This window comes from Delphinus delphis, chromosome 8 (genome assembly GCF_949987515.2).
Source record: "Delphinus delphis chromosome 8, mDelDel1.2, whole genome shotgun sequence".
NCBI classification, from domain to species: domain Eukaryota; kingdom Metazoa; phylum Chordata; class Mammalia; order Artiodactyla; family Delphinidae; genus Delphinus; species Delphinus delphis.
Window position 1 is genome coordinate 20,087,199 of NC_082690.1, and position 71,195 is coordinate 20,158,393.

Below are 71,195 nucleotides of genomic sequence, written 5' to 3' on the forward strand. Positions count from 1 at the left end.
TCCCAGCATGAGGGAACCCAGGTGTTGGGGAGTCTTCTGCCTCCACAAAGGTGCAGGCAAAACGGAGGAGGGTGAGCTGGGCCTCGGCTTGGGCAGGAAATGGTAAGGTGCTGCTGTCGGCGATGGCTGGCTGTGGTTCTAGAAAGGAAAGGAAATATCAGTCGTGAAGCCAGGTCATAGAGGAAGGAGTGGGGGAGGGGGACAGGGCAGCTGTAGTTAACGGAGGGTTCAACTGTGACCCAGATAAGGTGTCCTTGGTACAGAGAGGGGGATGGAGAATTATATCTAGATACAGACACAGATATGCTACTTCGAATCAGGTCTAGAAACCCATTTGTTCCTCTCTTGTTCAGAAATTTTGCCCAAACCATATACGCCTGACTCAAAGCAGATGACATAACTAAAGGTTGCTAGTTCCCACCTCAGGGCCTTTGCACTTGATGTCTCCCCTCCATCCACGCACGCCCCCCTCATCTGCCGCCCCCCCCCCCCCCCCCCCCCCCCCCCCCCCCCCCCCCCCCGGCAAACCTTCCTCCCATCACACTACACACTTGTTTCCAAGGTAAGAACTCAAACAGCTCTTCCGCAAAGAAATCCTCCCTACAACTGCCTTATCTGGAGCTGCCTCCTGCCCCTGGGCCCTCTGCCCTGCTTTACTGTTTCCACAGCACTACAGGAAATAGGAAATTGTTTCCTTTGTTTATATGACAGCTTGTTTATTTCCTGGCTCCCCTCCCAAGCCTCCCCAGAGCTCCCTTCTACTTAATGTAAGCTTCCTGAGGGCAGAGGGCTGGACTCTCTTTCAGGTTGCTATATCCAGAGCACCAGGAGGATGCTGGTATAGTAGGCTCCTAATAAATATTTGTTCAAAGAGTGAAAGAACAAAACAAGAAATGTGCTTTTTTTTTCCTCTCCCCAGGAAGACTTTTTTAAACAAACAGGCAACATGTTCTTGAGAGTGAGAGATTCAGGCCCAAATCATTAACAGCCAGGGAAGTAAGAGGACGCCGTCCTTCCACAGGCTCTGAGCTAGCAAGGCTGATGGAGCAGCAGTTATTTTTACTGATACTGCTTCCGAAAGAAAACTCCTCGTGCATCCTGATGTCCCCGTTCTCTGAGGCTGTGCCAGCCAAGGAGAAGGCGGGATGAGTGGAATTCATTCCAGGAACGCCTGGAATGTGTACAGCACTGTCCCCAGGACTTTCACAGCATTTTGCCATTTCATAAATGGGGACACCCAAGCTCATCAGACTCAACAACTTGACTGAGATCAAGTCTAGAGTCAGGACTTGGATCCGGGTCTGCACCCGGTGCTGCACCCGGTGCTCTTGCCTCTGCATTTCAATTTCTACAAATGAACACAGGCTGGCTGGCTCCCCATACCCACCCCCGATGGAGAGATGATGAGCAAGCCACCTACAGATGGGGCCAGTAATAACAAGCTCCTTAGCAGTGCCAGGACCAGAGGAGGCAGGTGAGGCACGGAGAACAGGGAGAGTTTAAGGAGGCATCACTCACCAGGCTCTTGCATGATTCTGAGAAATGCCTGGTTAAATTCTCCCCCCCAAGTGTACCTCTTGCTTCATCTGGTCCTGGCCCTGCTCACTGGAGTTTTCTTTAAGTTTTCTGCCCTTTTCTCTCACGTCATATGATACTTCTTTGTCTAGAAATACCGTCAAAATGACTAGAGGGTGGATTGCGCTTTGGGAAGGATTCGGCTCGCTTTGCCAACTAGCTTCTAGCCACCCCTTGGCAACCTCCCCTCCAGTTGGCCACTGGAATGATTTTTCTAAGGGATCGATCCGTCACTCCCCCACTGCAAACCCTCCAGTGCCTCTTCTCATGCCTACATTGTTTTATGGCCTAAACTACCTGGCATGGCCTCTAAAACCTTTATATGCTGGTACCGTTCTGCCCCCTGAATGTTACCATGCGTCCACAGCTCTGGACAGCCTGTGCCTTCTGCCCAGGGGACCCCTGCCCCGTCTGTCTGGGCCAACATCATTTACCCTTCAAAGTCTGACTCCAAGGTCACTTACATTCAAGATGGCCCAAGACTTGGAACAGGGACTTCCCTGGCGGTTCAGTGGATAAGACTCTGCACTTCCACTGCAGGGGATACGGGTTCGATCCCTGGTTGGGGAACTAGGATCCCGCATGCCACGCAGTGCGGCCAAATAAATTAATTAAATTCAATAATTGTTTTAAAAATCTTAAGAAAAAAAAGACTTGGAGCAAAGCTGATGTGAAGTCAGCTCACCACTAGTGGCCAGAGGGTACCTGATCTAGGAGATGAGTGCGAAGCAGAGGGCTGACAGCCATCAGGCCAGGTGGTCAGGACCCTCCCAGGACCCCTTCCCACAGTCTCTGCTCGAACAGGGGCTGTACCAGGAAGGCTGTCTCCCACCCTCAGCCTGGGCAGTGCTGACTTCATAGCCACGCTCAGTGTGACTCCAGCCTTTGAACTAACTTTATATTTTCCTGTGATAACGTAGATCCCAGTTGCTAGCAATGAAATGAAGCCGGGCTCCCAAGTACCCCGGAACCTCCCCATTCACCCAGGGCCTATTTTTCGACTTTGCCCTTTGGCATCCAGCTTCCGAAGCTGCCAGGGTCGGGGATGTTTAACTGGTTTGCAGCTTTAATACGTGGGCACTGCAAAGCCCAGCCTTCTGCCTGGCTCCCCCCACCCCCTCTCATTGTCTAAGTTTTCATCTATTTGTTTTCCTTCCTCCTCTGTGTCTAACTTTTCTGCCTTCTTTGCACGATCTTGAGAACAAATCCACAGTCAGGCTGACATTTTGGCCCAGTCTCTGCCCAAGTAGCTCAGATCTGAGATCTTTTTTCCTGGAAAGAAAGTTAATGCATGTGTTGGTGTGGGAGAGGCTTAGAGAAGAAAGGATATCCAAGCAGGCTGGATAATAACAACTATAGTAATAATAAATAGCAATGATACCTACATTTGCTGAGCACTAACTACATAATAACTGTGCTGAGTGATTTTTTGATGCTTTTTCTCATTTAACCTCCTAGGTATGATTGCTATATACCCATTTTAAAGATGGTTACTATTACGTCCATTTCCAAATGAGAAGGTCGAGGCTCAGAGAGTTGCATAAGTAGCCTGAAGTCAAAGGGCTAGTAAGGAGGGCTGGTGTCTAGGTTGGCCCTACAGCTTTTAGCTCTATTTGGGAGACCCTGAACAGGTCACTTCACCTCTCTGCATCTCCGTTAAATTGCATCTGTGACAGAGAAATAAGGAGAGCTAGTCCTCCTTACTTTATAAGCTGGTTAGGATGGCTGAACGGGTTAAGGAATATGAGGTGCTAGGTAAGTGTTAGTAATTATTTTTATGAAATCTGAGACTCTCTAGATCTGGGATAGAACAGAATTACGTAAGACGCTGGGAATTCTTTTTCACATATGAAAATTATTTATATGTTCCTTGCTCTGATGTGAACCTGTATCTCCTATTTTGAGAGATAAATCATCCTTCACAAGCCAGGCTCTTTGGATAGACTAGGGGACTTCATGCTTTTGCTTTTCAAAAGATGGTTTTATTTGAGCCTGATGACTATTGGGGAGCTACACAGGAGATATATATCCCCGTTCTGCAGGCAGGAAAACGGAAACCAGAGTGGCTGTCAGGAGATGGCTCAGAGCAGGACCTCCTGCCGTCTACTCTGGTCCTCTCTGCGTTCCTTCCATTTCTATCCCAGGAGCCTGGGCAGGTGACAGTGTTGAGAGATGGGTAGGGCCTGGCATGTCGGGGACAAGGTTTTTGGGGGGTGTGGGAGACAGCCCCTGGGCTCTCCTCCTTTAGGCCATCAGAATGTGCATAGGCCCTCACAAACATCATTTGTGTAAAACTCTACCTGGAATGTGAGCTGTGGTTACCTACTGTTATTTTGTCGTCATTTAAATAAGTGTTTTTAAACATTTAAAGTTTGTCATTTTCCTTTTGTGTTTAGGTGTCAGTGCAGGGTTTTGGGTGTCACGCAGGTGCTGAACTTTGGTGGCCCTGGACACTTGGTCTGGAAGCCTCTGCACAAACAGCCTGGGCAGAGTAACCAGAGGCTCTACCTTGATTCTTTTCTTTTCTTTTCTTTTCTTTTTGAGGTGGAGCTTTGGAGCTCTTGCCCAGACACATCTGGGTTTAGATCCTATCTCTGCCACTTACTAGCCGCGTCCTGGAAATTATTAAAACTCTCAGTGTCATCTGTAAAATGGAAAGAGTGCTGCATATGTGTGGCTACTCTCCAATGTTGTTATGAGTATTTTTTGTTTTGTTTTGTTTTGTTTTTTGGTACGTGGGCCTCTCACTGTTGTGGCCTCTCCCGTTGCGGAGCACAGGCTCCGGACGCGCAGGCTCAGCGGCCATGGCCCACGGGCCCATCCGCTCCGCGGCATGTGGGATCTTCCCGGACCGGGGCACAAACCCACGTCCCCTGCATCGGCAGGTGGACTGTAAACCACTGCGCCATGAGGGAAGCCCTGTTATGAGTTTTACTATAATATATAGTAAGGTGCCTAGTCCAATGTAGTAAGTGTCTAATATTGTAGCTGTTTTTATAGCTGTTTTGATTATAGTTTCTTTTTGTTTCCTTAACCTAGTTGGACTCATGGTGATGGCTCCCTGCAGGGCGGTCCTTCTGACAGTGTTTTTGTGAGAAGGGAGAATGGGCTGTAGAACTCATCCTGATCACGTCTCTTGAGTGATCATGAAGAGGGTTTTGGTAGAGGTCTAGGCAGTGGCCAGGTGGGCCCAGGTTAAACTCTAGGCCCTCAGACTCCTCTCGCCTCTGACTGCCCTAAATCCTTTCATTCCATTAAGGTCCAGGTTGAGACCCAGAACCACATCCACAAGGGCCCCAAGTTCAGGCCCCAAGTATAGTTTTCCAGGACCCCCTCCCACATTACCGCATAATGGGACGGGGGCCTGGTATGTTTGTCCTTCCCCTGCTGCTGGGGTTAGTAAGGGAATCCAAGGAAAGGGATCGTATAAAATAGGAGGAGAAAAGAAAGAAACTGCACTGTTGAGAGTGAACAGACCAGGTGGAAGAGAAAAGAGTATCTGAGGTTCTCTCTGCTGATGAGGAGGGCACTCCACAGCTCCCCCTGCTGGCTGGATGGAAGACTGAAGTCCCTGTGGGAGCATAAAATCCACCCTGGACCAGCCTGAAGTCAAGGTTGGGTAAAGAGCCCAGCCAGGAGCTGGGGGGATGGGAGGAGGGAAGGGCTCATCCGCCTGACAATTTCAAAACCTGAGGCTTTTGTCAAAAATACGTGTCCCAGGGCTTCCCTGGTGGCGCAGTGGTTGAGAGTCTGCCTGCCGATGCAGGGGACACTGGTTCGTGCCCCGGTCCGGGAAAATCCCGCATGCCGCAGAATGGCTGGGCCCGTGAGCCATGGCCGCTGAGGCTGTGCGTCCGGAGCCTGTGCTCCGCAACGGGAGAGGCCACAGCAGTGAGAGGCCCGCGTACCGCAAAAAAAAAAAAAAAAAAAAAAAAAAAAAAAAGTGTCCCTGAATTCCACCCAAAAACCTGCTCAGTCATTGTTTCTTAGGGACATGAGGCTCAGGAACCTGTACTCTTAACAGATTTCCCCAAAACATTTGAGGGTCTTTAGGGCTGAACAGAAAAGGATCTAGAACATTTTCCCTGTGGGTTGATTTTAAATACCATGCAAGTTAGACTGAAGATAAGTTTGGCCACAAACATTTTGGCTTGACAAATGTTTATCGTACACCTACCATGTGCTAGGCACGTATTCTGCCGTCAGGCTTCCTCTCAGTTTTCAGGGCTGGGTGGCCTTTGTAAAGAGCCATCACCCCACCGACTTGTGGGCAGCCTAGGAGCACACATGTGCAGTGTGCCAAGGGGCATCTGGGAGCTGGAACTGGGAACAGGAAGGAGGAACTGGAAGTGGAGCAGGGGGGCCTCTGCAGTTTTCATTTTTTGAGATCCAGTATTGCTGACAGAAGGTGGATTACCCTGGCTTTCTTTCCTCTTAAACTGAAATGTGGGGAAGCCTCCTTTCTGCCCACCCTTGACGTTATCCTTCTTGGACATGATGAAAGGAGAGCGAACCACGGGTTTACGTCTATTTGCTTATCTGAAATTTGGGCCCTGTGCGGTTCTGCGTACTACATCTTAGCCAAAGTAAAGGGACTTTCTGCTTTACTCTTCTCCAGCAAAAACAACAGTGAGTCAAAATAAACAACCTCTGGAATCCAAACGCTGGCTCCTCCTACCAAAAAGGCAAAATATTTCTCCTTTTATTGACGGAGGCCCTCTGTGTAGGGCACGGCTGTGCCCACCTTCAGCGCGCACCCACCTGCATCGGAGCGCGCTGGTGACCAGGTGGAGAAATCCTGGTGCCGAGACGCGCTCGCTGCGGGAGGCCTGGATTGAGAGCTTTTAATCAGGGATACTTTTTAAAAAATCTTATAAGTTAAGTTGACTTTCTGTGGCTCACAGGCCCTGATCCAGCCAGCAGTCCGCCTCCGCCCCCTCGCGGTGTCAGGTCTTAGCCGGGGGCCGGACCTCCATCCGCTCCACGCCGCGGGGGAGTGAGAAGGCTGGACCTCCGCGCCGCAGACAGCCCAGATCCCGGAGCCGGGCGGGGCTTGGCCGCCCAACCGCGGCCACTTCCTCCAAGCCCTGCTGACCTCTAGTGGTCACGCGATGGAACTGACAGGACGCTGGGCCAGAGTGGAAAGCCAGGGTTTGTCTGGAACCTCCGCGTTCTCGCCCTTGCTTTTGCACAGTAGAATCACTTGGGACCTTTGAAAATACCCCTGGGGGTCCTGTGCGTGAGTGTGTGGCTGCATGGGGTGAGAGACCTGGCTGGAACTCAGACCCTAGGAAAAGACTCAAGAAGCAAAGGGGGGCCTCCTTGGTGCCGCAGTGGTTAAGAATCCGCCTGCCAATGCAGGGGACACGGGTTGGATCGCACGTGCCACGGAGCAACTAAGCCCATGCGCCACAACTACTGAGCCTGCGCTCTAGAGCCTGCATGCCTCAACTACTGAGCCCACGTGCCTAGAACCTGTGCTCCGCAACAAGAGAAGCCACCGCAATGAGAAGTCTGCGCACCCCAACGAAGAGTAGCCCCCACTCGCCGCAACTAGAGAAAGCGTGCAAGCAGCAACGAAGACCCAGCGCAGCCAAAAATAAATAAATAAACAAATAAGTTTATTAAAAAAAAAAAAGAAGCAAAGGGTCCTGTCAATTTGTCCTTGAGAGTCGGAGACGATCGTTTACAGCCTTTTCTGTGCTCACAGAGTTCACACTCTCTGATCTTAGGAAGTTCTTCCCGTTGTCTCACCTCAGTTCCCTCTCAAGAAGAGATAAATCTCGAATGAAAAAATGCCAGTTTACCTATCAGCTCTGGCAGCACTGCAGGGGAGGTACGTCGGCCTGGGGCTGCAGTATCCACGGCTGCCTGGATGCGCCGGGCCGACATCTCCGGGCTCTGCGCTCCATCAGGCCCTCGATGAAATGGGCTGGAAGGGAGAAGAATCAGCACCAGCACAATTAAATTAATTTCCAGCAGCTGCATGGGATTAAAATTACCCACTTCTCGCCGGACTCTGTTTAATGTTCCTGAAAACCATCTCCTGATCGTCCACTTCTGCTCTTTTCTCTTCCTCATAGTCTCAGCTTTTGGTAAATTTACTCCTGTTGCCCTGCCCTTCCTCCCTGTAGACGTGGCTGGAGGGTACAGCCCTGGTGAGACCCACCCTTCCCAGACTTGCCCAGGGAGCTGGGCAGGGGCAACATCGGGGGCAGCATGACCCTCAGGAGTGGGACAGGCTCTGCGGGTGGCTCAGCCCTCACGGAGTCCCAGGGAAGTGGAGCCTTGCACGCCCCGTGCCTGTCCTTCCAGGCAGCAGAGGGAAGGCAATAGCCTGCGTTAGAACAAGCGCCAGATGGGCGGAGGATGTGGGCTCACGTGCTGTGCTCGCCTTCGCCAGCTCATCTCCCCTCTGAGCCTTAGTCACATCCTCCGTGGAGAAGAGACTGTTCTCTTTACAGGTTGCTGTGAAGACTGAATTAGATAATACGTAGACAAAATGTATGTATATAACATATAGATATATAGTGGATAGAACCCGACCCAGTAGATGATCATACATAATGTAGATTACAGTAATAGCTATATAAATACATAATAAATAGCAGTGGCTGAGGGCACATTACAGGACTGTGTTTTAAGCTTTCTACGTGTATTGTTTAATCATCACAGCGATGTGCTGAGGTGAATCCTTTTATTATCCCCATTTACAAATGAGGAAAACAAGGTAAAGAGGTATTGGAAGACATGCCCAAAGGCACACAGTTAGTAAGTGGGGGACTTGGAATGTGAAAAATGAGCCCTAGAAACCTGATCACATGTCCTGGGAGAATGTATCACTGGGCGGTGCCCATACTGAGGCAAAGTGCTTGCTTGTCTCTGTGCATGTGGGAGTGTGTGTGCGCACACACACACATATGCACACACACACACAAACACATATACACACATGCACACACATACACACGCATGCGCACACCCAACACATATATGCACACATACGCACATGCACACATAACATATGTACATACATATACACACATGCGTGTATATACACACATAGTCACATGCAAGCATATACATTCACCCATGCACGCACATACACGTGTACATACACCCATGCACACATATACACACACGCACACATACCGACATGTCCTTGCACATTGTCACTGTGTAACCGAAGACCCTGCACCCTTCCTCCTAGAAGAGCTTCCCTAAGGGGGCCACCTCTTGGAGAAGTAAAGGGGAAACAAATTAGTCACTGCAACGAGTAGGAGAAAACTAGCAGGAAGGGAAACCAAGTGCCTTTGAACAGAGGGAGAAATTCCCGAGGAGCCAGCTGGGCCGACAGGGTGCCACCCACACCTCAAATTGTGAAGCAGACTCGTGAGAACAGGAACAGGCTTCCTGTGACACTGTCCTTGCCTGATTACCCTGTTTCTTTCTAGGGAGCCCGGGACCCAGCTGTTTAGCATGAGGGGCAGCGCTCCTGATGCTGCCATGCTGCAGGCAGCTCATCCCAAAGCTTCATCCAGGGATTCCAACAAGGGGCCAGATCCTTTCTGTGCTTTTCGTGTAATTGAACTTAATGGAATTTGTTCAATTTCGAGTTCTCCTCTGCTGCACTCTGTTCCCTTCCTCGCTGATCTGCCGAATGGAGCTGGGGGTGGGGATTTAGACTAGGGACTTGCTTCCGCCCTTTTCTAGCTGACAGCCGTGGCCACATCATCACCTTCCCTGGTCAGCTCTAAGGTCCCATCCGGCCTGACCTTCCCCGTCTAAGATTCTAATCAGGTCTCATCAGCCATGGCCCACTGTGGCTAGCAGGTGACTTGCGTAGTGTGTGAAGGGGGGTCACTGCATTTGTGAGCCTCAGATGACAGTGTGTCATCACAGCAGAGGAAATGGTGTGTGAACGGGGGCATACGTCATCCTGACTGACACTGCCCCTGCCCACACGGCTTGATCTCAGAGTCAGAATCAGGTTTGCGGATAATGCAATGTCGTCATGGAGTTACCTTCCCCCAAGTACGTCAAAGGGATAAAAGGAAATTTCAGAGCAAAGAAAAGGGATGACCCAAGAAAGTGGTTCTGAATCACTGCTGCCCCTGCATAGCACTGCGTAGTGTCAGCTACTGTCCTAGACACTTCAAGAGACCAACTCATTTAGTTTTTGGAACAGCGCTGCTGGGGTGGGTACTGATATAACCCCCATTTTACAGATGAAGACACTGAGACATAAAAGGTTACACAACTGGCAGGTGGCAATGCTAGGACTCAAAATTATAAACCAGTGTTTATCGTTTTAACCATTAAATTATACTGCTTCCCAAGGAAATTCTCTGTCCAGGTGGAAGGAGCCACTTGGGAGAAGGTAAATTTCCAAGTTGTCTCTGGAACCCGGATTGGATACTGCCCGTTTCAGAGGAAGACCGTGATCGGGAAGAGGGGAGCACCTCGCAGCCAGAGCACTTGCTTTTTGCACACTAAAGAATCGGCAGGCAGTTCCTCCTCTATTTAATTTTTGCTTGTAGCCCCCAGGCGTATGCCTGGCGCTCCCGCAATCCGGAGGATAAGGAACAGCGGGACGCTTTGCCCTCTCGAGGTGACATTCTCAGACTGGCCCTCTGAGGCCCATCTCTCCCATCCTCCTGAGGTTTCCCTTCCTGCTCTGGCCACCCCCATGCCCACCTTCCCTGTGGGAGGACTGGCAAGGCCCGGGCAGCAGAATGTCTTTGCAACATGGGCCAACGCTGGCGCCTGCGTCACTTCCCTATTTCTGCTGAAAACACGCGCTGAAGATAGAACTGGGAGGCGAAGCCCCAAGACGGGTTCGAGCAGAGAAGGCAGCTGCACCCAGGTGGCTGAGCTGCGATACAGCGTGAGAGCCGGTGGATCATGGGAGAATCCCGAGTACAGCCCTCACCGCACGGGCAGCCCACCCCCTCTCCTTGGGCGGTGCTGGCTGCAGCTGGACTCATGCCATGGAAGTAGAGAAGGAAGAGGGGGAATCCCAGAAGTGAAAACAACACCAAAAGAGAGCGGAGAGGAAGATGAGTGAAAGTCCTAGCTGATGCAAATATTGACTTAACCATTACGGGAGTAAATAAAACTCCCATTTATGTCATGCAAGTGCTATATTCCTTGAATACTTCTGCTGGAGGAATGTTTTATTTCACCATAGAAGAAAAATGTTTTCATATTCTCTCCCGCCGCTCAGACCCAGAACCCAGCGAGGCCTTGTGCCCCCGAGAGCCATAATATTATTTGTTAACATTTTTATGATGCCAAATGGTCTGTAGGAGAACGGGCGCAATTCTTTAGCTGGGAAACCATATGGCACGACGAGTAATAAATAAGGTATTGTGATAGTTAATGAACCTAATTGCCAGCAAAGGCTTTAATACAGAGACTGTGCTGCTGAGAATTTAGCACCACATTAGGGATGCTGCGGAGCTCCCCTGACTTCTGAGGCTTAATTTAAGTTCTATATTGCAAACTCCAGAAAATAATTCCAAACCCTCCTGCTGGAACAGCAACCTGCTGGTAGACTGTGATTATACCAAATTACTAAAATCACAATCAATTTAATACACACAGTTAACCCTTGCCAGGAAGGACTCACAAGGAGGAGAGGGATCAAGATTGCAACCCAGGGCTTCCCTGGTGGCGCAGTGGTTGAGAGTCCGCCTGCCGATGAGGGGGACGCGGGTTCGTGTCCCGGTCCGGGAAGATCCCACATGCCGCGGAGCGGCTGGGCCCGTGAGCCATGGCCGCTGAGCCTGCGCGTCCGGAGCCTGTGCTCCGCAACGGGAGAGGCCACGACAGTGAGAGGCCCACGTAACAAAAAAAAAAAAAAAAAAAAGATTGCAACCCATTCTACCTGTGGCTCTGGATGGAGGAGGACAGGGAGAGGCAGGAAAGGGGTGGTGCCCGAAGAAAGGGGCTGGAGCCAGGGGTCCTGGTCTGCAAAGAGAGGAAGTGGGAGAGATGCTGATAGGAGACCTAGGCACAGGCACGGTGTGTTGGATTTCTCTAGTCCTGCAGGGTCCCTTTCCCTGTGGGACAAGATGACAGAGGGTCTTGGAGACAGGGGTCTGTGCTCACCCATCACTCCCAGCAGCAGGAAACCTGGCAGGAAAAGGAACTTTGCCATTGCTGCTATTATTCCATAAGTCAAGGTTATTAACTAGAGAAGATCAAATCGTGGCAGTCAAATAACCTTGCACTGTGGAAGATGTAAATGCCGAACAGCTGCCGCTGAACTTTCAGTGGTGTCTGGTCCCTGGGCAAGAGAGGCACACGGCAACAAGGAGAGGAGCTGGAGGAGAGGATGCCACACCCTTCTGGAGCTTGCAATAGCCTCGCCCACCCACCAGCCCTGGCCCGGATGGAGAAGGGTCAGCTGTAGAAAGAGAGTCTACCGTAGCAGGTCAAGCCAGGCGTGGAGGGAGAGAATGCTCTGAGGCTGTGGCACCCCGTCCACAGCCCAAGTTCCATGGCAATGCCCAGGCTGTGGTTTGGAGAGCAGCTCAGAAATGTCCTTTCCAGAGAGCACTGTGAAAGAGAGGGGAGACCTAGCACAGCTCTGTGTGCTAGGCCCTCCTGCATTCAGAGAGGGCAAGTGGGGCAGGTTGAGAGGTGAGAGTGGGTATTGGAAATAAGGAATCTTCCCATAAACCAAGAAGACAATGGAGGGGCTTCCCTGGCGGTGCAGTGGTTGAGAGTCCGTCTGCCAATGCAGGGGACACGGGTTCGTGCTCCGGTCCGGGAAGATCCCACATGCCGCAGAGTGGCTGGGCCCGTGAGCCGTGGCCGCTGAGCCTGCGCGTCCGGAGCCTGTGCTCCGCAATGGGAGGGGCCACAGAAGTGAGAGGCCCGCGTACTGCAGGAAAAAAAAAAAAAAAAAAGAAGACAATAGAAAAAGCTCAGGTTGGAGAAGCTGGTAAAACCAAAAATGTACAGAAGAATCTGGAAGGTCATTAGAACCAGGCAGGAGGCAGAGGCAGGCCTGGCCTCAGGTATGAGACCCATGAGGGGTGACCACATATGGCCATATGGCTCCTTCCCAGGGAGCTTAGGACAAAGCCCATTTCCTGCTGTGGACTAAGGTAGATTCAGCATCATCTGGGATGTTGGCTGCACTCTGGAGTCCCAGCAGCAGGGTTTATGGGACAGGCCTTACGAGCTGTGGCATCAGGTGTGAGACAGAGGCTGAGGCATTACTGTAGGTGGTAAGCTTCTTGAAGGCAAGAAAACTGACCTTGGCAGCCAGCCTGCGCACACTTAGGAAGTTGAACGAGTTGAATCTCAGAGGACTAAACTCCACAGGGGACCAGAAGAGGAAGCACTTGTATCGATCCAACCAGCCGGGCAGTCGGTGTGGGTGACAGGTCCTCCAGACAGCACTGGCAGGGTCTAAGACCCTCACGGTCTGCTAGAGAGGGTAGGACCCGCCTCACGCTCAGCCCTTCTCTTGGTGCAGGGCACTCCCTGCTGCCCTGGCTTGTCTCGGGTCTGTGGTGCTCAGCCGTGGGTGTGGCCCTGAAGTGGATGCTGTCAGCTGCCTTGTCTAGAAATCCTGCCTCCAGAGCTTGGTGATGGAAGCTGAGACCCTAAAGTCTTTCCCAGACCCTGCCTATGGGGGTGGGGAGTTGAGAAAGGGTCGCAGGACTCCCACAGGCCCTCTCTAACCCTGATGGAACTTCAGAATCAACTGGGGAGCCCCACCCCCAAAGACTCGAATCCAGCAGATCTAAGAGTAGGTGTTTAAAGTTACACAGGTGATCTGGACACAGTACTGGATAGAAAGCTATTTCTCTGCGTGGTTCCTCACCCTGACTTCACCCTCACTCTACCCTCCCCACTCAGCTCCAGACTGTGGAAGGAGAAATACATACGCTCTCCCTGGTAAGCCATGGACAGAACACAGAGATTCTGCTTCAACAGCGAGCAACATGGAGAAGCAAAAGGAAGACATTCTTAACTCCAGGGTAGTTAACCAACCCCTGGGTCAAGGGCACAGGTAAGGTTGTTGAATTTCCACATCTGGTGGCCTTTCCAGTTAGATAGATACACATCTGGAGGCAGAGGGATGACAATGGCCTTCAGATCTTTGGTGTTTGTAATTTGATGGTATTTCCGTATTTATAGAGGAGGAAAATGAAGGCCAGAGAGGTTGTGTGATTCTTACTCAGAAGGATGGTATGGAAACTGACTAGTACCCAGGTGTCTTGACTCTAAGTGTGTGCTCTTTCTAGAACAGTTTGCTTTTTCTTCCTTCAAGTTGTGTACTCTGGGCACTGGGAAGATAAAACGAGCAAAAGAAGATCTAGGATTCATGTTCATATATTGGATATGAAGGGGACAGAGGGTTCGCAGAGGAGGGAAATGTAAGATGCTGCAGGAGCTCACCATCTAGTTGGAGAGATTCTTACAAAGTCGTAAAGCTGTTTATTAAAGTTAAGATAGTGTAGGGTTTATGGGAGGAAGGACCTTATCCGAGAATGCTTCCTAGAAAAGGACTCGGAAGTGATAAGTGCTTACTGTTAATTGTGAGTTGATCACCCAGCTCTGTGCTAGAGGCTTTGGGAAAAACAAGGATATTGTGTCTGTCCACAGGGAGCTTTCAGTCAAGTTAGAGAAGCAGTGTGTACCTGAGAGGCATGGAGAATGCCAAGGCAAGCAGGCCCCTGAGCCCTAGCGGCGGGACCCAGACTCTCAAGTGCTCTAGTCTCCCAGTGAAACTCACTTTCTCCAGATTCTGAGAAGTGGAGAAAGTTGGACCAAGTTGGGCCAAGACTCCCAGTGGCAAAGGGGGCTCCCTGGGGATCCTGGGCGAAGAGTCCACAGGCCCTGGGGAAGAACTGCTTCCTCAGGGTGAGGGGGTGCAACTGGAATAAGCTCTTGACTGGCTTCTCCGTTCCCCTGGGGCCGGAGGGCAGAGCCCAGGGCCTCAATGGCCCCAGCTCTCCCTCTCCCAAACGGAAGGTGGTAGGAACCCACCATGGGCCCTGAGCCCTGTCAGATCCAGCAAGTCCTGAGCTGAAGAGCTGCCAGGTGTGGGTTTAATACTGTACATGAATACACTTTGCAATCACAGGGAAGGCTTACTACTTTGAGAAGACCATCGAACATGTTATAGTGATGCAGATCCAGTGAAAAGAAGGAGAATGAGTAAAAGGAAAGGTAATTATTTGATGGAGTTCTCTCAGGATATGCCACAGCAGGGAAGACCTGCAAAGAATGCAGATGTCTAGAGAGACACAACTACTCAAGCATCAAACGAACCTTTAAATTGTCAGAAGCGAGGACGGGAGGAAAGGGATGGCAGCGATCTGGGTGCACATCACGCCGTCAGTACTGGGTCCCTCACTCCACCTTGCTGGCAGCGGTCTCTGTGCGCCAGCCACAGCACAATCCCGCAGAAGGGAGATGTCGCCTAATAAATGTCTCTGGAAAATTACGACTGTACTGCTACAGTGAAAAGGTGGCGCCGTTTGTCTCAGCGCCATCTGCACAGGCTCGTTTGTTGCTCCCGAGGCAGCCCACACGCACCCAGCAAGTCTGCAACTCTCCACCACTTGAAGTGCTTTCCTCACGAGGATACTCTGGGGCCTGGGGTGCTAATTCCTCTTCCGGCTCTGGGCAGTCAGCAGGAGAGAAGCTGGAAGAGGCCTGCAAATGAATGCTGCAACATCAGACCTGGACCTTGGGGTGCAGACCAGGAGCCCGGCACCCTTCCCACGCAGGTGAAGAGGAACACAGAGCATTGTTCATTATTCATTCATTCATGCATCTCTTCAACCAACTATACGGAGGGTCTGCTAGTTGCCAGGCGCTGTGATGGACATTGGGGCCACCTGGGTAGTTTGCTTGCACTTCCTGAAGGATTGGATTCAAATGTCATCTTCTCCATGAGGTCTTCCCTGGGCCCCCCATCTAATATGGCAGCCCCCCCTCTTGTAGCAGACTCCCACCCCACTGGGAGTTGCCTTTAACCAATGATTGATGGACACAAACCTCTGAACCCTCTCATTCCTTTGCCCCCAATGGCTACCACATTGTGATGTGTTTGGTGCTGTTGAAACATAAAATCTTGAGGAAGGAGTAGGTTGCTATAAAGCTAGGAATATGCACGTGCTGCATTCATGGGATCTGTGGGCATTTAAAGCGTCTGCGTTGAGCTGGTTCCATTGACAGGTTGGAGGCGGCACTGCTGAAAGCTGGTGAATGAAAGGGACAATATATCAGTGTGGAGGGATGTGGCCATGGTCTTTGCCTGGACCCCGGTCCATTTTTTCATCCACCTGGAAGACACAGACTGCTCTGGTACCTCTGGGAATCTCAGCACAGCAGCAGCGAAGCCCATCAAGACCATGATCCTGAGAAGGCTTGAGATGCCTCCCTTCTCTCCTTCAGGGTCCTCTGCTGATTCTGAAATGGAAACCCCTCTCTTCTCCCTCTTCCCTCCCCTCCTCTCTCTGCACACAGCCCAAGAACCTCATCTTCACATGTAATAACCCTCCTTCACTGTCTTCAGGAAAAAGAAGCACTGTTCTTTCTGTCATGTGCAGAAGCGCTTGTCAGACTTTGCTTTGGGACTCAGTGAACTCACTGGAGGGGAGTTGAAGCTGGGGAAATAGGGACCAGAGTATGACGATGCTTGCTTGGCTTTTTTTCAGTAGGCAATGCAGATAACGGTGATGGTGTGAATCAGGGGCTAGAGTGAACCAGAGCTGCCCAGTGTGGACAATGGACTAGCTGGAGCCCATCCCTGAGGTGGTGAGTCCAAGGAAGGGGGTCCCTGGAATAATCGGGGTGATTGTGTAGTGTGGGTGATGGTGGTACAACGCAGGAGCCTTGAAAGCAGCACCAGAGAGGAGGTAATTGCTGATGGATATTCAGGAAGTTTAATTAAGAGAATTCAGTGACTGATTAGGTGTTTACATGTGGGTAGGAGAGCAAATTTTTGTGCGAAGGAGAAATGAAGGGCAGAGACAGAGATTGAGAAAGGGAAGTGGACAGAGAGGAAAGGTAAAGAGATACTAACAGGATGATAGAAAGGGTAGAGAATGACAGAGGTCAAAAGAGAGACGGAAAAGAAGCAGTCAGAAAGAGTCAATGAAACTCCTAGTGAAACTTCCTAATTTTTTTTAATTTCTTATTTCCAACTAATTTTAGACTCACAGAAAAGTTGAGAAAACAGTACAGAGACTTCCCATATACCACTCACCCAGCTTCCCCTAATGTCAACCTTTTATACAACCATGGCACAGCTATCAAGACCAGGACATTAACATTGGTACAATACTGATCGCTAAGGTGTAGACTTTATTGGAATTTCACCAATTTCCTAGTGAGATCTGGAGAGGGAGAAGCATAAACACACAGAACCAGAGAAGGAGATGGGTTTAGACAAAAGAACTCAAGGTCCTCTTCATGGAAAAAGTTTAGAAGGTGGCCCCATCAGATCTCAAAGGCATGGACTATCTTAGGGACATACGTTTGGTACCTCATAAGTGGTTATTTGATAAATGAATACATTCAAGTGCTCCAGTCACAGACCAGTCATTGTAACAAGTATCCACACAACCAACCAGTCTTCAGTCTGCTTGAAGCTTCCGCAGTGTCCAGGATCTGTGGCTTACACCATAGGCATTTTTAAGGGGCCAAATGCCGAGAGCTTCTTCTAATCTCAGGTTCCCAGCTTCATCCTCCAGAGAGAGGTTCATCTACTAATGCCCTCTGCTGACCTCTCTCCTTAAGTGTCTCCATGGGCGCACAGTCATGGCAGCCAGGATCTCAATCCCACTCCCTTTGAACATATAATTTAGGGACTGAGGGAAGTTTATTACTGCCATGGAGTGAAGAAAGGAGCCTTTTACCCATCAGTTGGGGTCCTCAGTAAACTCACCCTCTTCATTTAGGAGCCAGGCAGCCTAGGGATGGGTGGCTGTCAATCACCAGGAGGTTCATTAGTTCTCCCCTTCTGGTTTCCTCAGGCATGGAGGGAAGCCAGCCACAGCAGAGAGCAGCTGTGTGAAGTGGCAACCCAAATGGGGCTCTCAGCAGCCCCTTCTCTGGCCAACTCCAAAAGCCTGTGAAATCTCCCATGGCCAAGCCAGCCTGCTTTCATAACAATAGCACATTTGAAGTCTTCTCTAAAAGACCCATTACTGTAGTTCTTTGTTGCATTACGGGGGAGAAATCTGCCATGTTGTCTCCTCTTGATTAAGTGTCAAGAGTCCCTTGAAGAGGTTGTCCACTCTCACCACTATTATTTAACATAGTTTTGGAAGTTTTAGCCACAGCAATCAGAGAAGAAAAAGAAATAAAAGGAATCCAAATAGGAAAAGAAGAAGTAAAGCTGTCACTGTTTGCAGATGACATGATATTATACATAAAGAATCCTAAAGATGCTACCAGAAAACTATTAAAACAATGAATTTGGTAAAGTAGCAGGATACAATATTAATGCACAGAAATCTCTTGCATTCCTATACACTAATGATGAAAAATCTGAAAGAGAAATTAAGGAAACATTCTCATGTACCACTGCAACAAAAAGAATAAAATATCTAGAAATAAACCTACCTAAGGATACAAAAGACCTGTATGCAGAAAACTATAAGACACTGATGAAAGAAATTAAAGATGATACAAACAGATGGAGAGATATACCATGTTCTTGGACTAGAAGAATCAACATTGTGAAAAAGATTATACTACCCAAAGCAATCTACAGATTCAATGCAATCCATATCAAACTACCAATGGCATTTTTCACAGAACTAGAACAAAAAATTTCACAATTTGTATGGAAATACAAAAGATCCCGAATAGCCAAAGCAATCTTGAGAAAGAAGAATGGAGCTGGAGGAATCAGGCTCCCTGACTTCAGACTATACTACAAAGCTACAGTAATCAGGGCAGTATGGTACTGGAACAAAAACAGAAATATAGATCAATGGAACAGGTTAGAAAGCCCAGAGATAAACCCACTCACATATGGTCACCTTATCTTTGATAAAGGAGGCAAGAATATAAATGGAGAAAAGACAGCCTCTTCAGTAAATGGTGCTGGGAAAACTGGATAGCTACATGTAAAAGAATGAAATTAGAACACTCCCTAACACCATACACAAAAATAAACTCAAGATGGATTAAAGACCTAAATGTAAGGCCAGACACTATCAAACTCTTAGAGGAAAACATAGGCAGAACACTCTATGACATAAATCACAGCAAGATCCTTTTTGACCCACCTCCTAGAGAAATGAAAATAAAAACAAAAATAAACAAATGGGACCTAATGAAACTTAAAAGCTTTTGCACAGCAAAGGAAAACATTAACAAGACTAAAAGACAACCCTCAGAATGGGAGAAAATATTTGCTAATGAAGCAACTGACAAAGGATTAATCTCCAAAATTTACAAGCAGCTCATGCAGCTCAATATCAAAAAAAAAAAAAAAAAAAACCCAATCCCAAAATGGGCAGAAGACCTAAATAGACATTTCTCCAAAGAAGATATACAGATTGCCAACAAACACTTGAAAGGATGCTGAACATCACTAATCATTAGAGAAATGCAAATCAAAACTACTGTGAGGTATCACCTCACGCCAGGCAGAATGGCCATCATCAAAAAATCTACAAACAATAAATGCTGGAGAGGGTGTGGAGAAAAGGGAACCCTCTTGCACTGTTGGTGGGAATGTAAATTGAGGTTCCTTAAAAAGCTAAAAATAAAACTACCATATGACCCAGCAATCCCACTACTGGGCATATACCCTGAGAAAACCATAATTCAAAAAGAGTCATGTACCACAATGCTCATTACAGCTCTATTTACAATTACCCGGACAGGGAAGCAACCTAAGTGTCCATCAATGGATGAATGGATAAAGATATGACACATATATACAATGGAATATTACTCAGCCAAAGAAAGAAATGAAATTGAGTTATTTGTAGTGAGGTAGATGGACCTAGAGTCTGTCATACAGATTGAAGTAAGTCAGAAAGAGAAAAACAAATACCATATGCTAACAAATATATATGGAATCTAAAAAAAAAAAAAAATACTAGGGGCAGGACAGGAATAAAGACACAGATGTAGAGAATGGACTTGAGTACATGGGGAGGGGGAAGGGTAAGCTCGGGCAAAGTGAGAGAGTGGCATTGACATATATACACTGCCAAATGTAAAATAGATAGCTAATGGGAAACAGCCGCATAGCACAGGGAGATCAGCTCGGTGCTTTGTGACCACCTAGAGGGGTGGGATAGGGAGAGTGGGAGGGAGACGCAAGAAGGAGGAGATATGGGGATATATGTATAGCTGATTCACTTTGTTATAAAGCAGAAACTAACACACCACTGTAAGGCAATTATACTCCAATAAAGATGTTAAAAAAAAAAAAAAAGAGTCCCTTTGAAGGCCAAGGGCAGTCCTAGGGGGTTGTGCCAGAGGAAAGAGAACATAAAACTTGGATTAGCAGCAGACAGTAGGGAAAGCTGTCACTTGTCTCCACCAAGGGACCGGTGATTCCAGGCCAGTATAGATGGCCCTTGTGGAACTCTTAGTCTTTCTTTTCCTTCCTTCCTTCCTTCCTTCCTTCCTTCCTTCCTTCCTTTCTTTCTTTCTTTCTTTCTTTCTTTCCTTCCTTCCTTCCTTCCTTCCTTCCTTCCTTCCTTCCTTCCTTCATTCCCTCCTTTCCTTTCCTTTCTTTCTTTCTTTCTTTCCCAGGATATGGGAAGGGAAGGGACTGAGAACACCCATTAGTTGAGGGATACTTAGATAAACTTAGATAAAATTACGTCTCACACACCTCCAGACACTAGGAGTGTGCCCTGTATATGATCCCTCGTCCTTGCCCTTGAAGACCTTCCCATGATCCCCCCTTCTCTTCATAGATAACTCTGATCTTCCTCTCAACCCGGTGGAGAGATGCATGGAGCAACAAACAAGAAAGAATTAAGGGCCTGAAACCATTTTTTTCAGATTTGTCATGTTCCCATATTTGACTCAACCCTCCCCAAATAATCACTCGATCAGCTTGCATCTTTTTCCCTAATAGCAAGGGTAAGCAAGAGTTGGCTTATATAGAAATAGAAGGAATTCCGTTAGCTGTACTGCTTGCCCAGTGCTTGACATAAAGCACGTACTCAAAAATATATGTTAACTGAATGAATGAATGAGTGGTGATACAGGGAAAACCTTTATATCTGGCCAATATGGTGGAAAGAGCATTGGAAGTAGAGAGAACCAGGTTAAAACTCTGGACCTGCTCCTTTCCATGTGCCCTCAGGCAGGTTACGTGACCTCTCTCAGCTTTAGTTTTTCTCACTAAGAAAAACAAAGATGACTAGCTCCACTCTTCAGTGCTATGGTAAAAACAACAGATAATGTGTATGCGAGACAACACACATAGCTTACTCGGTCTCTCTGATGGTTGGTGAGATGAGGTCTGGCTTTAGAGTCCCTCAGCACCACGGCCGAGTGAGAGGCTACTTCCCGCATGGAGGGAAGGCTACTTCCCGCATGCACTCTCAGCCCTCTAGCAGCAGCAGTCCGGGCACCTTCTATGTGACAAGGTGATGCTTGCTGTCACATACTGCAGTCTCATTAAATACAACAACCCTGCAAGACAGATGTCTTCTCCCCATTTTCCAGATGAGGAAAGTGAGTCTCAGACAGGGGAAATGACTTGACAGTGGTTGGAGCTTCAGCGAGCACCGGCGTCACCTGGAGGGCTTGTTAAAACTCAGATGCCTGGGCTCCAGCTTGTGTCTCTGATTCAGGGGGTCTGGAGTGGGGCCTGATAACTGGCGTTTCAACAAGTTCCTAAGCGACACTGATGCTGCTGCTCAGAGACCAGAGTTTGAGGACCCCTGATTTCCAGGGTCGTGGCTGGGAAGCGGCAGGCCAGGCATTGAAACCCAAGGCTTCTGATCCCAGGGCTCTCCTTCCCTGTCCACCTCAGCGGGTGCCTCTGCACAGGGTCTGGGTAGGAACTCCATCAATGCCCTGAAATCTCTCTACCTGGAGTCGAGTAGACGGGCCGGGGCCACCGTGAATCTACAAGGCTCCCAGGGAAACGGGGTAAAGCAAAAGCAAGCTCCCGTGAAAAGGAGAAGGTCTGAGGACAGGACGTGGCCCCAGTCGTGATCCCGGCTCACTGGCCCCTGAGCTTCTTTTACAGGGTGTTTTATGAGCCAGTTTTCAGTGCCAGCATCAGGCTGTGGGGGGAGCCCAGGCCCACCAAGAGTAAACAGCAGCCCGGGCAGGTGGGCAGGGTTCGCAGAGAGGCCCCCACTGCAGGGCGCTTTTAAATTGCTACCGTATTTAATTGTTAGCCCAGCTCCTTCATTGGTGGAGTGATGGGAGAAGGGAGAGGTAGGCAGGGCCCAGAATGAGCTGTGAGAAGCTGTATTTCTCTCCATTTGGGGCTCACTGGGGATTCTGTACAAAGCAGCGCCTTGGGGCTCAGTGCTGGAGTTTATCAACCCCTGTGCTTGATGGGTTCAAGGTTTGTGCCTCCTGGTTAGTGGGACCCAGGAGGGTGGGGAACCCAGCTGCTCCTGGCACGCATCTCGCCATTCTTGCGGGCAGGGACTGACTCTGACCTTTGTGGGTCCTGAAATAGAAGCCACAGCTAGTATGAGGCACCATAAAGCTTCTTGGCAGCCACACGCTGTCACCTGGCTCTTCAAGGCCTCGTCCTAGCAGCGGAAATACAAGAAAGCTGTCTGGAGGCAGAGGGATGGCCACAGAGATCTCTCCAGGGCACTGCCAGCCTGAAATCCCAAGGATCTTGTGTCTCCTGAAACTTTCTGGCCCTAAGGTGAGGGCAGGCATCTTTACCCCTGAGATCAGTCCAGACACCCACCCATCTTTGCCTATTCTTTCCCTCCTACTATCTTCCAACAGGAATCCAGAACCGCTCCTGCCTCAGAGCAATTTAACCCAACTGAGCAGGGAGAATATTAGACTGAGGAAACCTCATTATTAGAAAATGATAGTAATGATAACTATTGCTATCCCCCATTCACAGCATACTAAATGCTGGCCACTGTTCACGTACTGATGCATTTAATTGACTCAATAAACAATGACCTGGGTACTGTTATTATCACCATTTTACAGATGGGAAAACTGAGGCACTAAGGGGTTGAGTAGCTTGGCCAAGACCACACAGCTAGAGAATGAGTGAGCCTGCAGGGCAGGAAGGGCATTTGGGGCAGGTTGAGCAAAGGCCTAGGGAGGAGGTGGCAAGGCCCTTTTGAAGGTCAACTAGGAGTTCAGTGAGGCTGGAGTGTGTGTGTTGGGGCAAAGAGGTAAGAGAAGGTATGGCGAAGTAGGGAAGGGATTAATCAGGAAGGATTTTGAATAGATGCTAAAGAGTTTAATTTTATCCTGGAGGCAATGAGAAGTCACTGAAGAAAGCTAAATATGTAAAAGACGTACTTAGATTATGTTTTGGGAAAATCACTCTGAAAGTAGTGTGGAAGGTCAAAGTGGCATGGAGACTGTTCATGGGCCTACTGCAGTAATCCAAGTTCTCCAGAGACTTACACTTTTTTCTATATATAAAGAGATTGATATATTTGTCTAGTTTTTGCCAAGCTGGAGACCCAGAAGAGCCGATGTGTAGTTCTAGTTGGAAAGCCAACAGGCTGGGGATCTAGGAATAGCTGATGCTTCAGTTTGAGTCTGAAGATCAGAAAAAAAAAAAATGTCCCAGCTAATGCAATCAGGCAGGAGGCGTTCCTCCTTACTCACAGAAATGTCAGCCCTTTGTTCTATTCAAACCTTCAACAGATTGGCTGAGGCCCACCCCCATCAGGGAGGGCAATCTGCTTTACTCAGTCTAACAATTCAGAAGTTAATCTCATCCAGAAACACCCCCACAGACGCACCCAGAATAATGTTTGCCCAGATGGGTGGGCACCCTGTGGCCACATAAAATTAACCATCACACAAAGGAGAAATGATAGTGGCTTCGATGAGAACAGTGGCCACGGCAATACAAAGGAAATTACAGATTAGAAAATTGTTAACAAGTTGAACAGGATTTGGTGACCAGTCAGTCTTGAAAGATGGGGGAGAGAGTCCATGATAACACCTGGGTTTTGGTTGGGGGAGACTAAGTGAAAGGTGGTTCTTTTTACTGGGAGAGTGTCATCTTGTTGTCCCTTAGCTTCACCAGTTTATGGGGACAAACACTATCCCATTAACAGTTAAATATCAGTTTTACTGGCTCAAAGCCCCACCTGCAGATCCTTGCAAAGTTTTCCCAAAGAACTCCTGGCATCTTAAAAGGTCTTACCCACATTCATGAATCCATCTGAGTCATCAGTCATGGGCGCCACCTCTGCAGAACAAGAGATCCACTGCCCACCCCCTCTCATTGGCACCAGCAGCCTAGTGGAGCTCTGCCCAGGTGTGCAGAAGCTGTAGGCTGTGCACACGTGTGCGGCCACCTGCTGGGAGGTCAGAGCGGGGGAGCTCCTTCCCTCTGGCAAGGAGGCTGTCATAGACCATACAGCTTTTACCATGAGATTCTTAGTTTCACCCTTGGAGCCCTTGTTCCTGGGGTGCATACCTGCCATCCCCTAGGTTCTGGGGGTTTGTCCATACCAGCTGCCCTGCAAAACCTAGATCGGTACCTAGATCACTGCCCTCCTGTGACCACTGGGCAATTTTGGCGGGTGTCCCTTATCATACTAGATGTCTCCATTTGTGGGGAATTCTCTCCTGGAGGCCTGGAAGTTCTTATGATTTGGCCTCTGCCAGCTACCCCCAGTCTCGCACTCCACCCCTCCCACTGCACCTGACGTGCCTTTATGAGCCTGGAAACCAAATGCAGATGGAGTCTCTGTCCCCACACACCAATGGTCCTCAGCCCAATGGATCAGTGCATGGAGATAGATGCTCAAGGACATGAGTATTGTTCAAATCTTGGGGTGGTATGTTTTGGTCTAGATTTTTTGTTTGTTTTCTTGCTTTGTTGTGTTGTTCACGCTTTGATTTTACTTTGGATCTTAGGTATGGAGGGTTGAGGTAACCGTAGTCCTCATTCCAAGTTACGGCCACCAGATCTGTGCAAGTTCTCCCTCCTATTTATTTCTTCTTCTTATTTCCATACCTAGAGTGACTGTATGTTTATTATACAAGAAGGAACACATCTGAGAAGAAAAAGAGGCATTTTAATAATCGTTATGCTGGGATCACAGCCGTAATCCGGGACAGCCACGGGCAAACCAGGACATATGGTCCCTGCTTATTCATGTGTCCGTTTCTGTGTCCCTCTAACAGCCATTCTATTTTGTCTAATTAGTGCATTTCATTTTTATACATTTTTATAAAATGTGTATTTTTGTTTTATGCACATGCATTGTTATAAATGATACTTTGCTATAGATCTATTTCTGTTTCTTACCTTTTTCATTAAGCACTGTTCGTGTTTACATCGAATCTGTTGCTTCTAGTGAATGCATAATAAATGTTCCGTGTCGTGCAGCAACCACAGACACGGATGCGCCCACTTGGTGATGGACACCCAGGTGCCCAGCCTCACCCCATCATGGATCATGCTGTCGTGATTCTCCTTGTTCAGGGAGCCTCAAGAGCTGCTGGGAGAATTACTTTGGGATCTCAGGAGCAGAATTGCCAGGTTGTTATTTAAGTAAGTAGTACCAGATTGCTTTCCAAAATTTGCCTGACTCTTCGTGACTAATGTATACATTTCAGCTCCAGCCCAGCTGGGACACCCGGGGAAGAGAAGGTTGAGAACAGAAACCAAGGAAGCACCAGAGTTTTGAGAATGATCAGAGGGGGTGGATATGATGGTGGAGACTGTGGCCAAAGCTGTCATAAAGGCAGGAGGGAAAAAACAAAAAAGGCTGCAGCAAGATGAGACATGGCAGCACAGAGCTCTGGCTCTGAGGGAGACACCCCTGCGCTTGACCTCAGCCCAGCCCCCAGCTAGCTATGTGACTTTGTTTCCTCACATGTCAACTGGGTATAACAAGTCCCTGCTTTGATAGGTTGTAATTTAGTTCTGTATCTGGCATATAAGCATCCAATAAATGTTAGGAATTTGATCCTCTAACAGTTTTTCATCCAAGCACTTATCAGAGTTTGTGTTTATTTTGTCATTTGTAGGATTATTTGATTCATATCTGTATCTTCCACTATATTGTGTGCTGCTTTGGGGCTGGACCCTGTCTACTTGATGACGGACTTATCCTTAGCAGCTACTACAGTGCCTGGCACAGAGGAGACACAACAGATATTTATTGCATTAATTAACCAGTGTAAGTAAAATACAGAGGATAATTACTGGTTGTAGTAAGTGCCCTGAAGGAAAAGACATCATGAAGTAATTGAGAATAATTGAGCTGAGGGAAGAACACAGGTAGGTCTGCAGGGAAGGCTTCTCTGAGGAGGTGACATGAACTGAGAGAGAAAGGTAGAGAATGGACCGTCCATATGGAGCGTTGAGTGTTTCAGGCAGGAGGACAGCATGTTCAAAGGCCCTGAGGCAGGTCAGGGCTTGGCATGTCATGGGAAGTCAATGAGGGATCTTAATAGGGAAAGTAACATAATAAATGAACACAGAGAAAACAGTTAGGAAGCTGTTGCCTTTGAAAGATTATGATAGCTTGTATCGTGAATAGATGATAGGTGGGCTTGGGGTACATTTTGGAAGTGGAAGATAGGACATGCTGAATGATCAGGTGTATGGCAGAAGGAAAATATGTAAATTAAGGTTGACTTGGGCAATTGTGTGAGTAGTGATACCATTTACTGGGACCAGAAAACCTGGGAAGAAATAGGATTGGTGGTAGGGTGGGAGATTGAGACTAGAAAGCTCAGATTTCAACATATTTGAGACTAGAAAGCTCAGATTTCAACATATTAAGCTTGAGATAACTTCAGATCACTAAAGGGAGGTATTGAATAAGCAGGTAGATAGAGAAGTCTGAGACTAATCGCGAGAGGTCCTAGTTTATTTGGAGTCATCAGCGCGTGAGAGGGTAAAGTCATGAGATAGGATTGGATAAACTCCCAAAGGAATAACGTATTGATAGAGGTGATAAGAAGGCCCTGCACAGAGCCTTGGGCCCTCCAGCATTTAGAGGCTGTTGGAAGGGGAGGAGTCAGCAAAGGAGATTGAGCAGGTATGGCTAGTGAGGTGGGAGGACCTGGAGTGATGTCAGGAAAGGCAAGAGAGAGGAGGGAGTGGGCAACTGTTAGGCTGCTGGGAAGTGTAGGAAGAGTGGGATAGGGAGACAAGGCCTTTGGAATTGGCAATGTGAAGGCTGCTGATGTGTTTTTTTTAATGACTTTTTAAAACAACAGGTTTATCGAGATACAATTCGCATGCCACAAAAATTGGCTCATTTTAAGTATACGGTACAGATTTTTCGTATATTCACAGAATGGAGCCACTGCCGCCACGGTCTAATTTTAGAACACTTCCATCATACTTATTAACAGTACTCCCCTTCCCCTTCCCACCCCCTACCCAATCCCAGCTCCAGCCAGCTACTGATCTACTTTATGTCACTACAGATTTGCCTATTCTGGACATTTCGTATAAATGGAATCATACACTATGTGGTCTTTGCCTCAGGCTTCTTTCACTTAGCGTAATGTTTCCAGGTTTCCTCCATATTGTAGCACGTGTCAGTACTTCATTCCTTTTGTGACTGAATATTATTCCCTTGTACGAATATGCCACCTTTACTGATCATGCATCAGTTGATTACAGTTTGGATTGTTTCCACTTTTTTGCTATTATGAATAATGCTGCTGTGAACATTGTGTACTAACTTCTCTGTGGACATATGTTTTCATTTCTCTTGGGTAGATACCTAGAGTGGAATTGCTAGGTCATGTTAAACATGTCATTTGGGCTTCCCTGGTGGCGCAGTGGTTGAGAGTCCGCCTGCCGACGCAGGGGACACGGGTTCGTGCCCCGGTCCGGGAAGATCCCACATGCCGCGGAGCGGCTGGGCCCGTGAGCCATGGCCGCTGAGCCTAAGCGTCCAGAGCCTGTGCTCCGCAACGGGAGAGGCCACAACAGTGAGAGGCCCGCGTACCGCAAAAACAACAACAACAACAAAAAATGTCATTCTATGTTTAACATCTTGAGAAATTACCAAACTGTTTTCCAAAGTGGCTGCTCCGTTTCATATCCTCACCAGCCCTGTAAGAGGGCTCTAATTTTGCCACATCCTCACCGTCTCTTGTTATTGTCTGCCTTTTATTTTAGCCATCCTAGTGGATGTGAAATGGTATCTCATTGTGGTTTCGATTTGCATTTCCCTCATGACTATATCATGTGCTTATCGGCCATTTGTATATCGCTACTGGTAAATTCCACAAGGACGGATTCAAGGGAATCTGTTGAAACCAGACGAAGTTAACAAAGAATTGAAGGTGAGGAATTGGGAAAAGCAAATATAAAAACTCTTTGAGAAGTTCCCCTTTGGAACAGTTTCAAGGGAAGTTTCTTTGTGCTTTCTTAATAATAGGAGACACTAAAATATGTTTGTTCATGAGGATGGTCCAGCAGACCTGGTTGCTAGGTGATGCAGAGGAAAGGGGAAATAAACACAAAAGCAAAAGTTCTTGAGCAGGACTCAGGGCATGTGAGGTGGGGTTGCCTTTGAAATGATCCCCCTTTCCTGCATCTTAACCTGTGAGAACTTGGGTACCGGTATGGCCCATCTGTGGATTTGCTGGTCAGAAGATGAGGGGGTTCCTTTCTGATGGCTCAGTGAATGAAAGAATGAGGTCATCGACAAGAAGCAGAGTGGAATAGGCGTGGGAGGTTGGGAGAAAAAAACAGAATAATATAATAATTATTTGGAGAGTAAGAACTCAAACTTAAAAGAGAAATATAGGCTTGCTGGGGGTGGAGGGGGCGGTCATTCAGTGCCCGTTATAGTTTGAAGCCATGGATTTATAGTAAATCCAGTCAGCTCAGTTTGATTTTCTCCAAGAATATTCAACTACTCAGATGTGGGAGCAGAGAATGTGGCTGGCTGGACTCAGCTGGGGTTGTGGCTTCACCAGGTGAATGAAGATTCATTTCTTTCCCATGTGGACACCCAATGTGTTAGACAGGGAGCTGAGTGGAGGGTTGAGGATGTATATAAAGTAGTGATTATAATAAGGGCCATGGCAGTGGTTCTTAAGGTGTGATTGCCAGATCAGCAGCATCTACATCACGCAGAAACTTGTTAGATATGCAATTTGGGAGCCCCACCCCAGACCTACATAAGAGGATAGTGTCCTCAGAGGATGGAAGTGAAGATGGAAGGGAGTCAACTGTTTCTAGATTGGAAGCTCCAGAGGAGAGATGAAATGGGTTAGTTTAGGAGACACGACCAGCAGTTTGGGGACCAGTGATCCACTGATAATGGATGACCCAGGAAGCCTGGACTTCTAGAGGTTCCTAAAATAAGCAGGGATGCGAGGTGTGATCGGATTTACCGTGAAGAGCCCTAGAAGAAAGTGGGCGATAGTTCATTCCAGGGTCCTGAATCCTTAGCTGAGTTCTAGATGGCAGCTCCTCCTGAGGCTGGGAACGGGCATCAAATCACTTCAACCACATTCTACTGATTATTAATAAAGTCACAAACCCAGCTCACATTTAAGGGGAAGGGTCTACACAAAGGCATGAATACAGTCAGGTATGGCTCATTGAGGACCACCAATGTACCAGACCACTACAACTGTTAATGCTTTTTACGTCCAGCTTAAAAAATCATTGACTGCTACAAGATCATTATTTTATGTTGTATTTTTAAAGCTTTTTGTTTTACTTTTTTTTTTTTTTTTTTGCCGCACAGCACGGACATGCAGGATCTTAGTTCCCCGACCAGGGATCGAACCCGTGCCCCCTGCAGTGGAAGCATGGAGTCTTAACCACTGGACCGCCAGGGAAGTCCGTTTTCCCTTTCACATTTAGATCTACCATCCATCCGGAATGAATGTTTGTGATCGATGCAAAGTAGGAGTCAAGATTCATTTCTTTCCCATGTGGACACCCAATGTATTAAGAAGACCAATCCTTGTACCATTGCTATACAGGGCCATCTTTGTTATAAATCAAGTATCCATATATGTTTGTGTTTATTTCTGGATTTTCTATTTTGTTTCATTAGTATATGTACTGTGGCTGCCCCTATTCCAGTCTGTCTTGATTACTGTAGTTATGTGAAAAGTCTTGATAACCAGTAATGGAAATCTTACAATTTTGTTCTTCTTCGTATAAGATTTTCTTGGCTTTTAGCATTTTTACAAGTTCATTAAAATATAATAAGATAATAAAAGGATAATGAGATTGTTGTGGATTGAATTGTGCCCCCCAAAAGATATGTGTAAGTCCTAACTCTCAGTGCCTCAGAATGTGACCTTATTTAGGAATAGGGTATTTGCAGATGTAATCAGGTTAAGCTAAGGTCAGATTGGAGTAGGGTGGGCCAATACATAGGATGGGTCCTACTCCAATATGAGTGGGGTTCTTATAAGAAGAGGAGAAAGCAGATACACAGAATGGGAAGGCCATGTGACAATGGAGGCAGAGATTGGAGGGATGCAGCGGCAAGCCCAGGGACATCAAAGGGTAATGACCACCACAAGTTAGGAAGGGGCAAGGGAGGATTCTCTCCTACAGGTTTCAGAGGAAGCAGGGATGCGGTGACATCTTGATTTCCAACTTCTAGACTCCAGACTGTGAGATAGTAAATTTCTTTTGTTTTAAGCCACCCATTTTGTGAGATTTTGGTACAGTAGCCCCAGGAAACTAATACAAAGATGTTATAGCAAACAACTTTTTTCTAATAAATTCCAGAATTTAAATGAAATAGACAAATTCCTAGGGCAACATACTTACAAAATTGACACAAAAAGAAATAAACGTTTTGAAATCCTGTATCTATTAAAGAAGCTGAATCTGTAATTTAAAAAAAGTTTGTCCACAAAGAAAACTATAGACCCAGATGACGATTTACCAAACTTTAAGAGATGCATTTTAAATCATCAGTAATGTGGAGAATTGTTCAAGGTTAGAGTACAAGATCCCAGGCAAAAATGATGTGGACTTACATTCTTTCAGTGAAAATGGGTATAGTAAAGAGAGGATGGATAGAAGAGAGATTAGGAAGAGAAGGCAGAATCAATAGAATTTGTGGATGTTCAAGACTTGAAGGAAAGATGATAGAGTGACATCCTTGCTCAGGTGTCTTGCTTGGACACCTAGGTCAGTAGTTGTGACATTCACTGAAACAGAGAGCATGGAAAGTACAGCTGAAGGAGGGGATTGATAGGAATTGAAATTTGACCTCTTGAATTTGAGGGGACGCTCCAAGGGCAGATGTTAGATAGATACTGGATCTGTAGTTCAGGAGTGCAGTGTTGCTTGGGGATACAGACTTAAGGGTTAGGGGCCCACTGAGTGATGTTTGAAGCTATGAGAATGGCTGAGATCCCCCCAGGAAGGAGCATTGTCAGAAGAGAAGAGGCCAAGGACAGAAGCCTGAGGAACATAAAGACCTATCGGTTGTCAGTCTGAAAGCTATTACAATTAAAAACAAAACCAAGGGACTTCTCTGGTGGCGCAGTGGTTAAGAATCCGCCTGCCAGTGCAGGAGACACGGGTTCGAACCCCAGTCTGGGAAGATCCTACACGCTGTGGAGCAACTGAGCCTGTGAGCCACAACTACTGAGCTGGCACGCCACAACTACGGAAGCCCGCGCACCCTAGAGCCCGCGCACCGCAAGGAAGAGTAACCCCTGCTCGCCGCAACTAGAGAAAGCCCGTGCACAGCAACAAAGACCCAACGCAGGCAAAAATAAATAAAATTTTAAAAATTAAAAAAAAAACAAAGCCGAAAAAAAACAAAACAAAACTGCTATCCAACTAGATCGAATGATAAAGAAAAATTGTTATTATGCATAACAAGTGGTCTCAAGGTAGGGGGACTATAGGGTTGGTTGACAGGTGAAAAGGATCCTATATTCATTTCCTAGGGCTGTCATAACAAAGTCGCACACATTGGATGGCTTCAAACAACAGAAACTTGTCTTACAGCTCTGGAGGCTAGACGCCTAACATCAGCTGTCATCAGGACCACGGTCCCTCCCACGTTAAAAGATCAGTGGCTGCCAGGGCTTATGGAGGGATGGTGGGGGGATGAATAGGCAGAATACAGAGGATTTTTAGGGTAGTGAAACTACTTTGTAGGATGCTATAGTGCCGGATACTTCTGTCCAAAGCCCTAGAATGTACACAGCAAGAGTGAAGCCTGAGGCAAACTATGGGCTCTGGGTATGGGATGTGCCAATGTAAGTTCATCGATTGTAACAAATGTACCACTCTGTTGGGGGATGTTGATGATGGGGAAGGTTATGTGTGGGGCGGGTAGAGGGGTACAGGGGAAATCTCTGTACCTTCCACTTAATTTTGCTGTGAATCTAAAACTGCTCTAAAATAACTCTTCTTTTAAAAAAGTATATTTATAGCCATGACTTATACCCGCCTACACGTCTCTACCTGGAGATACACTTGCTTCTAGCATTGCATATAAACATACACACGCTTTTCTCCCTGTCTACATGTCTTTCTAGCAGCTACTGCAGAAACAGGGAGGCACAGAATCTCCATCGGCGACACTGATGTATACAACATTCTCTCCTTATGTAAGTGAGAGGTGTGTCAGTCCAGGTCCTCTGAGAATCAGATGCCAATATGGGATTCAATGTGCAAGCATTTTACTAGGGGGAATGCCCGTGAGGGGAGCTGGGGAGGGAGACAGGGATGGCGGCGAGAGCTGTCAGACTGCTCGGTAAGTAAGTCTGGTCTGAGGGAAGGAGAGAGGGAAGGAATGAGGGAAGGAGTCTTCCTGGACTGCCCTGCAGCAGAGGAAAGGTTTGGCAAGGCTGTCGGGGAGTCCTCCAGCCCCCTGTTCATCAGAGGAATCCCACCTCCCAGGAATGGGCCTCTCTTAGCATCCCAGCCACTCTCAGTCCCTGGCCAGGGGCAGCCCCTGGGAGGCGTGGCCTTGGCACCAACACTGCTTTCAGAGCAGCACCTGGGGCCCTTGATCAATTACCCTCAGCGTAGCTGGCAGTCCAGGGGCAGGGCGTTCTCATGGCTACCCTAAGAGGTGCCCTTTTTTTTGCACTTAATCTAATCACTCCAGATTAAAAAACAGAAAAACAGGTCATAGTTGGAGAATTCCCCAGGAGACAGAATCGCCTGTGTGGTCCTCTCTGTCACCGAGGCTTTTCTAGGTGGAGCCTCTGCTCAGAGAGGCCCTCCAGGTTGGCGCCTCAGGAAGGCCAGGGCTGTCCGAGAACCTGGCCTGTGCTCTACTCCAGGCATGCCCTGGGGAGCCCTGGCTAAGCTTACTGCTGATGCTTCCTGGCTGCTTTTGGGGAAGATTTCCCTGCTCAAGCACAGGAGAGGCCAGGACACTCTTGGCTGGTGTCTTCGGGGACCCAAACCTCAGATCAGGGACACAGTGAGTGGGGAATGCCCATTCAGGGATTCCCCATCATGTCTCCCTCTCCCTGGGGTCCGTGACCTTTGTGGCAGGGCTGCCGGTCCAGCCCTCATCAGAGCACAAGGAACGGAGGGCGGCCAACCAGGCCAATGGCTCAGTGTGAATCATCTTGTGTCCAAGGCCGAGTTCCACTGATGAAACTGCAGAGAGCCACAGTGGCCCAAGCCCAGTACTGTACAGATGAAAGTCTTGTTTATGCGAAAGATATATCTACAGAGGGAGCAATAAACTGCAAAGCAAAGTATGAAGGTTTGCAGCAAATGCTATAAAGTTTTATATTCCTGAAAACTAGGGATAAAAGATATAACCATTTAAAGCAAAGTGGATAAAAGGGACTTCCACACGATTGTAAAACAGCCTTATAATAGCTAATTGCTAGTTTCTTATTACAGCGGAGAGAGTCAAAATAGCCTTTAAAATACCCGTCGTTGGAAAGTGGGAGGGAGAGAGGACAAGGACAGGAGGGAGTGACCTGCCAGAAAGGGTTTGGGTCCCAGTCCCCAAGGGGTCTCAGAGGAGAGACCACTGTCATCCCTGCAAGGCGGTCCTGTCCCCAGTACTGAGGGCCTGAGGGCCTGTCCAACGTTCCCATTCACTATCGCAGAGACCTTGAGTGAATGTGGACAAGTCATCTCGCCGCCCTGGGCCACAACATCTTCTTAACCAGGAAGAGAGTGCACGATGACCTCGCAGGTGCTTCCAGCTCTGGTACTGTCACCACTGTCCACCCGGGGCCTCCACATTCCAGGCACCGTGTTAGGAAGGTGGCGGGGAGGACGGCTAAGATTCTGAGAATGGTGGAGAAGATCATGGCTATTCCATGTAATATGTTGTGGAACAGAGGTATGCGTGGGTGTGACGGATGCTCTAAGAGCTCTCAGAGGAGATGACGTCTGAGCTGCCTTTGGGGGTTGAGTAGGAACTTGCCAGAATGACATACTAGGCAGAGTGACTAGCATGTGTAAAGGCCCATGACCAGAGCTTCCTGAGTGGGGTCCGTGTAAGTGGTGCCCGTGGGTTTATACAGTGCACAACCTGTGCAGCCTGACGCAGGCATCCTATGAAGCCGGGGCCCAGGTGCATGCAGAGGATGGTGAGGTTGGTCCCAAACCCCAGCAGGCACTGCAGCAGACCTTCAGCTTTGGACCTCTCAACCCACCCACATTTCCCACCGCCTCCCTTATATCAGGCCCCTTAGGGGTGCTACTGTTTAAATGTGGCCTGACCCCAGGGGATCTCTGTTGTACTCCCAAACTCTGGGGAACCCCCGGGGAACTATCAGGAAGCTAGGGAGAGGCCCAAATCCATTTCCCCCTTCAGCAATACAATTGCTCTTTCTCTTTACTCTGCAGGAGGACATATGGGTTTCCTCCTCCACAAACGGGATGATTAACGAAAAGTAAACTTTTAAGGCAATGGTTTACCCCAGGATTCCTTGTCAATCCAGCCCCATTTAGCCAACTTCCAACCCCATGGGGCACATCCCCTGCCAGCAGTGCTCCTTCCACACTGCACCCCACCCCACATACAGGCACTGGGCAGCAACTCCTGCTTCGGGGTTGGAGGGAGTCCCCAGGACCTGCCCTTCAGCCCTTCAGATGGTGGAGATGGGGACCCTTGGAGCCCCTCCCGGCCTGCCTCTGCCTGCCCGGCACCGCTTCCTGCTCCAGAATCAGCCCATCTTTCTTCCTGGGGGCAGGAGGGCAGAGGCCGAGCTAGGACCCTACATAGCTTTGCTGAGGACATGCGGCATTTGACCCGTGACCCTACAGGAAATCCTTCCAACCTCTGAGGCAAACCTCAGGAGGAAAACCATGACCCCAGAGGGAACAAAGGGCAGTGCTGTGCCTCTCCTCCCCTCCCCCAGCCCAAGATGGCTCAACTCTGAAACATGCAGGAGTGAAAGCATTCGCAGCCAACCAGCCCGGCTCAGGTCTCAGCCATGGAAGGGGGCCGGGGAATCCGTAAAGAGGTAAGGTGCATGCATGCATCCTGCTTGCCCAGGACAGTCCAGGTGTAATTAATAACAGCACCTCCATTTCCGGGACAGAAGTGCTCTGGTCTGGCTGATAATTACAGGATCATCCTAGCAGAAAGGGACTCACATAGAATCCGCACCACCACCCCCTTCATTCATCCGAATATTGAGCTTCCACCCTGAGCCTGGCACAGGTCTGGCCCTGGAGATGACGAGGCAGGCAGTCCCGGCTGTGGGAGCTCACGGATTTTGACAGCTACAGCGCCAAACCAGCTATGACACAATGTGGACGTTCTGGGGGCAAGTGATTCATTCTCTTAAAGGATCTGAGAAGGTTCACCGAAGAAGTGACATCAGGGGTTTCAATGGCCAATCAGCCTCCTTAAGGCCACTCCGCCCACATTCTCCACTCAGCCCTGCAGAGTTACTCTCCCGCCCAGATTCTCCCATGCCGTTTAGGCTGCCTGGGTCTCTCTTATGCCTTACTCCCTGCGCCTCACCCAAACTGGCAGTGACGGGAGAGGTAAAAAGTAGATTAGGGAAGGGGTTGCAGGTCAGAGCTCCCATCTGCACAGCAGATGTCTGTTTCCCCCACCGCAGCTCATCCACTCGTTGGCCCACTAAATGCCAAGCGTGGGCTACCTGCCAGCGCAGTGTGAGTGGTGAACAGGACGAGAAATACCGGCCTTTGGGAACTTACAGGCTGGGAGGCAAGATAAATGCTCAACAAATCACCCGACAATAAAGAAATGCCTCACATTTCCTGGGAGAGGGAAGAAATGGCGGGGATGGGGGGTTAGCAATGGGAGAAACACGTCGCTCACCTTCACAAGACTTTTGAGGGGTGAACCTTTCATGGGAATTTTAAGCCCAATGACAAACCCATCTGGCAGATGGATTTGAGTTTCATTAGTGAGAGCCAGAAAAATGAGTCCTTGGGTGAAAAGGGCAGGGGGTGGATATGTCAGCAAAGAGAAGAGGATAGAGCACAGAGCTGGAGCCTCAGGCCAAGATGAAGTGTCACCCAGATGGAAAGGCAGGATTTCCTGGACCCTGACCTGGGAAGGTCCTCCAGAGTTTACTCTGTCCAACCCCCTGCCTGTACTGCTTTCTCAAAGAGGGTGGATCAGGAGAAGCGGGGTGGGTGTCTCTGTTGAAGTCTTCGGAGGGAGATGATTCTGCACCCCATTCTGGGTTTAACACCTCTTGCCTCAAGAAGCCCCAGGAAGATGAGAAAACTCTGGGAGTTGCGGGCGTTGGGGAAGGTGCTGCCTTGGCCTGATCCTATATCTCCTACCAGGCTGGGTCCTGGTTTCATTGCTTTCATGTCCCCTTCCCCTAAGGTCATAAAATAGCTCAAACTCATCACCATAAAGTTATTGCACAAATGAACACTGCCTAATGGACAGTATTATTTCTTATATAGTGTTAATTAAATAGGTCTGAAATGGACCACACCTCATTTTTCCTGTGCAAGGGCCTGGCCAGGAAGCTTCTAGATTTACGCATAAAAGCAATAAGAATACTGTAGTTAAAATTTATCAAGCACTTACTTTGCACTGGACCCTTTACTTGCATTGCTTCTTTTACTCCTCCCCAAAATCCCGTAAGGTAGGTATTGTTAAGTGTGTCTATTTTACAGTTGAGGAAACTGAGGCACAGAGAAGCTAAGCAACTTTGCCCGAGATCTCACAGGGTAGTGGGCAGAATGATGGCCCCCCCTCAGAGATAACTACTTCCTAATACCCAGAACCTGTGATTATGTTGCATTACAAGGTAAAAGGGTCTTTGCAGTTGTGATTAATTTAAAGATCTTGAGGTGGGGGTTTATTCTGGCTCATCTGGGTGGGTCCATTGTATTCACAAAGGTCTTTATAAGGGAAAGAGGGAGGCAAAAGGGACAGAGAAGGAGATGTGATGAAGCAGAGAGATCTAAAGATATTACACTCCTGGCTTCAAAGCTGGGGGAAGGGGCCAGGAGCCAACCTCTGAGTCTCTAGAATCTAGGCAACCTCTAGAATCTAGGAAAGGCAAGGAAACAGATTCTCTCCTAGAGCTTTCAGAAAGAACGGAGCCCTGCCGGTGCATTTTGGACTTCTGACCTCGAGAACTGCAGGATAGTAAACTTGTGTTTTTAAATTGGTAATTTGTTACAGCAGCAGCAGAAAACTAATACGCACAGCTAGCATGGGGCAACAGCAAAGTTGTGGGTGTTGCCCTAGGATGGGTAAAGAAATCATGTCATTAACCCTATTTGGGACCGACATCATCTCTTCAGTCCTTACCCCAGAGTCACTGGACGGGTGTCTCCCAGGGTCCCGCCTTCCTCATCTAACTACAGACCCCCACGCCCACCCCTACACACACCTCCCCAGCTCCTGCTCTGGGAAGCCCCTTACTCTCACTCTTCTTTTCCTAGGACAATTGAGGAGCATCTCAGAGCCAGTGTGAAGGGGGATGGAGTTGGGGTCCTAGAGACATGGGCAGAAGAGAAAGGCAGAGAGTCATCCGTGGAACTTACGTGTATGGGTTTTGCGTAAAACAACTTCTTCACCATCAGGCATCAATATCTTCATCACATAAGCAGAAAGGGGGAAATAAACTAAGTGTGCAGCTTAGTGTGGGGTCCAGGCCTGAGCACAGAAGCAAGAGGGGCCGTTGTTCGGGGATGAGTACTGGCACAGCCTCCGCCCACAGCAGCAGAGCAGGGCATCAGGTAGTCTGAAGCTGATCCTTAGTGCTGGCCAAAAGGAAGGGGCTGGCCTTGAGAAAAGGGGACTCAGAGGCTCCTGAGGAGGGCTGGGGCATTTGAGGGGGAAGGGGGGAGAGAAGGGGGCAAAAAAAGTTTGCCTTATCCCTTCGATAGAATAGCTGGACTTTGCTGCCACCTTGTGGACAGAATTTAGAAGGACCGGGTTGTGACTGTCCTTGGCCCAAGTTTGACGTCCTATTCCGGGCCTTACAGGATGGTACTTCTTTCTGAGTCTTGAGTGGGTGGTTCGCCCAGGCACATGGAAGTGAGTCCTAGGCTCCCATGGTCCTGGATGTCATGTTCATGATGTGTCCCACTGCCAGGAATTTAGGTCTCTTTGCAGACAGGGACACAGGAGGTGAAATTGAATAGGGGAGACCCAGCCAGGAGCAGGATGATCCCCCCAAGCTGTGCCCAGTATTCACATGCTTTCCCAGAGGAGGAACTCAAAGCTGTAGTTTTAGGGAGGAACTCTGTACAAAGGAGCCTGGGAATGCACAGGGGCGAGCGAGGCTGAGTGGGTAGTAATAGGAGAAAAAGGGACAGGAAGGTATGGGACACAGAGATATGAATTCAGCCTGGTGTGGATAGAACTTTATCCCCTGCTGGCCTTATAGTGAATGACCAGCTCACTTCACCCTGCCCATCTCTAAAATGGAGCCAACAAGGAAAAGGGAGACGTTCCTACCCATTCAGAATGTGATGTGAGCAGACCAAGGAAGGGCCCCTAAGCCACTAGACATCCCTCTACTCCAGCCTCATGACTTCCCTGGGCTTTGGCCCCATACTGAGAGTATGGTGCCCCACAGCACCTATGAGCAGGTACTAATGTGCGCCCATTTTTCAGATGAGAAGGTTGAGGCACAGAGGAATTAAGTGCTTGTCCAAGGTTTCACAGCTAGCATGTGATGGGGCCAAAATTCAAATTTGGGGTGGCCCACTCCACATGGCACTCTGATATTGTGCCCAATAAATGTATTGCAGAAGGAATGGGAGTGGCCATGCTTCTGGTGTCCTAGCTCTGGTTCCCTCCCAACTTGAGTTTTGACAGTGGAAATTGAGGCAGATCTTCTCCCTGCTCTGCCCCTTCCCAACTTAGATAAAAGTCTCTCTTTTTCTTTTTTTGCGGTACGCGGGCCTCTCATTGTTCTGGCCTCTCCCGTTGCGGAGCACAGGCTCCGGACGCGCAGGCTCAGTGGCCATGGCTCACGGGCCCAGCTGCTCCGCGGCATGTGGGATCCTCCCGGACTGGGGCACGAACACGTGTCCCCTGAATCAGCAGGCGGACTCTCAACCACTGCGCCACCAGGGAAGCCCTAAAAGTTTCTCCTTAAAGGCTTCTAGGAAATGAGTTCCATTCCTTCCCTTTCAGACTCCCAATCTCATTCATGTCAGGAATATGGCTCTCAGGAAGTCCTTCTTGCAGTCTAACCTCCCACCCCTCCTCCTGCAGGTCAAGCCCAGATATAAGGTCCCAGATAGGAGAGAGAGAGGATGTGAAGCAGGCTTCTGTTTCCGAGAAGGGTGTTCTTGGTCTCTAAAAGCAGGGTTTCATTCTCTAACCGTGACAGTCAGGGCTGGCCAATCACAGGCCTTAATGGGAGAGCTTAAATTATAGAGGACCAAGTTAGAGGAAAGAAGAAGAAGAAGAAAAAAAAAACCCGCCCAACTCCCAACCCCTGGTACTGCAGCTGATAGGTAATTATCTGTTGTCTGTGTGCACTGTTGGGGCTCCAGCCCTGACTGCCCAGGATGGACATTGCGGTCTGGGGAGAAGCCCACTGAGTTGGTGTCAGGTCAAGGCGATTGAGAGGGGCCCCGGCCAGACCGTTCGCGACTTATTCCCCCCCTCTTCCCCCCCTCCACTCCCCTCCAATCAGGGGAGGAGCTGCCCTCTCTTGCCCGCCACCCGTCCCCCAACACTCGGAGGAGAGAGGGAGTGATTAGCATGGGGCATTGTCCTTGGATAATGGGCCCCAGCTGCCGCTTGAAAGAAGAGACAAAGCGCCGGACCGCTCCACAAGCATTATCCCCTCGTTAAATCTCTGTTATTAGATTAGATTCAAAACGTATTGATTCAGAGGCTGGAGGGAAGTGAGGGAGGGAAGGAGGGGAATCTGGCTGGGGAATGTTGAACCATACCTCCCCACTGACTCGTCCTCCCCCCTACCCCACCAGGCAAGTTTCCCTCGTATTCTCTCAGTGAGATCTCCCCTAAGCCCACATCCTGACTCTGAGCTCAGCTACTCTCCCTAGACCCTCCCAAGAGCCGCGGAATGTCCACTCTTGTGAGGGGCCCTGGGGTCGCTGAGCAGAGATGGCCATTGCCCAGGAGGAGAGGCAGCCTCCCTGGGATGGTGGCGGTGGACTCCACAGCTTGGAGCACCATACAGGGCGGTTCAGGCTGGGCACTTTCAAGATCTTTAAGGGAGTCTTTTGAGGAGAAATGACAGGTTTGGAAAGCTGCGTGGATGGGAAAGAAGGTGAGAGGCGGGACTATTCGTAGGTGAATGGAGAAGGCTGCAGGAGAGGAGTGGAGATGAGACAGAGAGAACCAGGGTGCTTCCCAGAAGCACTTGTAAAGACATGGGCGGTTTCTGGTTTTCTCTCTCTGCCTAGGACACAAGGAGAGGGACGGAGCTGAAGTGGCAGGAGGAAGGAAGCAAGCAAGTTCTGGGAGAGATAACAGGTGAGAGGGAGCTTCTGGGTGTTCTCATATCCCAAACTGGGTAAAGGTCTCCTTGGGAGGAGCCCAAGCTCAATACTGACGGACAGGGGTTAGTACACTGGGGGATCCTCTGGCCCTGGGTCTCAGTTTCCCATCCCTGGGCAGCGCGGCCTGGATGCTGCATTGATGAGCTGATTGGCTGTGGCTAGTGGAGCGGAAGACGTTACATGTGGTGGCTCATGCTCGGGTTGCTTGATTGGCTGCCTCAGTGCTGGGCTTGTTACCCCATTGATTGTGGGTGAAGAGTGGGGAGGGGGAGATGGGGAATCAATAGGTTGATTAGTGTCTTACTAGCTCTCTGGTTGGACACCTTGTCAACAGCCACCCACTTACTGATCGGTGGTGCATCGACCGTTCCAGACTGTCCAGCTTTCTCCCTCTCTCTGGCCTGAGACGTGAGAATCACCCAGCAGCATGACTGGCCCAGCAGGGCCAAGTGGAGAGTGGAGCGGGACAGCTTTGATCCCAAGGCCAGGCTCCCAGGTATGGGCTGCCAGGACCATCTTGAGAGAGTCGGGACGAGCAACCCTCATCTTTAGGCCAAGCTGCGCTTAGCAGGAGGCAACAATTGTGAATGGGAGCCAATCTCCAGCCCCACAGTCTCCTGCTTTTTGCTGGGAAACCCTGATACCTATCCATCAGCAAAACAAACAAAAATCCTTAACTAATATCAAGAGCACATACGTCTGAGGTGGAAGTAGCAGATGAAACCTCATTCCAGGTCAATTTACGAACCAGCAGCTGGATAGACAATATTTAATGAGTTCTTTCGGCATGCTGGGGAAACTGGGGTGAGAAGAAGAAGCTCAGAGAAGCTAAACCAGACGAGCCTGCTTCCTCAGCCTCTAGGCTTTTTCAGACATGAAGCTCTCAAGGGCCTAAGGTTCTGCCCTCCGTCCAGCTTCACTGGATGGTCTAGAAACTAGAGCTGCAGAGTTTGGGATCAGGGAAAGTATAGGTTCAGGTGATCCATACTGAATCCCTTGTAGTCGACCAGCCTTGAAACAACTCATCCCAGGTATTTGGGGGGGTCCTTTTCTTTCAGCCTTGTAGAATTCAGTCCCTAAGAGACAGGCACCCCAAGACAGGGAAAGAGAGAAAGCTGGAATGAGAAAGGGAGAACCAGAGAAAGCCTCAAGCAAACATGGCAAACATGAAGCCATCATTCTTGGTGGTTCCGGCATTCCTTTCCTCTGAATGCTTGTTAGGTGGATGGAGTGATAGAGTTGGGATGCTCCTTAGCATGTCTTAAATCCTGATGTGTGGGAGAGGGGCCAGGATCTGAGATGCAAGATCAAAGACCGTGCCCCGGCCTCTGCCTCCATCATGGTCCTGCTTTCTGGTGGATGTGCCAGGGGCCGGCCGCTGAGAGTTCCCAGAGGAGAAACATAAACTCAAGACTTAGCAGTTTCTGCTTTCAAACACCGAACCAGTGGGTGCTGGCTGTGGTGCCGATGTTCTTGCAGGGAGAGAGCTGGCTTCCAGCTTCACCAAGAGACCGTGAGCCCAGAATGATAGCAGGACTGTGTAGACCCTTCCGGCATCTTTCCAGGAGGTCACAGAACTGAGCACGCTCCTCCCCACCTCTGCATTGTGTTCATGGTCCTGACCCTCACACCTTGAATCCCACCTCCTATTGTTTCTTTTTCAGAACAGCCACTGTTTGGTCACTTCTTAATTCCTTGGGGCAGAGGGCATCGTACATCTGGAACCACAGATAATTCCCCAACCTCATTTCCACCAGTAACTTCAGACCTCGTCTTCCACCCACCCAGCTGCTGACAAATGGTCAAGAAGAGAGTTTAGGGGCTTCATAGCATTTTATTACCCCACCTCCCCCATCTGATGGATGTGCAGGGAAGTGGCCAGAGGTGAAGTGACAGAGAGACATTAGGGTTGGTTAACCTAATGCAGAGTTATCAGGCCCGTGTGGTAGACAGCTGGTTTACCTTCCATCTCAAAACGAGGCTGAGGGAGTGAGCAGATTCCAAGGTGCCGATTCAGGGGAGCGCCAATGGGGAAACTGAGGCTTGATGCTTAGATAGAGTGAAGTCAGGGCATGTGTGGATTTCTCCTGATCTAAGATAGTGTGTTTTAAAGCCATAATGGGCCTGTAGGAGAGTGGAGGATGTAAGAGCCTTAAACACCAAGTTTTTAGGGGAAGGGTTAAGGCCCTGTCTCGGGATTGCTGAGAGACTTGGCATTGGAAACAGGCATGGAACTGTTTATGTGTTTTGAGAAGGTCCCTGGCATCCCCTGGGCCCTGAAATTCCCCCATCCCCGGCCTAACCAGCCTCATTACCCACCCCCTACTGGGCTGGACCCACTCAGGAATACTGCCAGACGGACCAGAGCGTGACCAGGGTGACGCCGTAGGCCAGCACCGCCAGCAGGTAGATGCGGAAGAGCAGCCTGTCCAGCACGGAGCCCACGCGCAGCCACTCCCGGGCCACCTCTCGGCTCTCCTCCCGTTTTTCCAGGAAGTGCCGGATGGAGGTCAGCTCCTGCAGCAGCCCATGCACCGCCAGGGAGGCCTCCCGCGGCGGTGGGGGAGGGCTACCACTGCCCCTCGGGGTCTTCTCCAAGTCCCGGGATCCCCCCAAATGGCTGCAGTGGTTTGCCATGTCTAGAAGAAGGGCAGAGCATTGGCAAAGGAGGCAGGCCCAGCAGCCTTGCTTGAACACTGACCTTTAGGTTTCTAAGGCCTCAGACATTTTTATTATTTATAATCTTAGACCAAAGAAGTATAGAGAATAACTTACGTATTTGTGTACCCACCATCCAACTTAAACAAATAAAGAAAGCCAGGACAGGGACTTCCCTGGTGGCGCAGTGGTTAAGAACCCGCCTGCCAATGCAGGGGACACAGGTTCGAGCCCTGGTCCGGAAGATCCCACATGCCACGGAGTAACTAAGCCCGTGCACCACAACTACTGAGCCTGTGCTCTAGAGCCCACAAGCCATAACTACTGAACCCGTGCACCACAACTACTGAGCCCACGTGCCACAACTACTGAAGCCCGCGTGCCTAGAGTCCATGCTCCACAGCAAGAGAAACCACCGCAATGAGAAACCCACGCACCACAACGAAGAGTAGCCCCCGCTCGCCACAACTAGAGAAAAGCCCGCGCACAGCAATGAAGACCCAATGCAGCCCAAAATAAATAAATAAATAAATAAATAAATAAATAAATAAATAAATAAAGTATGGTTCATTAAAAAAAAAAAAAAGAAAGCCAGTACAGTGGAAGATCCGCGTATACCTCTCCTTAGTCACATCCTCCGTTCCCTCCCCACATCACCAAGATCATGAATTTGATATTTATCCTTCCCATGCATTTTTTTTAACCCATGGGCCTTCCCCAGAAATTTGATATCCATTATTTCATTTGAGCCTCCCAGCAGCCCCACAGAGAGGCAGAATAAGAGCAATTCCCAACCACACTCTTCACATGAAGATGCTAAAGCTCGGAGAGGTTGTGACTAGCCCGTGGTGACACAGCTGGAGCATCATTCAAAGGGGAAGCCACCAAGGCCCAGGTATCTGGACTCCAAAGCCACTGCTCTGTCCGCTACATCATATTGCCTCACTGCCCTCTTCTCCGTGACTTCGAATCCTTCTAGACCAGAAAATACACCTTCGCATCACTACCTTCCCCAGGTGAGCAGCTGAATTAGGCTGTCGCGCGAGCTCATGATGAGATGGTCTTTGATTAACCAAATATCTTCTGTAAAAGGCCTGGCCCCAGCCAGGAAGAAGACGCAAGGAGGGGAGTGGGGTGGAGAGTTTAAAACACCAGCTTAGAGTCAGGTGGGCTTGGGTTCACCAGGTCCTGGCTCTGTGACTTAGGGCAGGCTATTTGGCTTCTCTGTGCTTCTGTTTGCTGATTGAAAAATTAGAGTGAAGATCCTATTGAGTTGCCATGAGAATTACCTGTGATAGTGCAGGACACTGCTTTGCAAACACCTGGTAAAGTGCTCAAGAAAGAAACCAGCAAACCAATCACCGCCGCTGCCAACAGCAAGGATGACAAATTCCTCAGGGGCATGAGGAATTTAGTGTCCCTCTGTGCCCTGTCCCTCTGCCTTATAGGTGTTTGAAATTCTAACGGACCTGGTCTTTGGCTGTTTCTAATGAGAGAGTGTTAGGAACCCGGATGCAGTGCTGAACCACGTGAGGCTAGCTGTCCCCTAAGTGCCCGAGGGGCATCTATTTGACCCCCCCGCCTGGGGATCCATCCCAGGAGAGGCCACCCTCAGCCCAGAGGTCTCAGCTCCTGATCTGCTCAGCCTCTGGGACTCCTAACCCCTCTCCGTCCCCACCTGGGATGATGCGCAAATACGAAGGTGAGGAAAGGGTTTGATTGATGCCTTTGGCTGAAGTCCACCGTGGGTTCTCTGTGCAGGACGGTACCCGCTTCCCAGGGCCTGCGCAGGCTCTCTGGCCTGGCTAGCCCTCCAGAGAACCCCTCCCATGTCCCTGCATCCAGGCCAGAAGTTCCCTCTCTCACCTGAGCAGGCATCGGTCTTGGGAGCTTGGGAGGTGGCTGGGGGCCTCCGGGAAGTCGACTGTTCCCCTAGGCAGAGGAGCAGGGCGACTCTCTCCAGGACCAGGTGCCGCAGCCAGGCAGGCACTGGCTGCTGCAGGTTCTGCTTATGTACCAGCCGCACGATGAGGATGGTCTCGGCCAAGCTGATCACCAGAAGAGCCATGCACACGACGAAGTAGACACCTGTGCACCCCGGGGTGGGGCGGGGGTGGGGGACACACATGGGAGGTGGGAGAGGGCCGGTTCCTCTGGTCCTCGGTTGCACTGAGCTCTTCCCCGGGAGCGGGCCTTACCGATGAGGGGCGTACCGATGGCCGTGGCCGGCAGCGTGTCGGACACGATGATCAGGAAGACCGAGTAGCCCAGGAGGAGCGTGATCTTGAAGGAGACCCTCTCGCCACTGTCCGGGGGCAGGTAGAAGCCTACAATGTCCGTGACCATGAGGAAAATACTGGGCAGCAGTAGGTTGACGGCGTAGAACAGGGGCCGCCGGCGGATGACCACCTGGGACCAAGAGAGGAGCTCTGGGGGAGCCGGGAGCAGACGGGTCCTGAACCCAGGAACCACCACCCCATCCCAGACCCCCCTGCTTCGTGGGGCTTGCAGCCTGGATGGCTCGGAAAAGGAGACGGGCAGACCCCATATTCCGCCTCCAGATCCAGGCTTGAGGCTGTTCAGGAGAAGTAAAGGACAATTCAGTTGCGTTTCCCCACCTACTTCACTGAGGGAAGAGTGTGAGCTGGGAAAGGGCTATGCCTCCTTAAGTCTACCTGGGTGTGACTTTACTCATTGTTTTACCCACATCCGCATCCTGTCCGACTCACGTGGAACTTCATCTCTGCGTAACAGTCGCTGCTTTCCATACTGAACTCCCGAAACTCGGTCAGCACCCCCAGCAGCTCCCACTCGCCCTGGTTCATGAAGATGCTCCTGTCCAGTTTCACCTTTTCCGGCAGACGCCACAGGGAGAGGTTGATGTCCTGGACTGAGACAGGAGAAATCAAGCAGCTTTGGAGTCTGAGCCAGGGGTGTGCCTGTGGTGGGGGGGCAGCACCTACGTGGTGGGGCTCAAGCCTCAACTCTTAATCTTCAGCCTCAGCTTTCTCAGCTATACGATGAGGTAATAGTGCACACTGTACATGTCTGTGCAGTGGGGCTGTAACAAGGGAGACGAAGTCTTGGGTGGGAACACAGCAAAATGCCAAGACCCAGCGAACCATTTATTAGGAAGTTCTCTTCTCTCTCTCTGTTTCTGTTTCTGTCTTTGTCTCTGTCTCTCTCTGTCTTTCTCTCTCTGTCTATCTCTGTCTCTGTCTGTCTGTTTGTTTCTCTCTCTCTCTCTCTCTCTCTCTCTCTCCCTCTCTCTCTCTCTCTCTCTCTCTCTCTCTCTCACACACACACACACACACACACACACACACACACACAGCCCTTCAAGCACCTTTCTAGGTTTCCTGTTAGAGTTTCTCATTTAGACAATGAGCAAGAGACAGCTTTCCTCACCTTTGCCTTGATAGAGCTGCCTGTCTTTAAAGGTGAACTAGGAAAATAAGCACTTATTATTATACTCACTTATAGAACAGCAGTTATACTGCTCTGTATCAGTACTAGAGAAACAGATATACATATGCACAAAAGGACAGAAGTATCCACTGCAGCAAAATATTGGGGAAAATCTAAATGGCTACCAATCAGGAAAATGCTTGATAAGGTATCATGCAGTCCAAATCATAAGCTATCCTACAGCAGTCAAAATTGATGAGGAAGAGCTAAATCTGCAGTAACTTGGAAAAATGTCCAAGACCTGTTGTTGAGTAAAAAGGCTCAGATACCAGTATATAATAGAACATGAAATATTTTACATTTATGTAAAATAAAAACCTATAGGACAATTTCCAGGCACTTTCCATAGATGTGTATGTATGTGTATATATTCAAAGGATAGAGTAGGATCTGGAAGAACATATTATGTGAAGTTTGTACTGATAAAAATTGTTAAGTCTTGGTGTGGGGAGTTGTTGGTAAGATTTGGGGACTGAGAGTAAAGGTCAAAGATCAAAGATTATTTGTAATTACGGCTTTAAAAAAAATTTATTTTGCCGCGCTGCATGGCATGCAGGATCTTCATTCCCCGACCAGGAATCGAACCCCTGCAGTGGAAGGGCAGAATCTTAACCACTGGACCGCTAGGGAAGTCCCTGTAATTATGGCTTTTGTTCAAGGGAGTTAGGTATTACCTTCACCATTTACAGTTAATGCAATAAAATCAGGATAGAACTGGAGGATGCCTTTTTGCAGTAAGGCAATTCTCACTTCACCAGACCATACTGGGCACCTAACGTTTGTCCACTCAATAAAAGTTTACCGAGTGTCTTCCTTTGGGCTGGCACTGCCCTGGGGATCTAACGGTGGATAGAAATCATGTCGCTGCCCTCTCTAAGTGTCTACCTGGAGGGGTAGACATTGAACAAGTCCTTACAAGTGACTAGAAGTGGGGCGAACAGGAGACTAAGAAGTTGAGTGCTGGGGTTGCCTCATCTGGGGGATGAGAGGGGGTTTCCCTGGGGCACGGACGGGGACACTGTGATTAGGGGGACTGTAGAGGAGTTGGCCCATCGGTGGGGGGGCAGTGGGGCAGAAAGGGGAAAGGGGGAGGGAGGGGGAGGGACACGTTGGCCTAGGAGAGGAAGCAGCATGTGAGTAAAGGAAAGAGCAAGGGGCTCTGGGGCCCAGGAAGGCAGGCAGCTGGGCTGGGGAGCGCACGCCAGGTGAGGCCGGAGGGGTGGCCACACTTTGCAGGGGACTCTCGGCCAGGTAAGAGATTTGGATTGTGTCTCAGGGAAGCAGACAGTGACATGATCAGATCTGCATTTTAATGAGATCTCCCTGGCTGCTGTGAGGAGCCTGAATGGCGGGGAGGGAGGAAGAATGAATGGGTGGGGACAGCTAGGAGGCTCCTGCAACAACCTGGGCAGGAGATGAGGGTTGCTTGCACTGGGGGCAGGGTCCATCAGTGGAGAAGTGGCTGGATTTGAAAGACATTTTGTGCCAGATCCTACTTGTGATATTGGGAAAGAATTGTCCCTGAGCATCTTGCCGTCAGTTTACACTGTCTCATTCAATCCTTATGACAACTGAGGGAGGCGACAAGGGCAACAATGGTAGTGCCATTTGGAAGATAAGGAAACAGAGGCTCAGCAACATTAAAAAACAAGGGGTGATCAAGTTGGAAGAGGGAGACTGCATCCTAGGGTGTGCTCCTCACGCGGGCACCCCGGGCACCCCCAACATGTGCTCCCGCCTCCCGAAGCCCACAGACTCACTGGTGTGCAGCCAGCTGGTGAAGGTCAGCGAGCAGTTCTGTACGTCGAAGGGGAAGTTGTAGATGTCGAGGCTACAGGCGGTCACCACCTGGAGGGGCTTGTAGTTCTGGACCTCTCCATGATGCCGGACATACACATACGGGATATTTGGAGACTTCCCCACGTCCACACTGGCCAGGGAAGAGGGGTCGGTTTGGGACTCAAGAAGCAGGTGAGGCCGTGGGAGTCTGAAGGTCTCTGAGCTACTCGGCAGGGAGGGTCTAGGCAGCAAGACAACCTGGCAGTTTTGTCTGGCCTCCGTTTTTCCAAGCTTCTTATCTATCTTAGGTTTCCTCACCTGCCGTTGCCAAGGCCACTTTCCAAGCAGTAAAGGGCATTTCTCATTTATTCCCCTGGCAACCTCACTACAAAAGGCAGGCCAGGAGGCCATGGACCCCCAAGCCATGGGCTGTAAGGAGAATGCCCAGCTGTCCCCATGCACCCCCCACCCGGGCTGGGCAGACCTCAGCCCCCAGGATCGCCAACCCGATGGTGACGAGCAGGCTTGGTGGGAGAGCAGGACCTTGGGTTCCATCCCTAGAAGTCCTGTGAAATGAAAACCATCATTTCCGGGGTGGGGCAGGGGGGAAGGAACTGGCAAAATCAGTGAGAAGAATCGGAACAAAACAGCAAAGTCCTGCTCACTTCATCCTGTTCTATCAGCCAACCCCGGGCCGGGCTCTCCCAAGAAACCACTGCGGCTGAGCCTCGGACCCTGAGCCTGCAGAGCCTTCTGCGACATCAGGCTGAGAGATGAGAAGTCAAGACCAAGGCTACGTCACTGTTTAAGCTGGAGATCCAGCCAGAAACTGGGGCTCCCCGATCCCTCCAGCCTGAGCTACACGAGGCCGGGGCTCTGAGTCAACTGCCTCCCCAAATAACAAGGTGAATGGCACCCCTGGAACTGGGTGATGTGGCGGGTACTGGGTGGAGGGCAACTGGCCCCCACCACCTTCTCCTTCTGTGTATCTCCCCAGCCATCTTCCCAGACCTTGGATTCAGAAACCCAGGCAGTGGAGCCTGAAGAATGGGGAGAAGGAATGTTGGCGGCTAGGAATAAAGGCTGGTGGGACCCACTTCATATCGGGGGTGCAATTTGTGGCCAGTGTGGCCATGTGTGACTTGAAAGTTTGAGTGTCTCCCGGCCCCAAATCTCCTTCATGACCAGGAGCGGTAACCACCGCTAGCACTTCATTCCTTTCAGCAATGTAACTGTCCCTTTTAAAAATGCAGCCATTCCTCGTTAGACTATTATGATTCAGTGTGGATTCATTCACTGGCCTCCCTTCCCGGGGAAGGGGGCCCTTGGACCAAGAAGTGCAGAGTTTCAACATCAGACACAGAAAAAGAGGAGTTTTCTAAAAAGAAAGGAAAGGGAGAAAAAAGACAAAGGGGAATTGGGGCCCGATTCAACTTTACCTATGGTTCAGCAGGTCTAGTGGGGCATCTCAAATGCAACAGCAGTAATCCTGTCTCCCGCCCCCTGGCTGCCCAGTATCTGATGACAGTACTCACAACTCGTTGATGAGGATGTCTGGGACCCAGATGCTGTCCGTGGGGATGGACAACTTGGTGATGTTGTCAAAGTCCTCAGGGTTCCACTGGAGAAACTCATCAGTCCAGTACTAAGGGAGGGACAGGAACGGTCACAGGCTACCCCGTCCGTCTCAGGCCGAGTCGTCCGCAACTCAGGCCAACTTCACCACTTGGAGCCCAGGCAACAGGTGGGCATCTTCTTGGGAGAATCTGGGTGTCAGTGGCACCCAGACCACTCAGCGGTACCCAAATGTCCCCCAACCTCTGTACTCACACATCCCTACATGCAAATACAACACAGACGGATGCAGCCTCTCCCCGGGAAGGTATTCAATCATTAATAATGTTATAAACCCCCTAGCCACCAACTGAGGGATCTTAGACAAATTGCTTCTTGGGTCTTGATCGCCACATATGTGAACAGGGATAATAGCATGCACCTCACAGGGTAGAGATGGTTATTACTAAATTTTGATCAATGCCTCCTCCACTATCCTGCCGGAATGACTGATCTAAAATGTAAATTTCATCATGTCACTCCTTTGCTTAAAAGTCTTCAGTGGAGCTCCACTGCCATTAGGATCATGGACAACAAAGGCCCACCTGATCTGGCCTCCACCTATCTCTCCAGCCTCATTTTTCTTGCCATGGCTCTCTGTGGAGTCTACACTCCAGCCACATGGAATTAAACATTGTCAAAACCTCTGCATCGCCACGTATCCTGCTCCCCCCACACTGCAGTCCTGTCTTCTTTATCGAGGTGAGTCTTACTCATCCTTCCAGATGTAACCCAGGAATCTGTCTGTTTCCTTCTCCAGGAGCCTCCCACGACCCCTACTCCCCAGGCTGAGTTTAGTGCCTCTGCTTTGCTCCCACAATTGGCATCTTTTCTTTGCTGCACAGGAGCGGCTATCTTGCTGTGTTGCATTGTCTGGTCACGTGTCTGTGGCCTCCACTCGTCTATGAGCTCATCGTGGGCAGGACCTGAGTCTAATCTGGTGCCTTAGCACAGCTGCTGGTACATAGCAGATCGGCATCTCCTACTGCTGGAGCAGACAAGTGACCCTGGAGGTCCAGAGGTGGGACTTAAGCCAGATGTCCCGGGAAAGGAGCCCCAGAATGCCTGTTCTGGCTTGGGTCCCTCTCTTGAGGCAGGTGTGCTGTGTATTAAGAGATCTCGCTAAGGCAGAAAGGGAGCAGGACGTCAGGAATCAGTATTCTGGCTTCTTCCTCCACCCCACTCCCTGTCCCATGAGGAGCGGGAGGGATTTAACAGGGACCTACATACACCAGGTGTGTCCTCAGAGCTTCTCTCGGGTTTGACTTCTAAGAACTGTCCCCCGCCTCCTGCTGTCCTCTCTTCAGTCACTTTGGTGTCCCCTCCTGCTCTGATGTCTTCCCCACAGCCTCAGGGGCTGCCAGAGCAGGACCAGCCTGTGGACGGCAGCCCGCACTGTCTCCTGCCCTCCCCCGCCAGCTCCAAGCCGCCAGTGCCGCCAAGAAATGCCGCCAAGGCCTCGCAGCCCTCCACACACCAGTGCCTGAGCGATGCCCTTCAGAAGCCGGAAGAGCGGGCAAATGGCCGGGGATGGGGAGACTAACTGGATGGAATCATCCTGTTTCAATCGCCCAATTTGGTTGTCATCCAATTTGGCTTTAAAGAAGGAAGAACTTTCTAGCAATTAGAGCTGTTTCAAAGCAAAGTGACTGCCTTCTGAGCTACCAGTCACTGAGGTGTTTGAGCAACAGAGGTGGGAAAAGCACATGTTTGCGAGGCTGTGAAAAACTTCAGAAACCAGGGTGTGGAGGATTCGTCCTCCACCAATCTTTTTTTTTTTTTTTTTTTTTGCGGTACGCGGGCCTCTCACTGTTGTGGCCTCTCCCCTTGCGGAGCACAAGCTCCGGATGCGCAGGCTCAGGGGCCATGGCTCACGGGCCCAGCCGCTCCGCGGCATGTGGGATCTTCCCAGACCGGGGCACGAACCCGTGTCCCCTGCATCGGCAGGCGGACTCTCAACCACTGCGCCACCAGGGAAGCCCCACCAATCTTTAAGCAGCCTTCTCCCAGTCCTGAGGTTAGAGGGGTCCAGACCCAGGAGATCCTGGATCTTGTGAGTAGGCCTCCCACCTCTTCCCTCCCCTCCCCTCCCCTCCCCAAGGCCTCTGAGATCCTGACTCCTTTGAGATGTAGGAGCCCCAGTCCGAGGAAATGGGGGTGGGGGAGGGGCAGGGGCTGGTCAGCTCACCTGCCGGTACCAGATGTACGTGGTCAGCACCTGATTCTTCTCATCCTGTGGAAAGAACGGGAACTCAGCGTAGGCGGCCCTGTGGGCTGCAGGCCCCTTGCGCACACCAACCCCAGCAGGAGCTGCTGCTCTGTGTCTCTGTTCCCTTGGGAAGTGAGAGTGAGGAAATGAGGTGGAGGAAAAGGGGTGAGCCAGGAAGAGTTGGTTTTTTACTAGGACACACCTAGAGAGAAGTCCAGTGATTTCTTTTTTAACATCGTGTGTGTGTGTGTGTGTGTGTGTGTGTGTGTGTCTTCTATTATCTTCTATTCTGTTGTGTGTATTTTACATATACATTTATAACACAATAGAAGATAATGATAGAAGACATATAACAGCATCATATAGATGTATATCCGTACATTTATATGCGTATCTATCTCCTACTCTAGCATGGAGTCAAGCTGTACAAAACCACACAGGATGAAAAATCCATCACTATCCCTCCCTTCGATCCAATTCCCAATTTCCCTTCCTGAAACGGCCAACTGACTCTAGTAGAGACAGCCAGAGAAGTCCATTCCACCCATCCTACCCCAGTGCAGTGCCCTGAGTCTTGCAATATCCTCTCATTTATCTCTGCCCAATGTCCGACCTCCTCGGCTGGGCAGTGCACCCCATCCTACTTCAGTAATTGATTAATTGATTTATTTAGGATTAATTCCTCAACGACGAGTTAGTAACACCCGCCGTGTACCAAGGACGTGTGTAAGACAGCAAGGGTGTAGAGACAAATAGGACGGTCTGAACCCTCACACAGCTCACACGGGCAGGTACGACTGTGAAAACCGCATGCGCTGAGTGACCCTCTGGCTGTAGGGTACAGGAGGGGCAGCCATGAAGGTGACCCCAGTTTTCTGGTTTGGGCAGCTGTCCTGAGCCGTGGTGCCAGAGCACAGGTGCTGTGGGTGCTTGAATGCCCACCGAGTTGCCTGGGGGTGACTTGGTCTCACATGGCCTCCCACCCAGAAGGCCCACCTCTGAGCCGGGCAGTGGGGACAGGCGCTCACCACGCTGAGGATGGCGTAGACGATGACATCAATGGACACCGTGGTCGGCGTCCTCCAGTCCCGCACAGGCCGCACACCCTTCTTGTAGTTGGCCAGGAGGTGATCTGACAGCCGCAGCAGAGCTGGCCTGGAGGCGTTCCGGGCCTGGGGGCCCCGCCTGTGCTTGGCTGGGAAGGAGAACAGTTCAAATCAGACAACAGAGCCTGAGTCTCCCCCAGTTCTCTGGCCCTGGTTTGAAAGCTATTAAAAGGAAAGTGTCCCCACCCTTCCCAGATACTCCCACAGCTGAAATTCCCATCACCAGAGCATATGCCCAAATCCAAAGATACCGTCTCCTAAGGGTAGCCTAGGCGCCCATTTACATGAGAAGGGAGCTGGGCTGTGAACGCAGGTGCCACAAGACAGGTGAGGTCTCAAGTAGGCCAAGGGCTCAGAAGGGTTGAGAGAAGCTGCCTGCCCAGAGGAGGTGGGCCCACGGGGCCCTGCATGAGGGGCTCTGGGAGATAGAGGGGAGCTGGCCCTCGGGTGTGATACTGGAAAACGTGTCCCCAAGTGCCCAATTTCTAATCCCAATGGTCTGCGGAGGGTCAGTCCCAGCCAAGGTCACATCTCAGCGTCTGCAAAGCACACTGTCCCCTTGACCCCAGCCCGCAACTGGCGAGGAGAAAAGGGTGGGCATCCAGTGACTATGGACATTCCTTCTCCCTCCCGCAAAATCTACCCAGAGGAAATCCCTGCCCCCTCTCCACACTCACAGAAACTCCTGGGGAGGCTTTGCCAGGCCTCCTTCTAGGGTAGCTTTATGGGCAGGTGTGATGGGGTTAGGAAGAGGGCTGGGCTGAGGTGTGGAGGAAGTGAGGAGAAACCAAACGGTCCCCAGAGCAGGAGGCCTGCAAAGATAAAGCAGTGAAACCCCAACCCCTGGGCCCTAGCCCCGCTCTCTGGGGACTTCATGAGCACCTCAGTTGTCCGTCCGGGAAACAGTAGAAGCACCTCCCGAAAGTTGCCAGAAATATGAAGGTGAAAGACGGGGTCGGGGAGGGGAACAACTTGGAGGACCAGGGCACAGGCTGCAAGGCCGTGAGGGGCTGGCAGAGGGAGACCAGGGTCTTTCACAGACCAGGGGCCAGCAGGCCCGGCTTTCTCTCGACAAGGCTGCTTCTTCTCCCATCTCATCTATCATGTGTGGACCTCCACAGCAAGTTGGTCCTGCAGAACCCCTTCCCGCCCCTCACCCACCTGCCCCTGATAAACTTTCAGCTTCCCTCAGAAAGGCAGAGAAGAGCAGAGAGAGAGGAAGACAAGAGGACATTTATTGAGTGTCCCCTTTGAAAAAATATCAATGAACATATTGTTCATTGCAGTCTTAGGAGAGCCCACTGGAGTGAGTATCATGACACCCCATTTATAGATAAAGAAGGTAAGGCTCAGAAGCCTTGGTGAGGCCCCCCAAGGCTCAGAAAGACGAGTGCCGTGCCCTGCAAGGGAAGGAAATGAAATTCAAACCCAGGTCCCTGTGTGTCTTCACTACACGGCAGCTCAGATCCTACTGTCTGGGACTCTGATCACTTTGGACAGAACAAGTCTGGGTCCTGCAGGCCTCAGAGCAAAGGACCAATGCTGGGAGGGACAGAGCTTCTCTTCAGCTAAGGAAACTCCAGACCACAGTCCTAACTTGCAGCCCAGGCCTACTCATCCTGGGCTGAGTTTCCCCAAACGACAGCTCATGGGAGGAAAATCATTGTGCCCAGAAGCCCTTCAGATCTGTCCAATTAAGCACATCCTAACTGTGCCCCAGCCCCAGCTTCAACCCTGCTCTGGATGGAGAGAAAACCTTCCCAAATGGGGAACAAATATTGTCTGCAGCAAAAGGAAATGGATCCTTTTGTGACCAAAGCGCCCTGTGTCCCCAGGAGGCGGAAAGGGATGGGTGGGGGAATGCAGAGAAAAGTTTGGTGCTATTAGAGGTTAGCCCTGGAAGGAACTTTAGAGAACCCATGCAACAAAAGCAGTGAAGCTGGGGAAACATGATGACATTCATTCTGGTCTCCACTCTACTGCTAAGGAGCTGTGTGACCCTGAGTGAATTACTCCCCATCTCTGGTCCACAGCATTCCCATTTATAACAAGAAAGGGTGGACAAAATGAGCTCAAAGTTCCCTTGCAGCTGCCCTTCGATGAGTTTGGAGGCAGGGCAAAAAGAGAGGAGCCCCTGTCCCATGCCTGTCTAAGCATTTCCCACACAGCTCAGGGCCCCTCTCTGCAAGCCCTGCTCTCACCCAACGTTCAACATCCCCAATTTCTAGCTGGATCCCAGTGTGTTAAAATCCTCTCCTGCTCATATGCAGTAAGATCCCTAACTTGCTTGTAGCCCCACCCACTCCAAAACCCTCTTTGCCTCAACTTCTGGAGGGGCCAAGCATCCCCTCTCCCACCTCTGTAGCTGCCAGCAGGTCCTGCGTGCTTCCCCACGGCCTCCTTACCTTCTCCCTGGGCCAGGAGCGTGGGCAGAAGCAAGGCAAGCAGCGCCTGCGGCACCCACAGCAGCATGGCGAGCTTCTGGCGGTGTTGGACGCCTCGAGGGGCCTTCAGGGTGAGCCCTGCTGAGGACCAGCCTGCCTGCGCTCTGCCAGCCTCATGTCTCAGCCAGCCTGCCTCTCCCAGCTGGCTGCTCACTGCACCTTCGGAGGCTGCAGCCTCGCACTGCCCCGGCCACCAGGGCTGGGAAGCCGCCAAGTTTTCCTGCAATCAATCCTTCAGCTGGATCAGGTTTCAGGGCGGGGAAGGAAGAAGAGGGAGCCAGTGAGAGGGGAGCCCACCAGGTTGATGTCATGCGGCCAGAGCTCAGTCCACCCATTCAGCCAGGTGGCCTGGCCAAATTCCCCAAGGAGCAACTTGGTGTCAGGGGGCTTCAGGAGCTCCTGGAGCAAGGGTGCAGCCTGTCCACTGGGAGGTGCTTTAGGCTGCTGCCTTCATTTATGCCCGTCGGTAGCATCGGGCTGGGGCAGGGTGGGGTGGGGTCCGAGAAGCAGGAGGACCATGCTTTAACTCCACAGGTGACACGGTGCCCCTAGCTAAGCGGGTGACTGGCCATTATCATTAAAGAGCAAATACACATCTAACTGCTCCCCTGCCACACGCACACACACAAGGATACAGAATGTCCCATTCTGTATCCTTGGGCTCCCTGTGGGTAAACATGAGGCACCCCCCGCCCCGCTGTATTTTGCTCCAAGCCCAGGCCAACGTGGCCTGGGGCCCATTCCTTCCACCGAGCCAAACCCTCCAGAGACAGCAAGCCAGGAAGGAGCCTCAGACACTGAACTTGATCTAAAAGGGGCAGCACCGAAGCTGGAGGAGAAAAAGGGACAAGAGGAAGCTGAAAAGAAACAGAAGGTAAACTATAGAAAGGGGGGGTCTGGAGAAGAAGGGGGAGAAGTAAAAAGAAAGCTTCCCTGGTGGCGCAGTGGTTGAGAGTCCGCCTGCCGATGCAGGGGACACGGGTTCGTGCCCCAGTCCGGGAAGATCCCACATGCCACGGAGCGGCTGGGCCCGTGAGCCGTGGCCGCTGAGCCTGTGCGTCCGGAGCCTGTGCTCCGCAATGGGAGAGGCCACAGCAGTGAGAGGCCCGCGTACTGCAAAAAAAAAAAAAAAGTAAAAAGAAGCAGAAAAGGAAGAAGAGAAAGAAAACTTGGTAGGAAACTGAGAAGGAAGAGGAAAATAGAAGTAAAAGGCAAGGAAGGAGGGGGACAAATAGAGGAAAAGAAGGAGGAAAAGAAGAGAAGAAAGAGGAGGGGAAAGGGTGAAGCAGAGGCAGCAGGAAGGGGCTGAGCCGTGAGCCCCAGGTGGCCTGAATGTGGCTGACCCTCCCTGAATGGGACTCTGGGCAATGGGCTCTCCATACTGCGGTGGACCATCTCGGGGACAGTAAGGAAGCCTAGAGACCCTGTGCCACGGACCCCAAGCTTTCATTTCTGCAGTGAGCTCCTGGGACCCTCTGGGACTGCCCGATTGTGTTAGGGAGGGAAGAGGATGTCTTCTGCCCAGCGTGTGCATTAGAGAATTAGCTTCTTAGGTAACAGAATTAGAGCAAGTCGGGCAGGCCACGGCCTCCAATGGAGATGTATTGCCCGTGCGTCTCTCTGATGGAGCAGCAATCAGGTTTCCCTTGAAGAAATTAATGGACGTGATGGCACAACAGACAAGGGGAGCTGGAGCTGTGGCCAGTGGCGGGGTGTAAATTGCCTCCGATGAAACTGTGGAGTCACTTCTGCCCCTTTAAAATAAGACAAGAATTAGTGTGAGGCCTTGATGAACTCTCCTTGGCCAGTGGGGATGAGGGAAAAGCAGAGGCCTGGCTAATTTGATTCCTGAGCTCTGCCTGCAGACGGCCAGGCTCCTCCCAGGGAGGCAGACGCACAGATGGCAGCCATCCAGTGTGGGTAATGAAAAGCTCGGAGGCTGTAGGGTCTGCAGGCCTTCCTCTGTGTCCAGATGCTCCCAGAACCATGGGAAGGAGGACTGTGTTCACATGTGTGCCTGGAGCTTTCCACACATACATGATGCTGTCCCATGACACAGTCCTTTAACCACTTTTCTTGCTCCCATTTTCCAGGTTAAAACACAGAGCCCAGAGAGCCTCCAGGACTTGCCTCAGTTCCCAAAGCTACTTATGGATGGAGCTGAGATCCTCCAGACGCGTGGTTCCAGCCCTTCCCATTACAGCTGTGTGCTTCCCATCTCCTCCAGTAGATTTTTACTGGTCTGTAAAACGTTTACCACCAAAGAACCTGATCTTTTAAAACCTATAAACCTATAAAAATTCTGCAGCCTGTAGTAACATCTGGCCCCACTAGAGGCCCACTGGCTAGAGAAGGGCTGGGGAAAGCATATGGTTTCTCATTATGGTGCTAAATGGGAGATAGAGCTTTATCCTCCCCCAACCGCTTGAGGAGAGGGATTCACGAAGCCCATTGGTTGGACACCCAGGCTTGGTTCTCGCTCACGGAGCCCCTGTGAGACCCACCTCTCTTTGCTCTGGGGGTGGCTTGGGGGCAGCCTTTCTGCCACCTAGTTCCAGGGACCTGACACATCCTGGCCTGGAGGCTGAACAACTTAGGTGTTGTCTATTCATGGAGAGGGTGGAAACCAGGAGGATCAGTTTTCCTAGTTCCCCTGCCCAAAGAGGCAGCAGTGGCCTTTATAGGAAGGAGAGAAGAGGAACAGTGTCTTCAGACATTGAAGGGTCCCTTCTCTCTGGGTTTTTCTTTCCTCGATGTCCCATCAGGTCTCATCACGACCTGTTCTCTAATAAGGCACCGGTCCTTGGAATGGCCTGCTATTTACCAAGCATACTGTGTGCCAGGCACTGTGCTAAGCTCTTTATCACATTTAATCCTTACTTCCTATGAAGAAGATACTATTCCCGTATTGCCGGTGAGGAAATTGAGGCACAGAGAAGTTAAGCAACCTTACATAGCCAATAAGTGGAGAACATGGTATTAAGTCTTATAGACTCGGAAGCCTGGGCTTTTAACCACCTGATTGCACTGAATCCCAGAGCATCTCTGGATTTAGACCCAGGCTGATTGGACCCTGGCTCCAATCCCGGGAATGCATGGGGGTCCACATTCTTGCCTTGATTGGTTTTGTTGAAAGGGTAGGCTCACAAGCCTGCTAATTAAAGATATTTTTATTGAGGTGTGTCACAAGTAGAATATATGATAACTTAATGGACTGTTAAGTGTACTATTTTCCCCACTACAAAATGGATTCAGAAACACCGCACTCCACCATCCTGGTCCCAGCAAAGCTCTGTGAATGTCAGGTATGGGCTGCACAGTAAATGTGGAACTGGTGACCTCTGTAGCCCCTCCTCATGGTATGGACGTGATGCTAGAGTTTTGGAGTCTGATATTACGCTGTAGAGTCTGGGGGCATGAGATGGGGCTTCATTAGAAGGATGGGGTTATTTCTTGTCTTGCCACCTGAGGAAAAGGCTGTTTTTCTAGCCCTCTAACCAGACAGGATGGAGATTCTGAAGTAAGTGATACATTGGGGCTTTTTCTCTCAATATTGACCCCCAAAGGTCAAGATGACCAAGGGTTGTTCCTAGGAGGTGGCTGCTTATATTGCCACCTTCCACATGCAGACAGGCAAGAAGTAGGAATGAAGACACCCAGGCAAGGGGCCTGTGAAGTTATGCTGTTCTTTTTGGGACTCTATGAAGCTATTTTGGGACACTAGGTCGAGGAAGAATGAGTGCCCTGTGCCCTACAGATGGACTGTCTCAGTCTTCATGTATCCCTTTGCTTACTTCCCTCATCTCTTCCCTTAATATGTACTCAATACTGAATGCCCCACCTTCTTCCTCCACGCTAAGGGGAGGAGAAGGAAGGGGAATTTACTACTGATTAGGCCAGTGTGGTGGCAGCAGTGACGGTCTGAGAGAGAAGCACTGAGAACAGTGAAACCCAAGGGACCACGATGGGCTGCTTGGTCCCACTGCCTCACCTGCCTGGCCATCTTCCTGCTGCTAAACTTCAGAGATCAGGGACTTGTTTTCACAAGGGAGCTGGTAATCCTTCACACAATCCATGGTGGTGGTGGGGGGGTCATGGGTGTGAGAAACAGCAGAACAGGCAGGGTCCTTCTGGCAAAGGATGGAGGTCTCACTCAAGTCCTAGCAAAGATCCAAGAAGGGGGTATTCCAGCCTCTTGAATATGTCTCCTTCCTAAAGATGAAACTTTTCCCCTTCCCTTTTCCCTAAATTTCCATCAAGTTCTAGCTTCTTCAGCTCCTTGAGATGGAATCTCTTCTTCTGTGCCCCCCCAAAACAGAGCAACTTCTCCAAGGTAGAAGGTCCTGGAAAGTGCATCTAGAATTAGCAAGCTAGTAACAAAGGCCAGGCCTTAATGGGGCTGGTTATGGGTCAGTCCATCTGGTCACCCAAGATCTAGACCTGGGGACAGAAGGTCATTTGGCTTAAATTTCTCTCACTCAAAAGAATTACTAAATTCCAGGGAGGAAGGGACTAGAGAAGACACCTTGTTCCTAGTGAGTGGCCATTAGTCCATCTGGACACCCCAGAGCTGGGCCTAGGGATGGAGATGTTTTGGCTTAAATTTCTCTCTTACTTGAATTCTAATTCCTATCAAGGAAGGAACTGGAGTGGCCTTTTTATCCATCCTCTTGTTTCCGGGAAGATTAGAGTCTTAATATATTGTTATTAGTACTTTCTGAGAAATGATCTTTTTTTTTAACATCTTTATTGGAGTATAATTGCTTTACATTGTTGTGTTAGTTTCTGCTGTATAACAGAGTGAATCAGCTATACTTACACTTATATCCCCATATCCCCTCCCTCTGGCGTCTCCCTCCCACCCTCCCTATCCCACCCCTCTAGGTGGTCACAAAGCACCGAGCTGATCTCCCTTTGCTATGCGGCTGCTTCCCACTAGCTATCTGTTTTACGTTTGGTAGTGTATATATGTCCATGCCACTCTCTCACTTAGTCCCAGCTTACCCTTCCCCCTCCCTGGGTCCTTAAGTCCATTCTCTATGACTGCATCTTTATTCCTGTCCCGCCCCTACCTTCTTCAGAACCTTTTTTTTTTTTTTTTTTAGATTCCATTATATGTGTTAGCATACGGTATTTGTCTTTCTCTTTCTGACTTACTTCACTCTGTATAACAGATTCTAGGTCCATCCACCTCACTACAAATAACTCAATTTCATTTCTTTTAATGGCTGAGTAATATTCCATTATATATATGTGCCACATCTTCTTTATCCATTCATCTGTCTATGGAAACTTAGGTTGCTTCCATGTCCTGGCTATTGTAAATAATGCTGCAATGAACGTTGTGGTACATGACTCTTTCTGAATTATGGTTTACTCAGGGTATATGCCCAGTAGTGGGATTGCTGGGTCATATGATAGTTCTACTTTTAGTTTTTTAAGGAACCTCCATACGGTTCTCCATAGTGGCTGTATCAGTTTACATTCCCACCAACAATGCAACAGGGTTCCCTTTTCTCCACACCCTCTCCAGCATTTATTGTTTGTAGATTTTTTGATGATGGCCATTCTGCCTGGCGTGAGGTGATACCTCATTGTAGTTTTGATTTGCATTTCTCTAGTGATTAGTGACATTCAGCATCCTTTTATGTGTTTGTTGGCAATCTGTATATCTTCTTTGGAGAAATGTCTATTTAGGTCTTCTGCCCATTTTTGGATTGGGTTTTTGTTTTTTTGATATTGAGCTGCATGAGCTGCTTGTATATTTTGGAGATTAATCCTTTGTCAGTTGCTTCATTTGCAAATATTTTCTCCCATTCTGAGTGTTTCTCCCATTCTTTTCATCTTGTTTATGGCTTCCTTTGCTGTGCAAAAGCTTTTAAGTCTATTAGTCTTGAGTCTTAGTCTATAATAGACTATTATTATTACTATTAGACTATTACTAATAGTCTATTAGTCTATTAGTCTTGAGTCTTCTTCCTTTTTTTCTTGATGAATCTGGCTAATGGTTTATCAATTTTGTTTATCTTCTCAAAGAACCAGGTTTTAGTTTTATTGATCTTTGCTATCGTTTCCTTCATTTCTTTTTCATTTATTTCTGATCTGATCTTTATGATTTCTTTCCTCTGTTAACTTTGGGATTTTTTTGTTCTTCTTTCTCTGATTGCTTTAGGTGTAAGATTAAGTTGTTTATTTGAGATGTTTCTTGTTTTATGAGGTAGGATAATGTTACTATAAACTTCCCTCTTAGAACTGTTTTGCTGCATCTCATAGGTTTTGGTCATCGTGTTTTCATTGTCATTTGTTTCTAGGTATTTTCTGATTTCCTCTATGATTTCTTCAGTGATTTCTTGGTTATTTATTATCATATTGTTTAGCCTCCATGTGTTTGTAGTTTTTTTCCTGTAATTGATATCTAGTCTCATAGCGTTGTGGTTAGAAAAGACACTTGATACAATTTCAATTTTCTTAAATTTACCAAGGCTTGATTTGTGACCCAAGATATGATCTATCCCAGAGAATATTCCATGAGTACTTGAGAATAAAGTGTATTCTGTTGTTTTTGGATGGAATGTCCTATAAATATCAATTAAATCCATTTTGTTTAATGTGTCATTTAAAGCTTGTGTTTCCTTATTTATTTTCATTTTGGTTGATCTGTCCATTGGTGAAAGTAGGGTGTTAAAGTCCCTTGCTGTTATTGTGTTACTGTCGATTTCCCCTTTTATGGCTGTTAGCATTTGCCTTATGTATTGAGGTGCTCCTATGTTGGGTGCATAAGTATTTACAATTGTTATATCTTCTTCTTGGATTGATCCCTTGATCATTATGTAGTATCCTTCTTTGTCTCTTGTAATAATCTTTATTTTAAAGTCTATTTTGTCTTATATGAGAATTGCTACTCCAGCTTTCTTTTGATTTCCATTTACATGGAATATCTTTTTCCATCCCCTCACTTTCAATCTGTATGTGTCCCTAGGTCTGAAGTGGGTCGCTTGTAGACAGCATATATACGGGACTTGTTTTTGTATCCATTCAGCCAGTCTATGTCTTTTGGTTGGAGCATTTAATCCATTTACATTTAAGGTAATTATTGATATGTATGTTCCTATTACCATTTTCTTAATTGTTTTCGTTTGTTATTGTAGGTCTTTTCCTTGTCTTGTGTTTTCTGCTTAGAGAAGTTCCTTTAGCATTTGTTGTAAAGCTGGTTTGGTGGTGCTGAATTCTCTTAACTTATGCTTGTCTGTAAAGGTTTTAATTTCTCCATCAAATCTGAATGAGGTCCTTGCTGGGTAGAGTAATCTTGGTTTTAGGTTTTTCTCTTTCATCATTTTAAATATGTCCTACCACTCCCTTCTGGCTTGCAGACTTTCTGCTCAAAGATCAGTTGATAACGTTACGGGGATTCCCTTGTATGTCATTTGTTGCTTTTCTCTTGCTGCCTTCAATATTTTTTCTTTGTATTTAATTTTTGATAGTTCGATTAATATGTGTCTTGACATGTTTCTCCTTGGATTTATCCTGCCTGGGACTCTCTGTGCTTTCTGGACTTGATTGATTGTTTCCTTTCCCATATTACAGAAGTTTTCAACTGTAATCTCTTCAAATATTTTCTCAGTCCCTTTCTTTTTCTCTTCTTCTTCTGAGACTCCTATAAGTTGAATGTTGGTGTGTTTAATGCTGTCCCAGAGGCCTCTGAGACTGTCCTCAATTCTTTTCATTCTTTTTTCTTTATTCTGCTCTGCGGTAGTTATTTCCACTATTTTATTTTCCAGGTCACTTATCCATCCTTCTGCTTCAGTTATTCTGCTATTGATTCCTTCTAGAGAATTTTTAATTTAATTTATTGTGTTGTTCATCATTGTTTGCTCTTTAGTTCTTCTAGGTCCTTATTAAATGTTTCTTGTATTTTCTCCATTCTATTTCCAAGATTTTGGATCATCTTTACTATCATTACTCTGAATTCTTTTTCAGGTAGACTGCCTATTTCCTCTTCATCTGCTTGATCTGGTGGGTTTTTATCTTGCTCCTTCATCTGCTATGTATTTCTCTGTCCTCTCATTTTGCTTAACTTACTGTGTTTGGGGTCTCCGATTCACAGGCTGCAGGTTCATAGTTCCTGTTGTTTTTGGTGTCTGCCCCCAGTGGGGAATATTTGTTCAGTTGGTTGTGTAGGATTCCTGGTGGAGGAGACTGGTGCCTGTGTTCTGGTAAATTAGGCTGGATCTTGTCATTCTGGTGAGCAGGATAACGTCTGGTGGTGTGTTTTGGGGTGTCTGTGATCTTATTATAATTTTAGGCAGCCTCTCTGCTATTGGGTGGGATTGTGTTCCTGTCTTGCTAGTTTTTTGGCATGGGGTGCCCTGCACTGGAGCTTGCTGGTCATTCAGTGGAGCTGGGTCTTAGCATTGAGACAGACATCTCTGGGAGAGCTCTCACCAATTGATATTACGTGGGGCCGGGAGGTCTCTGGTGGTCCAATGTCCTGAACTCAGCTCTCGGACCTCAGAGGCTCAGGCCTGACAGCCGGCCGGAACACCAAGACCCTGTCAGCCACACGGCCAGGTATGTGGGGGAGTTTCTTGCCTTTTGGGAAGTCTGAGGTTTTCTGCCAGCGTTCAGTAGGTGTTCTGTAGGAGGTGTTCCACATGTAGATGTATTTTTGACGTATTTGTGGGGAGGAAGGTGATCTCACGTCTTACTTCTCTGCCATATTGAAGGTCCTTCTTCGAGAAATTTTCAGAGAAAGAGACCTCACAAGCCCCTCTGGGATTCCAAAACCAAGTTTCTTCTAATATCTCACTTTAATTGCACTTGGTACACTTTGAATCGTTTCCTTCCATCCTGTAGAAATGAGTCACATCTCCATCCATCCTCTCCATCATCTCTGAGAGGCGGTGAGAACACAGTGTGCTTTTCTGGACTCTTCTAGAGAGAAGAAACAGAGGCAAAGAATAATAACATTTACCAAACTTTGTACTGCACTGCATGGATTACAATGCACTTTCATGCATGTTCTCATTCCCTTTGAAATACACTAGAGCACTCTGAGGTAGGTGACATTATCGTCATTTTATAAATGAAGAACTACCACATCGAGACTTTTAGTAATTTGTCCAAGGTTACTCAGCTAATAGGTGGCCAAGTCTGCTAGGAACCCTAAGCCAACTAGGGCTACACTCATGAAAAACGGATGCTGTCATCTACCTTTTCCACTGAGGTAAGAAGCAAAGAGGAAGGAAACACAATGCACTGTAATGGCCATTGCCTCTAGGGTGTTGTGGAATGTGGATCTAAAAGGAGGGTAGGCAGGATGTGGAGGTAGTTTTTCTGTATCTACCTATTAAGCCTTTACATTTTGTACCATGTAAATATATTACCTATTCAAAAAATGAGTTTTTAAAAAGAAGCTATGGGAAGAATGGAATATAAGCCGGTTAGTCATGGCTCCATCATAATCTATCCGAGTGACCTTGGGTAAGTCAGCTAAACTGTCTATGCCTCGGTTTTTTCACCTATCAAATGAGGATAAGGAGTAATTGCCCTGACTACTGCATTTACCTGTCTATCAAATGCACAGGACTTTTTTTGAGAGTAATCGTTCAGTAACTACTAATGTGGAATGGGAAAGACAGTATCAGCATCACCTGGTTGAAATTACACATGCCCCTCCACCCAGATATTCTGATACCTGCTCCCCCTTCCCCACTACACAATTATGAAAACCATAATTCATAACCAGTCTGTGTTATGAAAAACCACAGAACCTGGAGTCAGACTTGAGCTCAAATCTCAGTTGCTCAGCTTACTAGTTGTATGATCCTGGTCAAGATACCTAAAGTGTCCAACCTCATCTTTCTCGTGTCTAAATTGAGTGTACCATACTTCTCCCTGAAGGTCATTGTGAGAATTAAGTGAGGTGGTGATGTAAAGCATGTAGCACAATGCCCAGGACCTAGTATATACTCAAAAGCTGGGTAGTATCCTTCTTATTACAAATAAAAGGGAAGCAATAGAATTAATAGCCACCATCCATTCTACTCTCTAATTCTATGAGTTCAACTTTTTTTTTTTTAAGATTTTACCTACAAGTGATACCATACAGTATTTATCTTTCTCTGTATGGCTTATTTCACTGAGCATAATGCCCTCCAAGTTCATCCATGTTGTCACAAATGGAAGGATTTCCTCTTTTATGGATGAAGAATAAATATTCCATTGTGTTTATATACCACATATTCTTTACACTTAGGTCTTATCCAAATCTTGGCTATTAGACATGAGAGAGCAGATTTCTTTCTGAGAGTCTGATTTCATTTCCTTTGGATATGTAACCTAGAAGTGGGATTGCTAGATCTTATGGTAATTGTTTTAATTTTTTAAAGAACCTCTGTAATGTTTTCCATAGTGGCTGTACCAATTTACTTTCCCTCCAACAATGTACAAAGGTTCCCTTCTCTCTACATCCTCACCAACACTTATTTCCTGTCTTGATAACAGCCATCTTAACAGGTGTGATGTGAAGTTGTATCTCATTGTAGTTTGATTTGCATTTCCCTGATGGTTAGTCATGTTGAGCACTTTTTTATGTACCTATTGGCCATTTTCTTTAGAAAAATGTCAAGTCCTTTGTCCATTTTTCATCAGGTTATTTGTTGTTTTTGCTACTAAGTTGTATGAGTTTCTTATATATTTTAGGTATTAATCCCTTATCAGATAATATGGTTTGCAAATATTTTCTCCCATTTCATAGGTTGCCTTTTCATTTTGTTGTTACCTTTGCTGTGCAGAAGATTTTTAGTTTGATGTAGTCCCACTTGTTTATTTTTTCTTTTGTTGATTGTGCTTTTTGTGTCATATCCAAAAAAATCATTGCCAAGACCATCATCAAGGAGTTTTTTCCCCGTGTTTTCTTTTAGGAATTTTCTGCTTTCAAGTCTTATATTTAAGTCCTTAATCCACTTTAAGTTAATTTTTGTGAGTGATGTAAGATAGGAGTCCAATTTCATTCTTTTGCATGTGAATATCCAGTTTTCCCAACACCATTTATTGAAGAGACTATCCTTTACAGGCAGGGACTTTTTTAATCTGCTGTATTGATTGTTGAATTCCCAGAACCTAGAAGGGTGCTTGTTACATAGTAGATGCTCAATAACTATTTGTTGGGTGAGTGAATTACTGGCATTAGCAGAAGGGAAGAAAAATGGGGCTATTCTATCAAAATCCTCCTGTGCTCTGGAGCTCTCCTGACCTCCTTGGGGGGCCTGTCAACTGAGGTAAGAGGATGCTGCCAGCCCTGGAGCTGGGATCCTTGGCTGCCTACTTTGGTTCTGGGGATGTACTGAGCACACTGTCATGGTCCAACTGTTGCCATGACTCTGGTCTGCTGCTCTCTTGGACACATGGGACTCAGCTGACCACTGGGTGGCTTGTGTAATAACGCATTTCTTGGAATGGGGAACATTTGGGCCCCCTGAGATACCATTACCTGGAGTAAGAAAATACTCTGGGACCCAGAGCCTATAGTCCTGTGTGAGTAGATAGAGAGATGGGACAATGGGGAGAGGACAGGCATGAGAGAAATTCCAGCCTCACTCCTGACAAGGGGGAGGCAGCAAGCCCTCACAGGAGCTCTCCTTATAGGAGAGCAGTCTGCCTCTCAGCTCAAAGCAAGGCCCTCACCACATCCCAACAGATTTAATCTGCCTTTGTATCAACGTCCTCCAGAGTGGCAGATATTAGAGAAAACTCCCTCGGGTCTTAAAAACCATCTAGTCCAGCCTCCATCCAGCACCCAAATCTCTATGACATCTCCAGCAAACGATCTTCCAGCCTTTGCTTGCAGACGTCCAATGAGGAGTCTTTTCATGACAGCCCATTGTATTTTTGCAGAAGTCTTTCTTGTTCCCCAGATCGGTTACACAAAACCTTCCACCCATCCAGACCTTCCTTTGGGACTACTCAGAGGAAGGCAAATTCCTTTTCAGTATCAAAGTCATTCCATCATCATGCCTTCTCTTCTATAGGCCATGCCCTTAAATTCTTCCAGCACAGAGTGTAAAGCAGGGAGGACCCTGGACAGGGAGGGCTGAGGCCATGCATGACCCGCCTTAGAGTCTGCAGTGCTGTGCTGTGTGCCTGGGGCCTCATGGGTGCTTGACCAAGTCCATTGAATGCATGGATGAGTCAAAGAATCCGGTGCAAGCTTCTCAAGTAAAGTGCATCTCAGTGAGGCTTAGTGATGTCCGCAAGCCCATTAGCTCTTCACACCAGAACTAGCTCCAGTTCAGAGGATTTTCCAGAGTCCCCTACCAGAACGTTTAGAGACCTTGCTTTGCTTTGTCTTTTATTTTCGGGTTTGGCCTCGTAGTCCATCTGGCCCCTGTTCCCTCTGTCCTCATCTGCTCTGCTCCTCTTCCTGTGACCCTTCCCATCATCCTGTCCACTCTGCCTTAGAGCCTTTGCTCTAGTTTTCTCTGCCCAGGGCTCTCTCCCCCCAGATGCCCACTCGGCTAATTCCCCCTCGCCTCCTTCAAGTCTTTGCCTTAATCTCACCTGCTCAGTGAAACCCACCCAGACTACTCCATTTAATACCCTCACCTGCCCAGTCCCACCCCAGCACACCTGATCCCTCTTACTCTGCCCTACTTTTTCCCATAGCCCCATCACCTCCTAATATTCTACGGGTTTGACTCCTGTTGATTCTTTATCCTCTGTCTCCACTGATAGAATGTTAGCTCCGTGAGGGCAGGGGTCTTTGGGGCTTTGTCTACTGATGTATCCCAAATACCTGAAACAGTGCCTGACACCTAATAGGGGCTCAGTAAATATTTGTTGAATGAATCTCCTACTCAGAGAACGCAGCAGGGCCCCGGGTCTGAATCAGCTGCCAACAGGGCACAGTAGGGGCTGAATACACAGTTATTAATAGATAGACTGATTGATTCCATGACATGTCTTTGCTGTTCTGTAGCACTGTGTATTGGGCACTGGCTACCCAGCTGAAGGAAGAGGTGTGTACACAGGCTCTCCTGTGGTTGCCACAGAGGTCCCACCCATGGCCATGGCCTAGTGGGTACCCTCTATGCCAGGCCGCAGCAGGAGATCTTTGCAGTATGACTGGGTTCATGGTTGCCCCCTTTGCTTTCCAACCCATCTCAGATGCCCCACGTGGTAAGCTGAATAATGACCCCAAAGATACTCAGGTCCTAATCCCTGGATCCTGGATATGGCAAAAGGAAGTTTGCAGGTGTGATTACGTTAAAGATCTTGAGAGGGAGAGATTATCCCAATCTGCCCTAAATGTAATTACAAGTGTCCTTATAAGAGGGAGGCAGAAGGAGATCTTATGACAGAAAAGGAGAAGGTCGTGTGATGACAAAAGCAGAAACTGGAGTGGTGAGCCTTGGAGGAGGAGGAAGGGGATGCAAACCAAGGAATGCAGGCGGCCACTAGAATCTGAAAAAGGCAAGGAAATGGATTCTCCCCTCAAGGCCTCCAGAAGGAACCAGTCCTGCCCAAACACCTTGACTTTAACCCTGTGAAACTGATTTTGGATTTCTGACCTCCACAACTGTAAGAGAACATATCTTTGTTGTCTTTTTTTTTTTCTTAATTGGAGTATAGCTGCTTTACGATGTTGTGTTAGTTTCTGCTGCACAATGAAGTGAGTCAGCTATATGTATACCTACATCCCCTTCCTCTGGGACTTCCCTCCCACCCCCTACAATCCCACCCAACTAGGTCATCACAGAGCACTGAGCTGAGCTCCCTGGGCTATACAGCACGTTCCCACTAGCTATCTATTTTACACATGGTGGTGTATTTATGTCAAACCTAATCTCCCAATCTGACCCTGAGAAAACCACAATTCAAAAGGACACATGTACCTCAATGTTCCATTACAGCTCTATTTACAATAGCCAGGTCATGGAAGCAGTCTAAATGTCCATTGACAGATGAATGGATAAAGAAGATGTGGCACATATATACAATGGAACACTACTCAGCCATAAAAAGGAACGAAATTGGTTCATTTGTAGAGATGTGGATGGACCTAGAGTCTGTCATACAGAGTGAAGTAAGCCAGAAAGAGAAAAACAAATATTGTATATTAATGCATATATGTGGAATCTAGAAAAATGGTTCAGATGAACCTATTTGCAAGGCAGGAATAGAGACGTAGACGTAGAGAATGGACCTGTGGACACGGGGGGAAGGGAAGGGTGTTGTCTTAAGCCACTAAGTTTGTGGTAATTTGTTACAGCAACCATAGGAAACCACTGGCAGCTCCCCTTCATAACCACCAGCACAAACCCCACGTGTGTTTTCTCACACCACACAGAATCTCAGACTCACACTGGGGCAGGAGGATCCTGCAGTGTCCCAGGTGATGGCAGCCCTGACAACCTTGTGTTGTTCCAAGTTGAGCCACCCTCTTTCTCCTCCTCTGCAGCTTTTTCCAAACGCTTTACCAAAGGTCTTGCTGGCCTGGAATAGCTTCCCTGAGAAGACCCTCTGCATCTTCCTGCTTCTAAATATTTAATTAGTCCTAAATGAAGAATCCTCCAAAAGTGAAGAGCACTTTGCACATCTGCTGACATAATCACATTTGCGTGGTTGCTGTTGTTTCTGATTGTCATCCTGGAAACTTTCCTTCCCCTCTGGCTCCGCTGCAGGTGATTGCAGGCACACTGAGAGCAGCAGCACTTTCCAAAGCACATCCACTTGTTTCCTGGAAACCTTCCAAATTCTATAGCTCTATTTGTCATTCCACCAAACGAAGGTTGAACTGATCAGCCCCAGAGTATTCCTGAATTCTCCCATAAACACAGATCGCCATGATGCAGGGTTCCCAGACTTGGGCTTTTTATAAACAAGTCAGCATGACAATCCTGAAAGGTAGAATTATTATTCCCTCCCTATAGATGAGGAATCTGAGGCTCAGGATACCGTGGAATGTGGTAGTTAGAAGCCAGATATGGTGACCCTTAGAGCTATGCTCCGTATGTTCCTGATGTCCCCTTTTCTGGCACTTGTAAGAATCTCACTTCCTGGTCTTGTAGTGGTTGGGCAGGTTGCATGACTGAGGACTATAGGACAGTGAGTTGTGAGCAGAAAAGATACGTTTGTCTTCCAGGCCAGGCAAGACCCTTGTGAGATCTCCTTCTCTCTACCACGGTGACCAACGATGTCCCAGATGGAGGCTGCTCCATCCACGTGGGTCTCAGAGGAAGGACATGGATCAGAGCTGGGGCTAATCCAAGGCGGGAACACAGCATGCTGCTGTAAGCCAC

At 48.8% G+C, this 71,195-nt stretch overlaps 1 protein-coding gene across 2 annotated transcripts; it reads right to left on the minus strand.

Moving 5' to 3' along the window:
• Positions 1 to 42,958: 42,958 nt before the first annotated feature.
• On the minus strand, positions 42,959 to 55,927 carry HTR3A (5-hydroxytryptamine receptor 3A). 2 transcript variants are annotated; one of them, XM_060017163.1, is made up of 9 exons: positions 55,850 to 55,927; positions 53,375 to 53,518; positions 52,326 to 52,370; positions 50,059 to 50,168; positions 48,505 to 48,674; positions 46,006 to 46,166; positions 45,475 to 45,685; positions 45,143 to 45,364; positions 42,959 to 43,257 (listed from the first exon to the last, which is right to left on the minus strand). In XM_060017163.1, the coding sequence occupies exons 1-9, from the start codon at positions 55,922 to 55,924 to the stop codon at positions 42,959 to 42,961; spliced, it is 1,437 nt and encodes a 478-aa protein (XP_059873146.1). In that variant the 5' UTR covers positions 55,925 to 55,927. The 2 variants fall into 2 exon arrangements, with proteins under 2 accessions (XP_059873146.1, XP_059873145.1); XM_060017162.1 differs by having other exon boundaries at positions 53,375 to 53,541; positions 55,858 to 55,924.
• Positions 55,928 to 71,195: the final 15,268 nt, after the last annotated feature.

What these genes read in the sequence shown, in the direction of transcription:
- HTR3A (XM_060017162.1), bottom strand. Translation starts at nt 55,924, where the DNA reads ATGCTGCTGTGGGTGCCGCAGGCGCTGCTTGCCTTGCTTCTGCCCACG. An exon ending in CGTACATCTGGTACCGGCAG is followed by an intron (nt 50,169 to 52,325) that starts GTGAGCTGACCA and finishes TCCCTCCCTTAG; the next exon opens with TACTGGACTGATGAGTTTCT. An exon ending in CACCAGCTGGCTGCACACCA is followed by an intron (nt 46,167 to 48,504) that starts GTGAGTCTGTGG and finishes CTCCTGTCTCAG; the next exon opens with TCCAGGACATCAACCTCTCC.